The sequence below is a fragment of the Ochotona curzoniae genome, unplaced genomic scaffold (assembly GCF_017591425.1).
Source record: "Ochotona curzoniae isolate NIBS_2020 unplaced genomic scaffold, NIBS_Ocur_1.0 contig_4516, whole genome shotgun sequence".
NCBI classification, from domain to species: Eukaryota; Metazoa; Chordata; class Mammalia; order Lagomorpha; family Ochotonidae; genus Ochotona; species Ochotona curzoniae.
Window position 1 is genome coordinate 2,836,525 of NW_024466313.1, and position 65,252 is coordinate 2,901,776.

At 56.0% G+C, this 65,252-nt stretch overlaps 4 protein-coding genes across 8 annotated transcripts in view; 1 reads left to right on the top strand and 3 right to left on the bottom strand.

Annotated features, from left to right (window-relative positions):
* Nucleotides 1–11,771: 11,771 nt before the first annotated feature.
* TFF2 (trefoil factor 2) lies at nucleotides 11,772–14,156 on the bottom strand. Its single transcript, XM_040986605.1, has 4 exons — nucleotides 14,078–14,156; nucleotides 13,116–13,265; nucleotides 12,392–12,538; nucleotides 11,772–11,785 (listed from the first exon to the last, which is right to left on the bottom strand). Exons 1-4 carry the CDS (start codon nucleotides 14,154–14,156, stop codon nucleotides 11,772–11,774), a joined length of 390 nt encoding a protein of 129 aa, XP_040842539.1.
* An 8,716-nt stretch (nucleotides 14,157–22,872) lies between these two features.
* On the bottom strand, nucleotides 22,873–24,554 carry TFF1 (trefoil factor 1). Of its 3 annotated transcripts, none has more exons than XM_040986586.1 (3): nucleotides 24,418–24,554; nucleotides 23,335–23,487; nucleotides 22,873–23,084 (listed from the first exon to the last, which is right to left on the bottom strand). In XM_040986586.1, the coding sequence occupies exons 1-3, from the start codon at nucleotides 24,491–24,493 to the stop codon at nucleotides 23,068–23,070; spliced, it is 246 nt and encodes an 81-aa protein (XP_040842520.1). In that variant the 5' UTR covers nucleotides 24,494–24,554; the 3' UTR covers nucleotides 22,873–23,067. The 3 variants fall into 3 exon arrangements, with proteins under 3 accessions (XP_040842520.1, XP_040842521.1, XP_040842517.1); XM_040986587.1 differs by lacking the exon at nucleotides 24,418–24,554 and adding an exon at nucleotides 23,747–23,868; XM_040986583.1 differs by lacking the exon at nucleotides 24,418–24,554 and having other exon boundaries at nucleotides 23,335–23,868.
* A 7,649-nt stretch (nucleotides 24,555–32,203) lies between these two features.
* Nucleotides 32,204–45,833, bottom strand: TMPRSS3 (transmembrane serine protease 3). 2 transcript variants are annotated; one of them, XM_040986589.1, is made up of 12 exons: nucleotides 45,704–45,833; nucleotides 42,969–43,079; nucleotides 42,081–42,197; nucleotides 41,621–41,744; nucleotides 39,984–40,109; nucleotides 38,846–38,889; nucleotides 38,103–38,268; nucleotides 37,042–37,211; nucleotides 35,996–36,091; nucleotides 34,917–35,059; nucleotides 34,306–34,458; nucleotides 32,204–32,654 (listed from the first exon to the last, which is right to left on the bottom strand). In XM_040986589.1, exons 1-12 carry the CDS (start codon nucleotides 45,795–45,797, stop codon nucleotides 32,637–32,639), a joined length of 1,362 nt encoding a protein of 453 aa, XP_040842523.1. In that variant the 5' UTR covers nucleotides 45,798–45,833; the 3' UTR covers nucleotides 32,204–32,636. The 2 variants fall into 2 exon arrangements, with proteins under 2 accessions (XP_040842523.1, XP_040842522.1); XM_040986588.1 differs by having other exon boundaries at nucleotides 34,917–35,062.
* A 17,642-nt stretch (nucleotides 45,834–63,475) lies between these two features.
* UBASH3A (ubiquitin associated and SH3 domain containing A) overlaps nucleotides 63,476–65,252 on the top strand; it is a 24,423-nt gene continuing 22,646 nt past the window's right edge. For both annotated transcript variants that reach the window (XM_040986656.1, XM_040986657.1), the window contains exon 1: nucleotides 63,476–63,610. In XM_040986656.1, the coding sequence (XP_040842590.1) occupies nucleotides 63,495–63,610 (116 nt within the window). In that variant the 5' untranslated portion in view covers nucleotides 63,476–63,494. The remainder of the gene's footprint in view (nucleotides 63,611–65,252) is intronic.

Genomic DNA, 65,252 nt, shown 5'->3' on the forward strand with positions numbered 1-65,252 from the left:
CCCCGATCCAACCCTGGTGCCCAAGGATTTTTAAATCGTATACTAGAGGAGCCCCTTCTCTCAGGCCGCAGGTGTCCCTGCCAGCAGGACCTCTGTCCTCTGTCCTGTGTCTCGGGAGCTGTCAGCCAACAGCACGTCTGGATGAGGCAGGAACCACTGTGCCCGTTTTCTGGGAGGAGAAATTGAGGCTGGGTGCACAAGGCGGCAACAGAACCCACTTCCTCAGGACCCAAGTCATGGCTCTCCCTGTCGCTCACCAAAGTTGGGTGGCAGCTGCAGGCTGATCCGGGCCACTCTCGTGTGGTTGGGCGTGCGCTGTGTCTAGCAGGGGGTCAAGGTTCCCCGGGGAGGTAGCGATGTCACTTCAGGAATAGGCCTGGGAGCCTGGAGCTGCACTGGTTCTGGGGAGCTGTGACACCCCAGGAGAGGACCAACAGTCCCCACCCTGAGGGCAGCCCGAGGCTGGGGTGAGCACACAGGCTCCTGTCCTCACCCTCAGCAGCCGGCCTCATCCCTATAGTGACGCCGCAGCCTGCCCTGCCCAGCCCTTCTCCCTGCACTGCTGGACTGTGTATAAGCCCACCTGGGCTTGAGTGTGGCGGAGGGTGGGGCTGCCACTTTTCAGCTCCCGTTTGTGTGGCCAGGCACTTAGTAGGTGCACACGGAGGCCTCAAGACCCCAGACAAGGAGGCCTGACCTGAGCGCCCACGGCCTACTGTCACTCCTCGGTCAGCCAGCCCTGTCACGCGCTCCATGGGCAGTCCAGTGCAGGGAGGAGGTACAAAGTCCCAGCTGATGTCCCCTCGATCCCCCAGGGTCATTGTGCGTGCTACTGGCCAGCTGTCACCCGCCCTGCAGCTGGCCCAGGGGCAGCACCTGCCTTGGCCGGGAACCCCCAATATCTCCTGGAGAGAGGTGTGAGTCACCCGGGCCCGGCTCACGCAGGAGGCAGAGCTGGGGACTGACAGGTGTGGGCCTCACTTCTGAGAGAGAGGGTTAGCAGATGGGGGGTGCCCAAGAGCTTAGGGTGGAGACCTCAGTGTGACCCCAAGAGGCAAAGCCTGCAGGGGGCACCTGCCACTGCCAGGCAAGCCTCCAGGCGTGGCCGAGGAATAGAGCACAGCTGGCGGCTGGGGCTAGGGTGCTCCACCTACAGCCCTGCCCATGGGGCACAGATGGCTCACGCTCAACTCTGCCTCTCCCCATTACCAGGAGCGCCTGCCCATGGGCATAGGAAGGCTCTCTCTCTTAACTGTTTATAGACAGACAGAGAGAGAGAAATCTTCCATCCACTGACTCACTCCCCAAATATGCATAATAATAGTCATGACTGGGCCAGGACGGAGCCAGGAGTTTCTTCTGGATCTCCCATGTGGGTGCAGTGGCCCAGGGACCTGGGGCATGTCCCATCACTTTCCCAGGTGCATTAGCAGGGGGTTTGACAGGAAATGGAGTAACTGGGACTCAAACCGGTGTCTCTATGGGGTGCTAGCATCACAGGCTGCAGCTTTATGTGCTATGCCACAGCACCAGTCTCCCCTAAGGCTCTCTTGCCAGACCTGAGGTGCACACCTGCTGCTCCTGAAAGCCAGGGCTGTGGCCAGCTGAGTACTAAAGCCCTGGACAGCACAGAGGAACCCAGGGGACCAGGTCCTCCCAGTCACATTCAGCAAGTCCCTGCCACGCTTGGCCATCGCACATCTTCTCTGAGGAACCAAGCCATCACCACCCAGTGATTTCCAGTTCTTCAGAGTTCATGGCCTTCCCAGAACCCCAAGCGTGATCTTGTTTGTCTGTGGGTGCTGGGAGACATCAGTTAACCAGCACAAAGTCAGCCTGACCAGCATTCCCGAAGGAGAGACGCACGGCACTATGTGATAAAGAGGCAGGCCAGGGTGCATGGCCCTCAGCTGGGGGACCCAGATCCGCCCCCCTGGCCTGGCACCCCCTGTGTGTCCTGGCTCACCACTGTTCCCCAGCCTCCACCTGCCCCCCTTGGACCCACACAACTGTCTGTCACCACGTGTTTGCTGGATGTCCTGCATCGGGGGCTGCTAAGATGGCCCTGGCTGGCGGGAGGTGTGGGTCTGCTCCCTCCTGCTGCGGCTGCAGGGCTGGGCTCACAGTCCAGGGGACCCCAGTAGAGAGGTAGGAGGGCAGAGGGAGGGGTGCTGTCAAAATAAGACACTCTCAGACTGTCTAAAGGCCTGGGTGACAGGTGTGAACACAACTGCCTCAGACATGTGCCGGGAGGGCAGCTCACAACCCCTACCTCTTCCCAGGTTGCAGCCGTATCTGTGGGATGAGCCAGGAAGGTGGTGTGGGCTCTGGGAACAAAGCCGCCAGCGCAGGGGTCCAGGTTTGCACAGCCATCCTTTCCCCGGGACACTGGGTCAAGGCAAGCATCCTGCTTCCTCTCACCAGTCAGGGCTCCCAGCAGCCAGAAGCCGGGCCCAGCCACAGTGATTCCATTTCAGGAGGGAGGAGGAGAGGGACAGGGCGCAAGGCTCAATCGGTGGTCCTGCCTCCCTGGACTAAGACCAGTGAGCAGCAAGTGAAGCCCACCTGGGGCACAGCGATCCAGAAAGGACTTGCAGCCCCCACAGCAGCTTGCCCTGGAAACTTCCTCGCTCTGTCTGCTTCCAAACTCTCTTCCCCTGAAGCTTTTTCACACTTGCAGTGGAACTGAAGCACCTGACAGTTCCCAGGCAAGGCAGCTGCACGCTACATGGCCTGCAATCACACTGAAATGTGGCACCTGCCGTTTCTTGATGTCTCTGTCCGATTTCCCTGTGCCAGAGAAGGACGGGAGGAGCAGGTGCACTTTGAGCCACATGCCTCGCCTGAGCTCAGGTTCAGACGTCAAGGCCAGAGACTGGAGGTGTTAAAGGGCAGGTCAGGTGGCAGCCCAGGAAGAGGGAACGAGGGCAACCCCTCCAGGGACCCACGGTGGCCGTGTTGGACGAAGGTAAGTCTACTTCCACATCCCAGCAGCCTGGCAACAAACTTCCAGATGGATCCAAGGCTCAGGGTGAAAAGAGACGCTCTAAAGCACCCACAGGCAATGCAGAAAGCCAACTGGCTTCCGCCAAGCGTCCGTCTTCTTGAGAAAGCAGTGGCTGCATGACATGAGAGCTAAAACCACAGCAGCCAAGAAAACGATGCCGTGTGGTCCTGGAAGTGATGCTCAGAAGAGAGGCAAGGATGTGAATGTCTCACCTTCCCAGCTTTTGCTTGAGGATGCGTCTCACGAGGCGCTGTGGCTTAATCTCCAATTTTAAAAAAAGGGGGAGTGGTTAAAAACAGCAGTTTTAGGCTGGCATCATGGCACAGTACACTGAATCTCCACCCGCAGTGCTGGCATACCATGTGGGCACCAGTTGGAGACCCAGCTGCTGCACTTCCCTTCCAGCTGCTTGTGGCCTGGAAAAGCAGCAGAGGTCTCCAATTCTTTGGGAACCTTCACCAGTGTGGGAAACCTGGGAGAAGCTCCTGGCTGCTGGCTTCAGACCAGCCCAACTTTGATCTGCAACCATTTGGAGAGTGAACCAATGGATGGAAGATTCTTTCTTTCTCTCTTTCTTTCTCTCTCTCTCTCTCATTAACTCTGCCTTTCAAATAAAAATAAACAACCATTTTTGAAAATTCAATGTTCTTTCTTCCACAAACTCAGGAGCAATGAGATGGGGAAGGGAGGGACTACTTCCCAGCTCATTTCACGAAGCTGCAAAAACTTAACATCTTGTCAACAATTTTCACATCTTGTGAGTCACAATCCTGGATCCTATAATGCTGAGCCAATCAAACCCAGCCAACAGCAATGTTATGGGCTAAGGAGTTGATTAGCACTGGTTAAGCCGAGCGGTAATAGGAAATAGGCTTGCGGCTAAAAGCACCTGGTCTAATCAGACTCATTGGCATCCTATTATTTGGTTAAAGGGCTTGTGGGAAAGAGTGTGAAAGGAGTAATAAAGGGAGACTTCGGGGAGACTTGCACCATCACTGGTCTCCTGTCGGTGCTTCATCCCCAGGCCCTCTCCGTGTCCACGTTACTGGCTCTGCTGGCCGGAGCACAGGAAGGCAGTCCCGCGTCATAAGGGGACTTCCTCTCAGACAGGGAGGTTGGACATCAGACTTTCACGGGAACAGGAATGTAGCAGCGGCTCAGCCATGGCATTAGAGGCGGTTAACAGAATCCACACCCACGGCAGGTGATAATCCTCCGTACACTGGGAAACAAAGGGGATGTGCTCTCTAAGATTTGTTTTTGTTCATTTGTTTGAAAGGCAGAGTTACAGAAAGAGGAGAAGAGACAGAATTTTGTCCTCTGCTCTACTTCCTAAATGGCTACATCTGCCAGGGCGGGACCACGCCAGGAGCCTGGACCTTCATCAGGGTCTCCCACGTGAGTGCAGAGGCCCGGGCACCTGGCCCATCCTCCACTGCTCTCCCCAGAGCATTAGCAGGGCACAGGGTCAGAAGTGGAGCAGCCGGGGTTCTAACCAGGACCCCTATGGGATGTGAGTGTCGCGGGGGGAGGCTTTGTCAGCTCCACCACGATGCCGGCCCCTAAAGGGAATGCTTTTCAGTTAATAAAGATCTTTGGCCTACAGCGAGTCCTAATGTTATGTTGGCACCACTAAGCCTGATTCAGACCAGCAAGTCAAAGTTCGCGCTCTCCACCTCCCGCCGCCGTAACAGATGCTCCAGCGATCGCAACAAGGCAAGAGGAAGTAGGATGATCGCTACTCACTCACGACCATTTTTGTTTTGAACTGGCCGTTGCTTACATAAACACGATAGGCTTGTTTCCTGTGGCCTTGCTATTTTAAATATTTCTTGGGATTTTCTAAAATAGCACAAATCATAAAGGCTCAGTTGATAAGTCTGACTCAATTGAAATGAAAGTATCTGTACACCAAGATGTGACAGTGGGTGCCGGCACCACGCTGCACGTTAAGCCGGTGCCTGTAGTGTTGGCATCCCATATGGGTGATGGGACGCCACCTCGAGTCCCAGCTGCCCCATGTCTGATCCAGCTCTCTGCTAATGTGCCTGGGAAAGCGGCGGAGCATGGCCCAACCTCTTGAGCTCCTGCACCCAATGGGTGACTGGGCAGAAGCTCCTGGCTCTGGACCATCCCAGCTCTGGCCGCTGTGGCCACTGGGGGAGTGAACCAGCACATGGAAGAGCTCTTTGTCTTTCCCTCTTTCATCGTAACTGCTCCTTTTAAATAAATAAATCTTTTTTCTTGAAGTCATGACACTGAGTACAAACTCAAGCCTAGGATGAGAAGATGGTTCAAATCCACAAATTCAACAGAGGATGGCTGTGGGGATCCTCAGACCCTGCAAACCAACAGGATGTCCAACAAGATGGTTCACACACACGCACACACACACACACACACACACACACACACGGTAGGGCCTTCCCGGTAAGGACAAATGCAGCGTCCAACAATAACACGTCAGGAGACTCAACCTCCCTGAAAGACAAAGGGCCACCTCACCCACATCAGTTGGCACTGCTGGCACCCGTGCAGACAGTATGTGGAGAAACGGCTTCTACGCTTGGGGTCTGCACTGCAGCCATCAACAAGTGCCACACAGTTGGCTCGCTGCTTGGTTAGAAAGGCATTTTGGTTAGTCAATCACTGTTTAAAAAGCATTGATTATTGGAAAGACAAAGTTACAGAGGGGAGAGAGAGACAGATCTTCCATCTGCTGGTTCATTCCCCAAATGGCCACATCAGCCAGAGCTGAGCCAGTCCAAAGCTAGGAGCCAGAGGCTTCTTCTGGGTCTCCCACATGGATACAGGACCTATGCACTTGGGCCATCCTCTGCTGCTTTCCCAGGTCATAATCAGGGAGCTGGATGGGAAGTGGAGCCACGGGGAGGACTCTGTGGGATGCCACAGCCTCAGGCGGCAGCTTCACCTGCAGGGCCGGCCCTTAGATCAATGATTCTATAACTCTTGCTATTTGCAACTGAGCGTTTCTATAACTCTTGCTATTTGCAACTGAGCGTAAGGGATTCTTTTTCTTATCCTGCAATTTCTGCTCCCTGTCCCCATGATCTTGGTTATTTTGTTGCTTGGTCTGTCTCCGAAGTGTTTATTCAAACCCAGACTGGTGCTGATTTCCCTCAGGGTCTTCTGCAGGCAGACCCTCCAGCCGGTGCCCACGGTCCAGCTCCCGTCTGGGCTGGCAGGGCTTGGCTGCCCTCTGGAATCCCCTCCTGCCTCCGCCCAGGGCTTCCCTCTGCCTCATCCTGGGACAGAAAGTAAGAAACTTTCTTACATTCTGCAGCTTCCTCTTTTTTAAAAGGTTATCTCTCTTTTCAGTGGCGAAGATCCTGTAGTCCCCAGAGGAGAATATGCGAAGCATAAAATTGTTGGAGACCTTGTACATTTGACACTGTCTTTATTCAACCTTTCCATTCAATCACAAAACCCAAAACCATCTCAAGTCATCAAGGCTGCAGAAAGAGGTGAGCTGACCCCAGCTACCACCTGCCCTTGGCTGCCTTATACTGCATGGCTCAGCATGGCCGGAGAGGCACAGGGAGTCTGTCTGGGCTGAGGGAGACTTCCACGTGAAGGGGCAATGCCTCCCTGCTGGCCGCCCGGATGCGCTGCTGGGTGAAGCTACGGCGCCACACGACAGCTGGGTGTAAGGCAGGTGCGTGTCCCAGCTGACCCAGCTCCTGTGCGCTGTCCTTACGGCGCAGGGAGCCCCCAGCAGCATCAGCTCACTGAGACAGTGTGGGTGTTGGGGCCTCCACGTCACACTCCGAACACAGGCATCTCAAGGGGACTCTGAGTGTGTGGGTCTCCCTGCACCCTGAGCTGTGGGGAGCGGTGTGAGCTGAGACTCGTGGAAAGGAAAGGGGGTGTGACAAGAAAATGCGTCTGTGGGTTAATTGTTGAGAAAGGCTAGGAGGTGTGCCCCGGACAGCTTCCAGGCGTGGGCCCTGGTTTCTGCGGTTCTAGGTGGCGGGCAGCCAGGGGTAGCCAGCACCGGGTCTCCCCCTCCTCCGTAGGGGGGAGGGACAAGCTTCCCCATCCCTCCTATGTGCTGAAACTGGGGTCTGCAACTGACCCCAGGGAAGGGGAAGACCAATAGGAGAAAGGCAACTACACTTTCGTTATTTATTTTTAGATCTATAAACTTTATTTTATTTGACAAAGTTACACAGAGAGAGAGGTAGGGAGATCATCCATCTGCTGGTTCACTCCTCAAATGGCATCTACAACCGGGGCTGGCCAGACCAAAGCAAAAAGCCAGGAGCCAGGGGCTTCTTCTGGGTCTCCATTCCACGCAGGCACAGGGGGCCAAAGCTTTGGGCCATCTTCTGCTGCTTTCCTAGGCGCATTAACAAGGAGCTGGCTCAGAAATGGAGAAACCAGGACTCAAACTGGCATCCATATGGAATGCTGACACCCCAGCAAAGGATTAGTCAGATATGCCCGTAAGTCAGGGACCCCACTATTTTAATATTTATGTGCCTAGAGGTCGTGGCAGGCCGAAGGGATGACTCATAGCCATGGTCAGATGGGAAGCCGTTTTACAAGGCAACGCATGGTGGGGAGATAACAAGATAAAGGAACAGGATGTGGGGCACTAGCACTGGTGAATCAGAGGAGGATTAATGAGATAGAAATTATCTTATCTGGGCCATTTGTGCAGGACCTCCGGTGGCCACTGCCCATGGCGGGGGAGGAAGGAGGCTGTACCGAGTGGGCACGGAGCCCTCTCCGCCTTCGGTGCTGCTTCAGCACGTGTAACGCCAGCCAATCCTCGTGCCAAGGGGGTGCACTGGGGGGCTGGGTGGTCGACAGGGCTGCCCCCATACCCAGGTCCAGAGGCAGTGATGACAGGGCAACCTGGGGAGAGGCACACGGGAGGGGAAGCGGGGCACGGCCTTCACGCACATTCCACTGCCCTGAGTCCCACCTAGTACAGCTTCTGATCCAGGGACCTCGTGTACTCGGGGTCAGGCCCGATGCATGCTCGGCCCCACCCTGCTGCCAAGCCCCTGGGTGTGGGCGGGCACTGCCCAGGTGCCACTCAGCTCCCCAGCGCCTTATCTGCAGGCGGGTGGCAGTCTCTGCAGCAGGTGCACCCGGACGTGGGATGGATGGAGGAGGAGAGCAAAGGCCGTCGTGGGTGGGGACGTGGTGCGATGCTGCCGGAGTTGGGGTCCAGCACACTGCTCACCCAAAGGCAGCAGGCTGGCCAGCAGCTCATCAGCTCCTTTCTCTGGCCCCTGGTAGAGCCGGTGAGTGAGTCTGGCAGGAAGACAGGGCATGCACTTGGCTGTGCACTTGGCTGGATTTGCCACAGGAAGGGGGTTGTCTGAATCATGATCCAGCCAGGAAGTTCAGAGACACCAGGGGTTCATCACTGACACGGGGCTTCACGCCCAGGCTCCTGAGTGATGACGGAGTGAGCCGGGAACCCGTGTGCCCACGGCTTCTTCCACGGTGAACACCTTCCAACAGGGTAAACAGCCAACAACCCCAAACCAACTCCACATCCCTGTAAGAAGCTGTTTATTGAGAATCACGCGATATGGCCGAAGTGGCTTCCTATGCCCAGGGCACAGCCACTGCTTCACTCACAGACTCGTCATCTCTGGAACTGCTGCGTTGATTCTAACTTCTTAAAAGATTTATTTATTTTTATTGGAAAGGAAGATTTAAAGAGAGAAGGAGAGAGGGGGAGAAAAATCTTCCATCTGTTGATTCACTCTCCAAATGGTTACAACGGCCAGTGCTACATCAGTCCGAAGCCAGGAGCCAGGAGCCTCTGCTGGGTCTCCCACACAGATGCAGGGTCCCAAGGCTTTGGGCCATCCTTGACTGCCTTCCCAGGCCACAAGCAGGGAGCTGGATGGGAAGTGGAGAGCCAGGATACAAAACAGTGCCCACATGGGATTCCAGCACTAGCAGGAGGATGATTAGCCAATTGAGCCTTTGCGCTGGACCCTGATTCTAACTTTCGTTTTTGATATTTGGAGTCTTAGCTGTGCTTCCTAAGCCTTCCCAGCCAGCCCGCCCAGCAGCTGTGAGGGCTAGGAGAACCCCAGACGAATCTGCAGTGCTGTCCTTGCCAGCGCCCACGGCTTCGCCCTCGGCATTTGGCCAGCAGCTGTTCGGTCCTAACAGTTGTCCATGGGTGGCTAAAAGGCAGGCGTGGGTCGGGAGCAGCCGAGACTTAGTAACAAGCACTCAAACCGGGAGCAGGGGCAGCAATCCGCGTGTCAGACCCATGTGTAGCTGCGCGTGGAAGATTCCACCCTTCTCCACAAAGCTGGAACTGCTACGAGTATCTTTGTGCTCATCTCACAGTGAGCCGGAAAGAACGGGGAAGACAGGCGTTCGCGTAGAGAGCGAGTCAGCCCTTACAGGGATCCACCTTCTTCCGGAACTGTGTATGTGTCTGTGTATGTTAACCCTTAAATCCTGGCGTAATACAACTTCAGGGCACATGAGACAGAGAATTTAATATTGTTGTTCACAAAGAAGGAGGGCCTGGGCCCCTGCCAAGCCCGTGGCAGTTCCCGGCTCCCGGCTCTTGGCCGGCCCAGCCCCAGCGGTTGCAGCCATTTGGGGAGTGGACCAAGGGGACAGAAGCACTCTCTGTCCCTCTGTCTCTCAAACGCCATGTGCAACATGTGGGCAGACTGCTGGGCGGGGACTGTGGGAGGCAGGCCCACCAGAACACTCAGTGACACTGGTCACTGGAGAAACGCCAGTCAATGGGGATGAGATCCCACGTGACACACTACAGCAGCCAAAACGCTGCTCAGCAAAGCCGCAGGAAAAGTAAGCGTGCAAAACCATGCACCGATTCTGAAATGGCTTGCATCCGCATGAAGCTGCCCTTCACAGGTGTTTATGAGTTGCCCTAGCCCAGGGCTGGGAGGGGTGTGGGCAGCACCTGCCATTCTGGGCCATCGTTGGTAGCAAGGCAGCCTGGAAGCCTGCTTGGGAAAACAGCTCAACCCTGCCTCCACCATCCCCTGGGGAAGAGGTCTTCACCCAAAGTGTCCACTGTGCCCAACAGGTTCACTCACAGGAGCAGCCCAAGTGCCCACTGGCGGGTGAGTGGGCAAGCAAAGGATGAGTTATCCACAGCCAGGGGCAGGCCCAGCAGCAAGAGGGGCCAGCATGAGTGGGCCCCAGAGCTGCTCATAGCGTATGGGCTCAGGACGCCCCACATCGAGCAGTCAGAGTCAGTGACATCCACAAGTGGACAGGACAACAGACCCCTGGCTCCCAGACACCCTGTGGACATCCAGTGCCAACTGCGGAGGCCCAGCTGGGGCCACAGAGCAGGCACTGTGGGTGTCCCACAGCAGGCACTGTGGGTGTCACAGGGTTGCGAGTTCTCCAGGGCCTGTGGACTACAGCTGCCAAGCAAGCTGATCAGACCTGGCACCTGTCACGCAGCCAAGGTGGGCCCATGAGCACCTGACCTCGGCTTCCCCTGGGGGCCAAGCTCCGGTATTTAGGATTCCAGGACTATGAGCCGCTTTAGGGAGAGCCGCATGGACAGACAGTGTGAGGTGTGTGAGGTGGGTGGGAAATACCTAGAGAGAGAAGGGGACGGGGCAGGCTTACACCTCCAGGACCATAAAGAAGGGGATGCAGAGGCGTGTCTGAGCGACTCCACTGGCCCCTGACCTGGCAGGCTCAGGGAATCTGAGATGGATCAGAACAGCTGGGGAGCCCCCGGCCCAGGAACACCAGGCAGGGTGGGGCAGGATGGGGAGAAGGGGGGAAAGGAGAGAGGAGGGGAAAAGCAGAGGAGAAAGAGAGAGAAGTGGAAGGGAAGGGGAGGGGAGAAGGGAGCAGAAGGAGGACAGGGGAAGGGAGGGGGGAAGGGAAGGGGAGGAAGGAGAGAACAACGGGGGGAGGGGAGAGAGGAGGGAGAGGAAGCTGGGAGAGAGTGGAGGTGGAGACAGGATAAGAGAGAGAGAGATGGGAAGGAGAGGATGGGGAGAGGGAAGAGAGGGTAGAGGAGGGAGGAGGGGCGTTCTTGGGAACTGTCTCAAGGGCCCTACCCAGGCAACTCAGACAAGCCTCTCCTGCGCTACCCCATGAAGCCCCATTCCCTGCGGGACCCTGAGCCAGGGCAGGGAGGGCGTGCAGACCCCAAAGCCCTCTCTCAAGAACCTGGCAGGACCTCATCTCTCTCCAAGCTCGAGCTCCAGGCCAGAACCCCAGAGGAGACACACGTGGGCTTCCCCGTGGCACGCACCCTGGCAAGGCTGCTGCCGGCTGGGAGAGGTGCCCAGTGAGGGCCCGCATTGCCCACCGTAGCCTCTCCTTCCTGAAGCCAGGGTCAGCCCATGTGTGGTCCTGCAGGGGACCCCAGTGCTGGAACTCCTGAGGGCTGCTGGGGTCCCTCAGGCTGGGTTCCCTGTGCTGCCGACAGTGGCCCACGAGCGGCTCTCCAAGAATGTCATGGGGACGCAGGGTACACACGTGGTTACATACTATACCCACATGCACACAGACCTGCATACACACAGATGGACACGTGTGCACACACTCACACAGATGGACACCCCCTCCACTGTCACCATCTCTGTGCCAAGGAAAGCAGAGTGGAGCGTGGCAGCTTTGAAGACTTCTCTTTACTTGGTGCAATGTCAAGCAGAAGACAGACAGGAGCTCAGGAAACACGAAGCCGCTAAAGGGGCGACTCTTCTTGTGTCTCGAGGCTGTGTGAGCCAGGCGAGGTCCTTGGCGCAGGGCATCAGTAGTGGCAGTCTAAGGCAGATATGCAAGAGGGTCGGTTGGCACCCCTCACAGGGCAGGGGGCTGAGCTGGGACGAGTAGCAGGTTGGCCCTACTGGGGCTGTGAACAGGTGCAGGGACAAGCTCCCCCAGCAAGGGGGATGTTTCCTAGGTGGGTCTTTGGAGGGCCCAGGAAAAGTGTCTCAGACAATTCAGGCTGTGCCTAGTGTGCATGTGGTGGGGAGTGGGCACTTGGGCCCCTGCAGAGTGGGCGAGTCACACCCAGGATGGACACGCTTCCTGGAGGAAGTTGGTATGTTGGATCAGATATTCACGGTTATCAAGGGATGGGCAGGTGGCCAGGTGACCAGGTGTGCTGGGAGAGGGGTCAGGCCTGCTCTCCACTGGCCCCATGCTCAGAGCAGTTGGCAGTATCCAAAAAGAGGATGCCATGGCAACAAAATGGGCAATGTCCGGCGTGTGCATGTGTGCGGCGGGGCCAGGAAAGAGATGCTGTCTGCACCACATCAGATCCAAGCCGTGTGGTGGCAGGCCCCGCGGCAGCACACTCCTACATGGCCCTGAGGGGCCCTGGCTCCCTCCCCCAGGCACGTGTCCTGGAACCCACAGGGGCCTCACCTTGTACAGACTTGGGGAAGAAGCACCAGGGCACTTGTGGAATGGTGTTGGAGAAGCAGCAGCTGCGAGCAGCACACTCCTCGGAGCTGATGCCCGGGTAGCCACAGTCCTTGCGTGCCGAGACCTCCATGACGCACTGATCCGATTCTGGCCATGGGAAAGGGACAAGAAAGGGACCCCGTGGTCGCACCAGCAGGGTCTGGAATGCCTCTGCTTCCAGCCTCGCACTGGGAACATGCCGGAGTCCTAGCCTGGGGAGCTGCCCAGAGGGGTACCATGGCTTGGGATCAAGGCAGCGCAGGGCCGGCATGGGCCTGTCCCCTCAAAGGGAGCAACCAGCATGGGAGGGCGCGCTTCATCAGTGAGCTGTACCATGTGGACCCTGGGAGGATCATGCAGACGCACTGCATTCACGGGATAAGGTTCAGGAACATTCTAAGGCTGTGATGTGTTTGGCCAGGAGCTAACCCTCATGGACATTCTTGACGTCCAGGAAAAACGAGCAGCTGTGCCCCCACAACCCTCCCACGGCCACACAGTGAGAGCTAAACCTGGGCTTTCGTTTTCACAGAGGCAGATTCATGCCTTTCTGCAGAAGGGAAATGGGTGGGGGCACAGGGGCTATGTGCCCCCTCTTCTGGCTGGGCCAGGTGCACGCCAACAGCCCTGGGCCAGCTCTAGCTCAGGGGTCAGCCGCCTGCTCTTGTCCTTCCTGTCCCCATACCTTGCTTGGGGAGCGGCTCGTAACACCAGGGCACGTTCTTCACGCTGGAGTCGAAGCAGCAGCCGTTTTCGAAGCACTGGTCACTGGTGATGCCAGGGAAGCCGCAGTTCTTCCTGTTCTCGGGGTCCAGCCGGGAGCACCGGCAGGCGGCTGCAGGAGGACGGCAGTCAGCCCCACTGGGGGAGCAGGATTCCACGGATCCCCCATAGCTTGTGTTGCCACACGGGACACACCAAGGCTTATCCGGCCAGCTTCCTCTAAGGAACTGCCTGGCAGCAGGTAAAAGTATCTGACGGATGTAAAGAGGAGGGTGCTGGTGGAGGCCAGGGCAGTGGTGGGGCTGTGTGGCCTTCCCGCTCATGGCCTTGGCCCCTCTCCTCCACCTGATTCCAGCAGCTGGGAAAGGAGATGCCACAACACCCACCTGCAGCCCTAGCCTCAGGAGGCCTTTGTAGCTACCTGCCCCGCAACCACTCACCTGCGTGACAATTACCCCCCACGCACAAAGCAAGACTCACCTATGATGACATCTCCCTAAGTGTGATGCTCCATTCCCCCAGGACACCTGTGACCCCCCACTACCCTCGCAGGACACCTGTGACCTCCCCAGGACACCTGTGACCCCCCACTACCCTCGCAGGACACCTGTGACCTCCCCAGGACACCTGTGACCCCCCAGGACACCTGTGACACTCCCAGGACACCTGTGACCCCCCAGGACACCTGTGACACTCCCAGGACACCTGTGACCCCCCAGGACACCTGTGACCTCCCCAGGACACCTGTGACACTCCCAGGACACCCGTGACTCTCGCTGCCCCCAGATCCCCCTGTGACTGCCTTTTTCTTTCAGGTAAAAGAAAGCTGGCCCAGGGCTCAGGACCTCACTCCCCCATCATCCTTGGGGGGACACACAGGCTCCAGGCACCCCCACCCTTGGCCACTCATGACCAGTCACTCACAAGGTTTCTCGGTCAGTGCCAGGGCGCAGAACCCTGCCATGAGCAGCATCACAAGGAGCCAGGTGCCCCGAGTCGCCATGGCCCTGCTCAGCCGCACGGCAGACACCTGTAGAATGTGCGGCTCCCTCTGCCAGGGGAACTTTTATAAGCTCCTATGTTTACCCAGCGGGCACAGGTGCCCTCCGCCCATCCCTGCCCTCACTGCCACCCACGACGTTTTGTCAGGGGACACCGCTTGGGGGCCCCACATGGAGAAGAGGGGCCGGTGGGGCTCTCAGGCCAGGGGAGTGGGCACTGCGCAGCGTGGCTGCCACCTCCCCCAGTCGCCAGCAGGGGGCCGGGCCATGCCAGGCTGCTGACGTGGACGGCGGCTACGTGTGTGTCTGGCGCTGGGCATACACGGGTTCCCAACCAGGAAGGGATTAGCTGTGTGTTTATCCCGATGCTTTACCTGTCGGCCACAGGAATTCTGTTTCTAGATGTTAGCTCTCAGGCATTGGTGAGGGGTGGGGGACCAGGGTCAGCTGGAGAGGGGTAGGGGGCAACATAGAGAAGATGCCTGGCCAGGAGTCGCAGGTCTCATGGCTGGGCGGGAGAGCTGCTCCAGGGGCTCACGCAGCACCTCCATGCTGCAGTGCAGGTGCCCCATCCAGGCCTCCCACCACCCTGGGCTCCCCTCACCGCCCGTACAGGGACAGGCCCGGGAGCAGGCCAGGCCGACGAGGTGTGTGAGCAGCCTGGGGTGTTTGATCTTGGCGAAGGCTAGAGTTGGCTCCTTTTTTTGTTGTTGTTATTGTTGTTCCTGTCATGTGCCCAGGGTGAAGTGCCCATGGAGAAGGGACCTGGGGCCTGGGCAGGGAGGGCAGATGCCCCAGAGGAAAACAGAGAGGCTGAGGACTCGAGGGGTACCACCACAGAGGGCCTGCAGCCTCCTGGTGTCACTGAGCAGTCAAGCAGCTGGTGACCCAAAGCAGCAGGGCGCCCTCGGTGTTCTCAGCCAGCACCCCCTTGCTCTGTCCTCTAGGCTGCCTCGGCGCCTGGGACGCCTGCTCCCACCCCGGCCCCATGGCCATGCTTGGAACTGGAGCTCTGTCTCTGTCTCTCTGAGACATGGATTCCCTTTCCTCAGGGCCTGAGTGTCCGGCCACTCCCTCGGCTCCCACCTGAGGCTGGACTTCTCTGCTCCCCTGTGAGCAGGCCTGCCCCTTCTTCCTCCCTTCTTCTCCTGTCCCTTTGTCCAGCCTGATTTCACAGTGTCTGCTCCACCCACCACCCTCATGGCCACTTATTTCCGTCCATCACCTCCTTCCTCCCTGTGCCCGGCGTGGCTGATGCTGGCCACCCATTCTGCTGTAGCGAGGGCAGAGACCCACCACGCCCTCCATGAAGGTGCGACCCTCCTTCCCCATCCTTGTCTGCCTTCTTGCTGACAGCTCCCTCCGCTGGCACCTGCACACCTTCTGCCTCTGATTGTGGAGTCACTGCATTGATATGGGTTAGGTAGGTGGGAGCCATACAACCCGAGTCTGTATAATCCTATCTGCCCACCTGTCAATGCGAGGACCCTTTCCCCAGGAAGTACTGCCCCGCATCTGGGACCTGGGATGAGTAGCCCATAACCACTCCCCTTTCCAAGCTCACAAGGGCCTTGGCAGCGGGAGGGAAAAGGCTGGAAGAAGCCCAACCTAGCCCGCGAGTGTCATGAGAGATAAGCACCCCGTGGAAGGACAGCGTACAGATGTGGCATGGCTGGCAGGGTAGATGGCGGTCGCTAAGAAGGGCCCACGCCTGCCATGGTTTTCCACTTCGGGACACAGAGAGGGGGACTGGAAGCAGCCAAGCCAGGGGAGGAAAAGTGATGGGGATGGGAGTCCCTTAAGTGTTCAAACGCAAGGTTTCCCACCTTCCCCTCTCCCATTCCAGGCCAGGCCAACCAGCCCTGGGGAAGGAACAGCCGCCTGCATCAGACAGAAAACCAGGCATGGAGCCGTCTGAGCCCTGAGAATCGGAATAAGAGGGGATTTGCTGGTCACCTTGGCATGGGAGAGAGCCCTGCCAGGACCCCTGCGCCAGCACTTCCAAGCAGGTCTGCAAGGAGTCTCCAGGTGAGCCTGTGAGTGCCCTCATGGCCTCTGCGCACCTGCCAAGGGGGCCCTACACGCCGACCGAGACTTGCACAGTGGGCTGGAGTCCAAGGATGCAAGAGTCCTCCGGGGCTCCTCCTCAGCTTGTGTCCTTCCAGGATCGTCCCTATGTGTCTCTTCTTTGGAGGCCCTAGGGCAGCTTGGCTTACAGCCCACCCTCACAGACCCATTTGGAGATCCTGTCTCCTCCAGACACAGGCCCACACTGAGGGCCAGAGGTCAGGATTTCAACATAAGAATTTGGAGGGTTGGGGCTTAACCAGCAATGCCATGGACAGAACAAAGCTCAGACATTTGCTGAGGAAGACAAGGAGCACAGCACAGCATGTGTCACCCCAAGGTAAACTCACAGGCTTCCGTCGTCTAAGGCAGGCAGGCATGTCCGGGAACCCCTGGCAGCATCAGAGAAAGGAATCGGCTAGCAGAACAAAAACGTTCACAAAGGCTTAACAACAACAAAGACGTCGTAAAGGAGCTACAAGAAATCACAACAGATAAATGGGATCTGAAAGCGAATCAAGCGAAAGGCCTGGAAATGAGAGACACAGTACTGAACTAAACCAATACAATTAGGAGCCAGGTGGGGTTCTAACATTCTGGCTCCAGCCTGGCTTTAGTCTCAGCCATTGTAGCCACTTCGGGAGAGAATCAGTGGCTGAAATGTGTCTCTCTGTGTAGTTATTCTTTCTCTGTAACCCTGTCTTTTGGATAAATAAAAAGTTGAAAAAACTGAAGACAAATCAATGGGCTGGTATAGTGGATAAAGCTGCCACTTAGAGTATTGGCATTCTGTATGGGCACTGCTTCAAGTACCAGCTGCTTCATTTCCAATCTCATTTCCTGCTGCAGACATGCCTGGGAAAAGCAGCAGCAGACACCCCAAGCACTCGGGCCTGTCACCCACATGGGAGAGCTGCCAAAAGCTCCAGGCTCCTGGGGTCAGCCTGGCCCAGCCCTGGCCACTGTGGCCGTCTTGGGGGGTGAATCAGCAGGTGGAAGATCCCCTTTTTTCTCCTCTGTCAGTAACTCTGTCAAATAATTAAATAAATTTATAACAGGATTGTGAGGAGGCAGCAGCCCAGTACACACACACTCTGCATTAGTGGGAAAGGCATTTGAAGAAACACTTGGGCAACACTGGTTGAAGAAACAATTAGATTTGTGGGATGGACTTGATGAAAAATTTAAACCCACAAAGCCTGGAAGCTCCAAGAACATGAAGGAAGACGAATGCCAGGGAAAATGCACCGAGGCACAGTATGATCAGATGGTTGAAAAACAGAACTCGGGAAAACGGATCTTCAAGCAGCCAGAGAAACAGGGAGACGACGCGGGCCGGAGCGTGCAGTCAGAATCGGGCACTCAGGGAAAGCGTCCTTCGTGATCGAGCCAAAGGACTCCAGGGGGACAGAACTCAGCGAGGACGCATCCCGACAGGCTCTCCAAGCAGCTGGAAGGACTTTCTCCAGGCTTGAGTTCCAGTCTTCTGTTTTTTCTAAAGATTTATTCACTTTTAAAACAATTTATTTGTTTTTATTGGAAAGTCAGATATACACATAGGAGGAGGGACAGAGAGGAAGATCTTCTATCTGCTGGTTCACTCTGTAAGTGACCACAATAGACGGAGCCAAATCAATCCAAAGCCAGGAGCCAGGAGCTTCTTCTGGGTTTCACGTGGGTGCAGGGTCCCAAGGCTTTGGGCCATCCTCCACTGCTTTCCCAGGCCACAAGCAGGGAGCTGGATGGAAAGTGGAGCAGCCAGGACTGGAACCGGCACTCATATGGGACCCCAGAGTGTGCAAGGCAAGAATTTAGCTACTGAGCCAATGTGTTGGGCACAGACACCAACGCCCTCTTAACCCTTGGTGTGAATGCTCCAAGGCCTCCCAGCCCCCGGGTCCCTGGCTGAATTGGCTCAGCCACAGCACCTGCTTGGCCTGTGTCGACAATCACACCAATGACCCAGCAAGGTCTCCCACTTGGTTGCCACACCTGATCTCTCAAATGTGAATGGTTTTGGCTCCAGCCAGGCAAAACCCTAAGTATCTATGAAAGGAAAATCCATGCCATTCCCCAGCTCACCAGCGCTCGCAGGAGGAAGACCAAACTCGTGAGTAGACCCAGCAGGATCCGTTGGGATCTGGACTCCGTGTGCCCCCCACCTCCTGCTGTGGAATGTCAGCATCTTGCACTTTTTTCACTGTCCAGGGCCAAGCCTTTTTTGTGCACCTGCTGATGAACCCTTGCCCCACCCCCTGCCTGCAGCGTCTGACTCCGGAGTTCATCCTCCCGGGAAGGCATCCTCTGCTTCCCTCAGACTGGCATTCCCTCCCTCCCAGGCACTCATAGCCCACCTGAACTGCTACCACAGCAAAGCTATAGTGAATTGGGGGGGGGGGAGGTTCCCTTTACCAATCACATTTTAAAAAAACCAAAAACTCCAATGGGACCAAGCTCCAAACTAAAGACGTGGGAAAGTGATGGAAGTCAGCCCAGCCACTCTGCCTGCTTCTCACTCACCTTGCAGCCTCCTCCTTCTGCCTCATCACTGGCCCAGCCAGCAGGGCCTCCCAGACACACACCATGAACGTTCCAAGCCAGGAGCTGGAGCAGTGTCTCCTGTCCTGCCCCAGGCACCACCCTGAAGCCATGAGAGCCTTATGATCAACATAGGAGTGAATAAGAGAAATCTTGAAGGCTTAGGGATAAACTTACTGCATAGCAAAGAACTTGACCAGAGCTGTGGGAATTCAGGGGGATGAAGTGTGAGCTGACTTCATGGGTCATCCTTGGAGGCAGGCAGCATTTGGGTGCCCTGCCAGGAGATACATAGCACCCATCATTCTCCTCTGTGTCTCCCGGACAGACTCGGACGAGATGGAAGTTGTCTCTCGTTGTTTGCTTATCGGATGCTCTACAGAGTCCAGGCTGGGCCAGCCAACTCGCAGAGCTTAAAACAACGCGGAGGACAGCACAAGTCACAGCACAGGTGAGACAGTTGGCAAGTGCCTGCTTTGGAACGAAGCTTTATGAGATGCAGCAGCATCCGTCCACTGGCACCCTGTCTGTCACGGCAGAGCCTCCAGCCCGCAAAATCTAGAATGGGTGCTTGTCTACCCCTCCACAAAACTTGCCAAGTCTTGGAAGTTTTTGGCCTGGCTAAAAATGAACTGCTGACAAAGTAAAGCTGGAGAGGAGAATGTATGTGTCTATGGATGAATGAAATGTCATATAAAGAAGGTTTTTTTTTTTATTTTTTAGATTTTATTTTTTTACTTTTATTATTTCAAAGGCAGATTTACAGGGAAAAGAAAAGACAGATCTTCCATCCACTGGTTCACTCCCCAAATGGCCACATGGCCACAGCTGAGCCAGTCAGAAGCCAGGAGCCAGGAGCTCCTTCCAGGTCTCCCACATGGGTGCAGGGTCCCAAGGCTTTGGGCCGTCCTTGACTGCTTTCCCGGGCCACAGGCAGGGAGCTGGATGGGAAGTGGAGTACCTGGGATGTGAAACAGTGCCCATATGGGATTCCAGCACTGGCAGCTTCCCATGAATGCCCCTCCACCTGCATACCCGTGAATGAAGAAGCCCACATCAGACTTGCCCCGAGCCCAGCATGTGAAGTTAGGGTGCAACAGGGGGCACTGCCATGGTAGGTGGACAAACAGCAGGCCCAGCACGGCCTGACCACCGGCTCCCCTCACCTGCGCCCCTCCAGGGGGCCAGGTTCCCCCACCAGGCAGCAGGCAGAGTGCTTGCCTGTTCACCTGCAAGTGCTCTCTGCCAGCCCACAGCCTTGTTTACCCAGTGGGTCGCTTCCTCCTTGCAGGAACCGTGACCCCCACACCCGCCTGCTCCCCCACAGCCTTGACGTGGGTCCCCACGTCCTCCTATCCCGAGCTCAGAGTAAACACGGCTCACACACGCGGCCATTGTTCTGCTCCTCCGGCCACTGCCAGGTTGGGGGTTGGTGCGGGCGTGCTTCCTCACCCGTGGGATGTGTGGGAGGCAGCCACAACAGCCCTTTCTTCCACCCTCTTCTGGAGGATGTTTGTACAGCAGACGCCCTGGAAAACAGGCCAGGCGCTTCCCTCCGGAGCGAAGAGGATGCCTTTCCTTTGTAAGGTCAGGTGCATCTCAATAGCAGTCTCCGTGTGCACGCACACGTGTTTGGGCACCCAGCTGGACACAGCCTTGTCGCCCTGGAGGGGAGCTATGGCGCCCTGCTGTCCCAACTGCTGGCCAGACCGTAAGTAACACAGTCCTTAGCCTCTGGCCCAGGGACCCCCTCCCTTCTGACAGCTTCCATGACTCTGTGCTGGGTGGGCTTGCACGAGCGGTAAAATGTCTAGTTCTTGACCTTGATAGATTAGATCAGCTTGGCGTCCCCGCTCAGTTCCTGCTATGACATTCTCTGAACAGAACCCTGTTGTTTTGTGGAGGCGCTCGTGACCCCTCGGGCACACCCAGCTGCAGTGCAGAAGGGTCATGAGATCTCGGCCAGACGGTGCTCGGTCCACTCTGGCACACAGTGGACAGTGAGGGGCAACTGCACTGGGCAGCTCCTTGCTGGGCACAGGGACCTCACACAGAACTCTTTCCAGCTGCTGGCCCTGGTGGAGGTGTGCGCTGAGGACCCAGGGAGGCCAGACCTCAGGACTGCTTGCTCTGTTGCTCCTTCTGGGCACTGGGGAACTGGGGCTGCTGCCCCCAGGGTTGTCAGGGCTGGGGTTGAGGGCCTCCAACTCTTCACTGTGTATCCCCAGAGTTAAGTCTGTGAGACCCCAGCTGGGCCACCATCGGGCCATGTAGGGGTGAGAGAGCTGTCAGCCCACAGGTGCACGGTCCTCCACTTAGCACGTGTCTGCAGGCTGCCCACCCGCGGTGGTTCGCAGGGAGCATTCCTGCCCCTCACCAGCCCGCTGCCTGTCCCCTTCTGTACCTGACACTTGTTACTTTCAGGAGATGCACATCCAGCAAAGCAAGCTGGTCCCTGAAAACAGCCACCTTGACGGTGCAGGCTCGTGGGCTACAGGTCCTGGGCACCTGCCGTCTGCAGCTGAGCTGTGCCAGCAGCTTGGGTCGATGTCAGGGGCCCAGCACGAGCCCTCGGGATGAGCCCGTGTTAGGAGAGAGTCTCTGCTGAGATCCCTGGGCTGTGGGTCCAGTGTGGCTGGCATCCACAGAAGAGGATTACAGACGGTGCACATCTGCTGGCCGAGGGCAGGGGTACCCAGTGCCCAGCAGAGGTCTGCCCTGCCCCCTCCTTGCCCTGGGGCTCCAGCCCAGTGCCGGGAGAGAAACCTGAATGATCAGTGACCACAAAGATGGGAGGAGATGACCTCTGAACCCAGGCTGTCCTGGAACTCCACCACAGCAAGCTTTCCCAACCCCAACCTGCCCACTTCACCCCAAGTGAAACCCTCGCCTGAGAGATTGCCTGAGCTCCTGTCTGCAGAGGGCGAGCGCTGGAGGGCAGTTCAAGGACACGGAGGTTCTAGAATGCTCCTCGGGCGGTGGTTAAGGGCAGTCTGTGGCTGAGCAGCCGGGCATCTTGGTCACACTGAGAGTGTACTGGTCAGCACTCCACCAAGGTGTCCGCAAGAGGAAGGACAGATAAACAACAGAGCAAGACAACCACACAGGTGGCAGCGTGGCCCTCGCTTCCCACACAGCACCAGCAGCCAGCCGGTCCTCTGGCGTAGACCACAGCCTCCTCCCCCAAGCAGCACCAGCACCCGGATTGGATGGAGGGGTGCTGAAGGGCGCTGAGGCTCTCAGGCAAGTGTGCCAGTCGCCTCACTGGACCCCACCAACCCCAGGACACTGACCTCCCCCACTCCTAACCCAGTCACCCCTACCCTAACCCCACCTCACCCCCACCCAACACCCCATCACCACTCACACCCACTAGGCTGCAAGGTCCAGAGGTCCCTAATCCCAGATCACAGCTTCATGACCAGGCCTCCTGGAGCGGGGGGGCTCCTCCAGCAGATGCCACGAGGAGAGGGGAGTGAAGGGAAGCTCCCCCTGGGCTTTGGGGGTGGGAGTCAGCAAAGCCCTCTGCAGGGCATTTTCGCATGGCACGTGCCTGCGCCGCTTGCTGAAGACCACCTGCCTGCAGCAGGCCTGCACTGTCATAGCTGGGACCTCACAACTCCCAGCGTCTCCTTGTGTCTGGGGAGACTGTCGGCCACTCCTTATCTTGGGGCCCAAGAGTCTGGGCAACAGGCACCTGCCTTCCCCTCGGGGTCTGGCCAAGTGCCAGACGGGGCACCCTTTCCTGGTCCTCACAGGTGCACCTGAACTCCTCACGTCCAGCAGGACTGCGCATGCTGGAGGCGCCTCTGGCCCAGGACGGAGTGGGCAGCTTTGATGCGAGCCTCATCCTCCCGCCTCACCCATGGTGGTGGCAGGTGACTGCTTCCCCCAGGTGTGTGTGGGCGCACCTTGAGGTGTTGCTGTCCAGGGTCCCTGTCACCACCCAGCCGGCTCAGAACAGCAGGTCCCAAACTCCCAGACTCTCTGCCCTGCCCTTCCAGCACAGATCAGCCCGCGCCTTTCCCAGCCCCAACACAGCTCTCCTTCTGGGTTCTGAAATCAAAACCCCAACTCATCCCTGCTTTTAAAAAAAGACAAGGGCCGTGGAGCCACATTCATCTTCTTTTAATCTTCGAGACCAATGGAGGGACTAGAAGCCGGAGGGGCAGACTGTGAGGGGTCTTGGGGTCTGTCCGTGCAGGGCTCAGCACCGGTGTCAGGCAGAGGAGGACCGGCACCGTCAGTCGGTGGGGTGGGTGAGATATACAGGCAGGTCCCAGCGGGGGCGTCCGAGCAGGTGGGCCGCTAGAAGGGGCACTCCTCTGCAGTGGGAGAGGAGACCGGGGCAGTGAGAGTCCAGGTTTTCTTTCTCTTGTGAATTCTCACCCCGCTAGCCCCACCGCCCTGTGCCTTGAGCGAGCTGGGATGCACTAGCTCACAGGCAAGAGGGACCCAGGAAACAGGCCACCCAGCGCTGTCCCAGAGGTTCCCCGAAGCCAAGCTCAGCCTGGAAGCCACACAGCTGGCCCACGGGCAGCCACCCTGTCCCCACGCAGGGCCACACGTCCCTACCTTCAACGGGATTGTCGACAGCCACGGGGTAGAAGCACCAGGGGAAGCCAGTGATGTCGCTGTTAAAACAGCAGCCCTTGCTCTTGCACTCAGACTCCGTGACGCCGGGGAAGCCACAGTTGACCCGTTCCTGAGGGGTCATGGTGCACGTCTCTGCAGCCAGAAACAAAGGCCCGGGGTGCGGGGCTGACGGCCAGACGACGCCAGGGCATCCCCAGCCCCAAGGCAAGCTCGTGCACCCCAGGTCATCCATCAGGGTCTGAACTTGGGGTGTGCAGGTGGAGGAAGCAGACCCCTTGGGAATCCAGAGGCTGGCTGGCAATGCCAGGTAATAGAAGGATCTAGAACACTTTCCTTCGTGGCTCTGTGTCTCAGAAGCAGAGAGAGGGAAGAAGAAGATGACCCACTCCACCTCCACTAAGCCCATCCCCCTTGGGCCTGGGTTCCTGCTGTGGGCTCTGGGGGCTCCCACACCATCCTGGTGCCCTCCTGCCCCCTTGCTGCGCAGCTGCCCCAGCCATGACCATCCTGAGCGGTCACCGACTGGAAGCCACCGCCTCACTCTGTTCCCCCACACCTCTGCAGCAACCCTCCAAGGGGGGATGTCAACCAGGACTTCCTTCCGGCCCCCACCCCCTTGTGATCCCACCAGCAAACAGCTCAGCACGTGGCAGCCAGCTGCACTCTCTCGACACCCTGGGGAGCTGCTCCAGTCTGCAGCAGCAAGACTAGGTCAAGGTCACAGGAAAGCTGAGGCCACCCGCGACAGAGATTGGCGGACACAGGAAGCAGAGGTGGTCCTGGCTCCCACCAGTGGCACATGGAGGCTCGCTGTGTGGCTCTGGCCACCCTGGGGTGAACTTATCTTCACTTCTGAAAGAACCGTTCAAACTACGGTATGCTAAAGGTGGTGGGAAGCCAGGACCAGCCCGGGGAGCTGCTTGAGGTCTCCATGGGCCCTGCAGCTCGCTCTGCTGCAGCTGCCTGGCTCATCTCGTACAGGCCAAGGGCAGGGAAGGCGGCTGGAAGCCAAGGCCCCTGTGGCGGGCCATGGCCTGGGGGAAGCCAGAGCGGCAGCCTTACCTTGCTGCTCCTGGGCCAGGCAGCCGAGGGCCAGCATGAGGGCCACGAGCAAGACGCAGGCCGCCTTGGGGTGCATGGCGTGCTTCTGCTTGCTCTCCAGCCAGGGATGGGGGCCCGACCCAGACTTGGGTTTTATGCTTTTATGCGGCACCCACTGTTTGCTGAAGGTGTGAGATAACATTTGCCTAAGGGAGACCCAGCCCTGCCCTGATTGTGCGGGGAGGCACAGCTAGGTGACAAGTCACTGTGGCTGGGTGACAAGTCTGATAGAGAAAGTGCAGTGTAGTCATCCTGATGGAGGGAGATCACGGGGGAGCGGGGAGTCTCCTCCAAGGTGACCTTGACTCACAGCCTGCCCTTGTTGTCCAGGCCCTCCCGTGGGAGGGGACGTTACACCTGCTTCTAAGAGTGGACAACCTAGAGACAACCTGGCAAGCCACCCTGTGTTCTCGGGACAGCCCTGCCCTGGTGGTCCAAGGCAAACCCAGATGTGGGCACAGTGCCCTCAGATCCTTCCCAGATGGTGTGTAGAGCTGCTCGTGGCTGGATGGGGGTCCCGTTCAGCCTGCTGCAGACAATGCCCAGGAATTCTCTCTCACCCATGTGAATCCAACACCTGCCTTCACCATCACTTAGTCGCTCTGGGGATGCAGGCATGGATGAAGTGATGTGGAGACCTGGGGCGCCATAGCGGCTGGTCTGGACTTGTGCTGCCCCCCACTCCCGTACGGGAGGATGCCCTGGGTGCCCAGTACCTCTGCTCCAGGTCTTCCTTCTGTTCACTCCCACCTGGGCTTCCTTCCACCCAGTCCTGCCATGGGGGAGGGGGCAGGGGTCCGATACACCCTTCCACTTCCCAGCCTCTAGAGTTGCACGTTGCACAGGCATCCCAACAGAGAGAGCTGCATGGCCCACAGGACACACGTCACCTCTTCTGCCAGAGGTCAGTGATAGTCCCACCGGCCAGAAGAGACACCTGCTGCCCCCATTGACCTTGAAGTCAGTGTGGGAAGCTGCTCTGGGAGATGTGGGGCCACGGGACTGGCCTTCCTGGACTGGCCGTCCTGACCTGCCATGTGTGGGGCCCTGGGACAGCACCTGTGACCGCAGCGGTTCCATGACTCTCATGCTGCAGGTCAAACCTGGCACCCAGGGAAGCAGGTGGCAGAGAGGGGAAAGGAAGGCGAGTGGTGCTAGGCGGGGCTCGAACCCTGCAGGCTTTACAACCAGCCCTGTCCCCACTACTGGCTGCAGCAGCCAAGGGTGCTTGCCCTGAACAGGCTAAAGTGGACACGGGGAGGAGGGAGAGCAGCAGGGCGTGGTTACGAGTCCACTGGCCAGCAACGGGCTGAATCATGGCATAACAGGTTAACCCACCGCCTGTGGTGCCTGTATGCCGTTTGGGTGCAGTTTGAGCCCTGGCTCCTCCACTTCCAATCCAACTCCCTATTGATGGGCCTGAGAAAGCAGCAGAGGATGGCTAAAGTGCTTGGGACGCCACACTCACACGCAGACCCAGAAAAAGCTCCCGGCTTTAGCCTGGTCCAGTCCTAGCCGTGTGGCCATCGGGGAGTGAACCAGCAGATGGAAGATTCTCTTTCTCTCCCTCTGGCCCCCTGCCTTGCAAATAAACATATGTGTCACTTTCACACACGTGCGTCCTGTGCGGGAACGCATCAGAGAACTTCCAGAAACTGAACACAGTGAGAGATCAGCAACAAAGTGAACCCGCAGGTGACAGCACCCGAGTGTGTGGGGCAGGTGTCCCAGACGGTCAGGCAGGGCTGGGTCTGCCCACGGAGCAGTCCTGTGACCTCGCCGGCCGGAAGGAGCCGCGCACGGGGCCAGGGCATGAGGGGAGGAGGGCGGACTCCACCCTGTTGCCAGAAGAGCAGTGCTGGTCACCCAGTGTCACTGAGCTGCTCTCCAAGGGAGTTCAGAGGGGACTCCTGGCTCTGTCCCCTGGTGGGAGACTCTGGGCTCTGAGGAACATCACCTCTCTCTGTAGGGGGTATGGGGGTGGTGGGAGAGGGGGTGGCAGTGCAGTAGTGTAGTAGGTTAAGCTACTGTATCCAGTGCCACCACCCCCATCTGAGCACCAGATAGAGTCCTGGCTGCTCCACTTCCCTCCAGCTCCCTGCCTGTGGCCTGGGAAGCAGTGGAGGACGGCCCAGGGGCTTGGAACCCGGCACCTACACGGGAGGCCTGGATGGAGTTCCTAGCTTTGGCCTGACCCACACTGAGCTATTGTAAGCATTGAATAGATCTCTCTCTCTCTCTCTCTCTCTAACTCTGCTTTTCAAATAAATTAATTAATTAAAAAAAAAAAAAAGCAATGACAGTCGGCCCATTGTGATAGCCTAGCAGCTAAATCTTCATCTTACATGCACTCGGATCCCATATGGGCACTGGTTTGTATCCCAGCTGCTGCACTTCGCATCCTGCTCCCTGCCTGTGGCCTGGGAAAGCAGTCGAGCCTGGCCTAGAGCCTTGGGACCCTGCACCCGTGTGGGAGACCCGGAAGAAGTTCCTGACTCCTGTTCAGATCGGCTCAGCTCTGGCTTTTGAGGCCACTTGGGGAGTGAACCAGCAGATGGAAGACTTTCTCTCTGTATCTTTTCTGTCTGTAAACCTGCCTTTCCAATAAAAATAAATAAATAATAATTTAAAAAAAAAAACAATGAAAGCATTGGGTGGGTGTTTGGCTTAGAGCTTAAGGTTCCAGTGAGGCTCTCCATCCCGTGTCGGACACAGCCGCCACGTTGGGTTCCTGGCTCCACTCCGATTCCAGCAGCCTGTGGGTGCAGACCTGGGCCGCAGAGGCCATGCTCAGGTTCTCAGACCCCTGCCTGCCTGCTCCTGGCTCTGGGCTGCAGCTGCTGTGGGTATCTGGGCATGAATCAGTGGGTGTGATGACGCAGGCAGGCAGAGCTGAGTGCCCGTGCCCTGCGCAGCTGGGTAGTGGCATCCTGTGTTTGCCCAGTGCTGGGCTTTCGTCTCCTCACCTGAAAAGCAGGGTGACCCCGAGCCTTCTGCAAGGCCGCCATGGACACGGATGGCCCATGGGTAAGCTGCTCACACTCGCTCCCATCTCCTGCCCCAGAGGTGTCCTCCCCACTGACTGCATGCAGGGCTCAGCTGCTCTCACTCCCTCTGCCCCACCCAACTCATGCCAGGGAAGTGGGGGTAGGTGCTAGCGGTTTCTCTTCCCTCCAGGATTCCCCCAAGCAGAGGCCACAGTGAGGTTGACAGGCACCTCTTCATGGTGTCCCCCAGCCACTGCTGGTTCCTCCTTGCCCCGCAGAGTCAAGGGCCCCAGCCACAAGGAGCTCTAGTACACCCTAACCACGCTTCTGACATGGCCCTGGCTAGAGGGTCTAACCTGATTGCTGCCAGGCTGCTTGGGGGCTGCACGTCAGGCGGTGTGAGAGGGACAAGGACTCAGGGACCACGGCCACCAGATGCCGGCCCGGTGACTGGCTTCCCCACACCTTCCCTGAAGGCAAACACGAGTCCAGGGCTAGGCCATTGCCACAATCTCTTAGATTGGAGGCACCAGGTCAAGGGCAGCCACCGACCCCACCCACTGGGCCCTCTCTTCCCCCACTCCCGGCCCCCACAGCTGCTTGTCCCACCCCAGCCGCGCCCAGGAAGCTGAGGACCACACTGCCACGCCCCCTCCTCCCCACACCTGCCTCCCCAACCTGTACTGGCTCACTTCCTGTACACCTTGAATTCCGACGGACTGAGCCACGGTTCACAATCCCCACCAACGTGAGGTCCTCCTAACTGTGGCCTCCCAGGGACCTGAACTGGGGGTTACGGACACCCACATCCCCACTTCCAGGTCCCCCTGCCAGCTTCCCTGGTGTGCCAAGCTGAGGGCTGTTACGGCACCTGGACCCAGGCCAGAAGCCGGGAGCCAAGCCCTAATCCTCTGGCAGGAGAACGTGGGAGCACTTGGGCCAACCTCTGCTGCATCCCCAGGCCATCTGCAGGGAGCTGGCTCAGAAGTGGGTCCGCTGGGTCACGAACCAGCACCCACATGGGATGCCAGCACTGCAGGCAGACCCGGGACCTCCACCACTGCACAGTAGAGCATTAGCCTGTTGAGCCACCACAGACCCTGTAAGTAAATAAATCCAAAAACTATCAACTTGAAGAATACCCGAGAAATAGGCAGATGATGATGCTTATAGATTAGAATCTCAAAATCTCAAATAGCACAGGTGTCAATTTTCCCAAATCAATATTTCTATCAATATCCCAGCAAAACATTTTTTGAAATACAAAAATGCCTATTTTAAAACTTTTTAAAAAGATTACATATTTGAAAGTCGGAGTTACAGAAAGAGGGATGGAAATTGAGAGGGCAATCTTCCATCTCACTTTCCCAACGGCCGCAATAGCTGGAGCTGAGCAGGTTGAAACCAGGAGCCAGGAGCCTCATCAGGGTTGTCCACGACCCAAGCACTTGGACCATTCCCTGCTGCTTTCCCATGATCATTAGCAGGGAGCTGGGTGGGAAGTGGAGCAGTCAGGACTCAAACTAGCTTAACTCTACAGCACAACGCTGCTCTGCCTGTTCTAAAATTTATGTGAAAAACATAGGGCCCAGACTAGCTGAAACTATCTTGAAAAAGAAGAATCTGATGGAAGATGTTACTGCGAGGTCAAGTTCACCACAAGCAAGACTGTGTGGCCGTGGCAGAGGGACACACACCCGCAGAGGACCCACAAATAGGCCCTGCTGATGGGCGGGAAGGCCTGGGAGCAAACTGACAGCAGAGACACATCCCGCCCGCAGCAGGGCGGGGACTGGTGGGCATCAGCAGAGGGAAAAATGAGCCTGACCTGAACCCACACCCCGTGTCCAACCCAGAGGCATCGCACAGCAATGAGGCAGAGTTCACCAGTGTGGCCCAAGCGGAGACTGGGCAGTTGGATTCCATCAAGACGAAAACCTCAAGGCCCAGCGCTGCAGTGAGAAGGGGAAGCATCCACCTCGACACCTGCACCCTGTGGCCACCACGGTCCCTCAGGTCAGCAAAGCAGGGGCTGGGATCCAATCCCGGCACTCCGACACGATACGACACAAGTGCATCAGCTAGGTGGCTTATTATTATTTATTTATTTGGAAGTCAGAATGAGAGAGAGAATCTTCCATCCACTGGCTCACTCTCCACATGGGCACAGCAGCTGAAGCCAGGAGCTTTTTCTGGATCCCCCACGTGGGTGCAGGGTCCCAAGGCCTTGGCCCACCCTCCACTGCTTTCCTAGGCTATAAACAGGGATCTGGATCAGTACTGGTGCAGCCGGGACTCTAGCCAGTGCCCACACAGGATGGTGACACCTACACACTGCCACAGCACTGGCCCCAACTGTGACAGCTTTTCTATAAACTAAACTTCAGTGTCACTGAGGGGTGTCTGGCTTTATTTATTCATCTCTTTACTTGAATATTTACATGAGGCAGGGACAAAGAGCTCCTTATCATCTGGTTCACTTCCCAGCTGCGTGTGATGGCTGGGGCCAGGCCAGACGAAGCCAGAGCTGGGAACCGATCAGAGAAGCGAGGCCCTTGCCCTGAGCCACCACCCGGGTGTGCATCACCAAGAGACGACGCCGGCTGCAGAGGAGGAATGCTGGTGTCTTAACTGCCAGGCCCAACATAGCCCCAAGGCCCTGGTGCTTTGTCCAGGTCTGGAACCCTCTAAGGCAGAATGTATCAGAATACAGAAGACGTGTCCCCATGCTGGGCCTTGCTCTGTACCTTTAAATGGAGACTCGCAGTGGCCAGTGATAGCTGTAACCTTCGGGAATGTTCGCCTGCTTTAAGCCAAACATGTGCTGGTTTATGACACTCCAGCCTCATGCAGCTCCTGGGAGGTGACCTGTTCACTTCATGATGGCCGATCACCCAGCCCACCTGTGTCAGCAGATGTGACTGGGTCCCCAACTAGCACAGGGGACCAGGCCTGGAAGCATGATTATGGATGGACACTGGCCCTGCCACGTGAGTGTTAGTGTGTGAACCTGGACACGTGTGCACAGGTGTGTGCCATGGGAGCCCTCAAGCGGCTTCTCTCACACACCTGCAAATGGCAGAGAAGGCTCCGGCCACTGAGGCCAATGGGCTGGGAGGGAAGCAGCACCTGTCAGGAAGCCACTCTGAGCAGGTGGACAGGACAGGCCCGCTTGGCGCACACGCCCCTTTAGGTACGAAGGGCTTATGTCCCAGGCAGCCAGGACATTGGCAAGCTGGGGAGGCTCCCCTTCTCACAGCTCAGGCAAGACGTGACCCAGGAAGTAATCCCAAATGAATGAGTCTGTGGCCGGTGCTAACGTGTGAGATGGACATTTCACCCCTCCGCTCCTTACTGCATCTCCACCCACCGGCTCCGTCCCTTTGCTTCTGTGTAGCTGAAGGCAGTCAGGGAACCTGCACCTGCCGCCTGGGCGGGGCTTAGTTCTGGGGCCCACACCGTTGCTACGCAGGGACTTCTCACCTCTTTGCAGGTCAGTGTTACTGCAGGAGCCTGGACTCAGCCCCACGTGTGTGTACCTGACTGTGTCTGCTACAGACACCAGCCACTGGCGTCCCAGTATGCCCTGGGAATGTTCCCATGAGAACAGGGAAAAACGGCTGCCATTTCCACGAGCAGCATCAGCAGCTAAGCTGTCAACCAACATCCAACCCTCTTTCCCCAGACCTTGCCTTCATGTCGCTGGATCTTCAGTAAGATCCTGCTTGCCAAGTGCCTGAGCGGGGAGTTGGGTCAGGGAAATGGAGCATCCGGGACTCCCTTCACAAGCACCTGGAACCCCCCACTCTGTGAGACACTCTGCTCTCTCTTTTTAAACCCAGCAAATTGGTCCACTGCTGCCACTGACCAAGCGTCCTGCACCTGTTCTGAGGAGTGGGACCACAGCAGCCACAGGGATAACAATGATTATTGCCGAGCAACTGTCTCCCGAGAGGTATATGTCTTAGACCCCAGGAGGTGTGGCTATCAGGAGGGCTCCCGACCCCACAGCTTCCTGCGTGTGGTTCAGTGGACCCTGGTGGAGGGGTAGGCAACCGGGGTGGCCTCATGGTTGTTGCCAGCCGCCTCTGTACGTACTGGCCACATGCCGTACCCAAAATGGCGCCGGCCAGAGAAGCCACATCTTGGTGTTTGGTGGAGAGTCACGTAGCTTTCGCAGTACTGCGCAGGCGCCTAGCGCATGCGCAGTGAGCTGCGGCGCGGCAGGCACGTAAACACTGGGACTGACGAATCCAGTCGCCCAGAACCCTGCGTAATCATGACGCCGACCTATCATCGGTGGAGGCGGGGCCAGACAGCACATAAGAGTAGAAAGCCTGCCGGGGTCCGCGCCTCTTTCCTCCTCATGTTGCTGTGCACAATAAATTTTACAGCAGAAGGCTTCACTCGCGTCTGCGTCTTATTGCTGGGCAGTAAGACACGTGGGCGCGACACATGGTGACCCATGGCTCTCTGCAAACTCTGCTGGCTTTGCTGTTCCCTGGGCAGGGCTGGGTAGTCCTGTGTCGCATTTCTCTCACACTGCGCTGGAGTTGCGTGGCAGCCTGGGAAGTGATCGCTGGTCCTGCCGAGCTCTGAGCTGACAAAGGTGAATCTGCCTGGCTCCGAGGAAGGCCAGCACCCGTCGCTTCGTGCCCCTGGGCCGTGGGTGCTGCTTCATGTGACACAGCGCATGCAGGTCGGGACAAAAGACTGACAAGAGCCGAGAACAGACCAAGACCCGACGGTGCCAGCAAGCAGTGCGACTCGGCCTTCAGGAGAGGGATTCGCGTCCCCCACGGGCGCAGGGACCTGATAGGAGTCAACATTGCTGTCTGCAGGCGTGAAACTTCACAGACAGGACCTCGAGCAGCCCCAGGTGGCCTGCATGGTCAACAGTTGTGCCTGCGCTCCCAGCAGGGGTCAGTGATGGACGCATGGAAGTGGGCAGCACTCAGCAGGCAGCGCCTCTGCTTCTGCTCATGGTGAAGTTCGCAAAGGGGCGTCCGGGTTCATCTGCAGGCCAGGAGCTCATGAGCAGCCTCAGGAGCAGGGGTGTCAGGCGGCAAGGGGGTGAGCGGCCCCTCCACCAGTTCAGTCTGGCTCGACTAAGCAGGTGCAGAGGGCACGAGCTCACATCCATCATCCCACACAGACGCTCCTGGTGCTCAGGTGACCGCGGTCCCCCAATCCTCAGGTTTGCAGGTCCCTCTGCAAGCGAGAACAGGGGGGTTATCTCTTACAGCCCTACACCGGGCCCTGCATGGGGCCCCAAGCAAGGTGTCCAGCTGTCCTGGCTTAGACACAACACCTCCTGGAAGATGAGGCTCACTCCAACATCTGCTGCCCCTCCCTGGCAGGGTCCTGTTTCACGCAAGCCCTGGGTGGCAGAGATGCCATGGACTACGACACCCTGGAGGCAGCAGGGAGCCATCAGCCACCACGAGGATACTCCATGCACCATGGTTGACGCCCATGGCAGTGTCCCCCAAAACCCTTCTGGAGAGCCCTCTCACTTCAGCTGCATTTCTCAGGATGACCTGGAGGCCCCATGCATCACCACCGCCAGGGGCATCCCCTACCCCAGACCCTGGGGAGGGCTGCCAGGAAGGGGTGCTCTTAGGCACCCCTGGTGGATGAGTAGGCCAGGGGGCTCTGCCCTTCTCAGCCAGAGTGGGAGTACCACTTACAGGTACCCTCACCTGCAGTGCACATAGGATCATGAGGTCTTGGTCGTCGTGCCCTTGGTAGTCCCTACCCGCCTAGGGTCAGCTTCCCAGGGAAGCATCTGTGATGGGCAGGTGTTCATGGCGCTGGCAGCCCACTGGGAGCACCCGACTCTCCTTCCAGCCACCTGAGGCCTGGAGTCACTCTGAGGCCACTGCTCCTGCTCGCCGTGTGGGCAGCTTGGCACTGATTCTGCCCAAAGGAGACCTAGCACGCAGGGCTGGCCTCAAACAGGACCCCGCTGCAGGCACCTGCTTCTGCAGCTGGAAACTGTGGGAGCTCCCTGCCCCCCACCTCCCAGCAGCAGGGATCCCACTGACCTGTCCCAGGGCCTCGCCCATGTGCATGGGAAGCCACGGTGTGCTTTTTCGCTAAAGGCAGAGAAAGCAGGACTGCACTGAGCCCCCCCCCCTAGCCTCTGGCCTTTGACCCACAGAAAGCAAAAGCAGATGCCTGAGGCTGAGGGAGGAGAGCAGGCAAGGGAAGGAGGGGTGATGGAACGTTCTGGAACCGGATACGTGCCATGGGGGAAGCAATAAATGCCACTGAGTCATTCCCTTTAAGGTGATTAATTTTGTATGACATAAATTTCACCTCAATTAGGAAGAGGAAAAAATGTCTTTGAAAGTGGTCCAGGAAGTGATGACTGTCTGAGGTCAAGCTGGCAAATATTTGCCCTGGAGGTGGAAGGAGGCCCCCACGGTGGCCAGGCCTCCCTCCTGCCGGCCACTGCCCGCTGTCCCCAGCTGGCTCCTCCCTGCCCAGGTGCCTGACCAGCCGCCATGGGCAGGTCCCTGCAGTCACCCCACTTCACTCTCGCCTCCCTTGGACTGCTGCCCAAGACCCTCGTGCCGGGTCCTTACCACCCATCCCAACCACATCCACCTAACCCTAACCAGTGCACCTGCAGCCTTGCTCAGCCTGCCGCAGAGGCCACTCCCTGTGTGGATGGACGGGGTCTGTCCTTCCGGCTCAGCCAGTGTTCCTCCTCTGTGCGCAGGGGCCACACCCACCTGTGCCCAGATGCCTGACACACCCGGGAGCCACTAAATCAGTGCCCAGCTCTCTGTCCCCAGGACTCAGGCCGCCCTAGGGGATGCTGGAGGTTGAAGGGGTTCAGAGGAAACCCACCCACCTCCAGCTGCTCATGGATCCAGTCCAGGAAGGAGGTGACGCGAGTGTAGACCCCAGGCTTGTTCATCTCGGCACAGCCGATTCCAAAGCTTGTGGCTCCCACCAGCTTCCACAGCCTTCTCTGCTGACACACCAGGGGGCCCCCGCTGTCTCCCTGCATGGCGAGGGGGAGGCACAGGAGGCTGAGGTCCTTGGGGTCCCTCTGGAATGACCCCCAAGATGTGGAGATCCCACGAAGGTCAGTGATGTCTGGGGTGCTCAAGGATGTGCCCTGAAGTAGGTGTGCCCGTGGCCCACCAGGTGTTGGGGTCCCACCTGCCGTGACTTGGCGCCCCAGTCAAGAGTTTGCAACAACCTGCTTGCCTCCATTGTCCCCCAAACCTGAGACTTCAGCCACAGGACATCTGTGAGCCCCTCCCACCACCCAGCCCCAGGCAGAGTGGGGCTCAGGGCAAACACAGGCCCGCTGCCTATCTTCAGCAAACTCTCCCCACGCCCTGTAAATTTGCTTTTCTATCAGTCACAGGGACGCGTGGACCGTGAACTGTCCCCAGGCCTGGGTCACCACCCTGGAGCCCAGCCCACTGTCACCACCCCCGGGGGCATGGGTACCTGGCAGCTGTCCACGCCGCCCTTCAGGTAGCCTGCACATAGCATGGAGGGCGAGATGATGCCACCGTAAACTTCCCTGCGGTTACAGATCTTGTTGGAAATCAGGGGCACGGCCGCGTGGTTCAGGACAGGGGAGGCATCTCCTGCTTCAAGACAGCACCGTGAGAAAGAACCTGGCTCTGCCCACAGAAGCACGGCTCCCTGCACTCACAGAGAAGCTGGGATGAGAAGCTGCCGCTCGGGCCACCTACTACAGCAGCAAGAGACCCGGCAGCAGGCCCACTCGGAACCCCGCTTCTCACGCCCAGCAAGGGACAGACCTGCCATGTCCTCTCCCTTCTCCCGGATCTGGGGCAGTATGTGATCAATCTGCGAGGAGTGAGGGTCTCCCTACAAGTCCTTCAGGGGCTTCCAAGCCCAGGTCACCTCTCCAGCCTGCTCCAAGCCCACCAAGCCCTGCCCTCCTTCGCAGACGCCAGGAAGCAGTTTGAAGTCCCCCAGAGGGAAGATTTGCTACACAGCCTTGTGAGCCATCAGCGAGCCAGTGGTCAGCAGGAAACCAAGAGTGGCCCTGGCTGGGCCACCGGCAGGGGTGGGCAGGGCACCCCCAGCCCATCAGGGAACAAAGGAGCCCCCATAAAGTGTCTCAGGTAAGATTACTCACTGCTCCGCTGGGAATAGTGTGGGGGTGGAGGTCAGAGTCCCCCACCCTGGGCTTCCTTATCAGGGTGGGGAGGAGGCGGGGCCCCTGATGGGCACCCCTGCCAGCTGTGATCTCTGCCTCATACCATGAGATTTGCTGTCTCCCACTGCCCCAAGGAAATGGGAGCCCAGCCCAACCACATCCACCTAACCCTAACCAGTGCACCTGCAGCCTTGCTCAGCCTGCCCAGAGGCCACTCCCTGTGTGGATGGACGGGGTCTGTCCTTCCGGCTCTGGCCTGGCCAGATGTGTGTGCAGAGCAGTAGTGGACCAGTTACCCTGCATCCCAGCCAGCATTGTAAAGCCACACATTATTCTGGGACTTTGGAGGGATCCGTCCCAGCCTGCAGGCTCGAGCCCCATCTCTGACACTGACCTCCATCCTCCGTGGCCCCCCAGCCTGAGGTCCAGCACAGTTTTCCATCTGGGAAGTTCTCCTCGGAGTTGGGCAGGCACACAGGCTGGACCAGCTCTGCGGAAGGGGAGCAGTGCCTTGAGTCTGCCAAAGCCGCAGCAGAGGAAGCAATCCAGGGTTCCCCAGGGGATGACCAAGCCCTGGGAGGTGCCACTCATCTACCGGAGCTCCTGGACAAGTCCAAGGGCCCTGGCAGGGGGCAGCAGCCTGACTTCCCCACCCAGACAGGAAGCAGAGGAGGCCTCACAGGCTGCCGTACCCAGAGCCTAGATAATGGGAGATGCATGGGTCCCATGAGGTCCAATGAGGCTGTCCTCCCCTCGGTGAGCAGGGTCAGATGTGGCCCACGGCATGCTGGGTCCTGCGGGGCTATGCTAGGGGCATGTGTGCTGCCACACAGTTCTTGCCAACACACCCAGGGCAGCCAGTGTGCTGCAGGCAGAGCTGTGCCACTCACACCATCCTAAAGACACGAAGCCTTGGTGACCCCACGCTGAGACTGAGACGTGCCCAGCTGTGCATGGGTGGGGTCCTAACAGGAAGTGATGGGGCCATGGGACTTTTAACCTTTAACCAAGTCCAGGGGACGGGACTTGACTTCCTCAAGAAGCAAAGCATTTGGGAGGAGCTGGACTCAGGGCTGCTGGTCGGGAGAGAGCTTTTCTGAGGGTGGAGCCTTTGGAAAGGGGCAGGGCCTGTCCCACATGTGCCTGGAGCAGTGGGGTGGCACTGGCTGGTAGATGCATCCGGTGGGCGAGCTCACAGAAGCCCTTTCTGCCTGCAGGTGGCGCCAGTGGGAGGATAGCGCCCAGATAGACCAGCATAGGCCTATATGGCCCAGATAGGACATCTGGTACACCTGGGAGGGCTTCCGGAACTGGCAGCTCAGGAGAGGGGCCGGGACCCACAATCCAACGGCATCTACATGGGACAGTTCTCCCAGCATCCCCAGGCACAGCTGAGATGCACACACGGACTGGACTCAGGAGGCTTAGGAGCGGACGCACCGTCGAAGGCCAACGGCCCGGCCAGCTTCATCAGGGCGATGTCGTTGCCCAGCCGCTTGGGCTTGTACTTGCTGTGGTAGACGATCTTCTCCACCACATGGGACGGGGCCGGGCTGTCGAGCAGGGAGACCAGCCCCACCTGCACCACCCAGGACTTGGGAAGGTTTAAGCTGAAACGAGAAGCCAGAGGGGACGTGAAGCCAGGGAAATCCTGGGTGCAGGCAGGAGGCCCCGACTGTAGTCACCCCGAGGCCTGGCGCGGAGCTGCGATTGCCCCATGCATTTCCTAGCCGGGCCTTCCCAGAGTCTGCCCAACCTGCAGAACCATACAACCCTGGGGTCACCGCAAGGCGCCTGCAAGGCACCATCAGGCTGTGAGCCCAGCAGGAGGAGGCTGACACAGAGCCATCCTGGGTGGTCGTCTTCTCCATGACTTTTCTGTCCCCATGAGAAGCTACTTGGCGGAGACGCACGCCCCATGTGCTGCGAATTAAATCGCCCTCAGCAACACCAGCATCTCATATCAGAGTTCAGGCTCGAGTCCCAGCTGGTCCGCGTCCTGCCAGCTCCCTGCTTGTGGCCTGGGAAAGCAGAGGCTAGCCCAAAGCCTTGGGACCCTGCACCTGCACGGGAGAACCGAAAGAAGCTCCTGGCTTTAGATTAACTCAGCTCTGGCTGTTGTGGCCATTTGGGGAGTGAATTAGCAAATGGAAGATCTCTCTCTTCTGTCTCTCCTCTCCATAATCTTCCCTTTCAAATGAAAAATAAATCTAAAACTTATTTTTATAAAAAGGAAAAGGAAAGAAAGGCAATGTGCCATTTGCCCTGAGCTGCCTGTCCCACACGGCACAGCCCCCATCCCTGCCTCTTAGCAGTGTGATCCGCTGTGTTGTGAGTAAGTACAAGTTTGGGTGAGCCTCAGCAAGGCCACGGCCACCTGCTGCTTCCACTCAGCAGCTAAGTGTTCCCCCACACCGCACACCCTGCCTGCCCTCCTCCGTCTGAGCTGCGGGCCATGCATCACTCCCGGTACCCAGTGTCCCTGCCCCCCCTCGACTCACTCATAGACGCAGTGCGCAGCGGTGACGAGCCACAGGGGCGTGATGACAGAGCCCCCGCACAGGTGGTAGCCCTGGAACTGGAGGCTGACTTGCCAGGGCCACTGGGCCAGTGAGGACACGTTGCCACCTACAATGCGTGGGCTGTAGCCCGTCCTCCGGCCGCAGGCTGTGGAGCAAGGACCAGGGTGACTCTGCTGCAGGGGTTCCGGCACTAGAGGCAGGTGCAGGCCCCAGGGAGACTTGAGGACAAGCAGGGCTTGTACAGGAGGCAGTGGCAGCAAAGACTCCCATGGGTGAGCTGTGCTAGTGCTGGCAGACCCCGCCAGTGCCCAGGCCCCGAGTGATGGCAGCAGCAGGACGCCAGCAGCAGGAGCAGCCCTCCACAGGCCCCTCCTCACCCTTGCACCTGCTGGGAAGCATCTTCCCCCACCCCACTCCTCACCCTTGCACCTGCTGGGAAGCATCTCCCCCACCCCACGATGACTCCTGAGACCCAGCCCCTGCAGCAGAACCCCGCCTTCTGCCAGGAGTAAGGGGTACCTGCCCTGCGGACCCCACATAGTGACAGAGGTCATGGACCTGTCCTGTGCCTCAGCCCAACCGCCTCCCCTACATGACAGGTGAGGCAGACAGGTAAAACTGCGTCCCTGCTCTCCCGGGGGTGCACACAGGGGTCCCAGTTGGCACCTGGCAATGGGGGTCTGAGGCAGCAGTGGCTGCCTGGTGGTTCCCTGGGGTCTTACCTATGCACGTCAAGGTGACCACTCGCCCTGAGGTGCACCCTTCCCTAGAATGGAAAGAAGCAGGAATTGTGACACGTGGCCAAAGCCAGCCTAACATGCACATTTAAAAAGTTTGATCTTGGAGTTAAAAGAGAGCAAATTCTAGGCCCCTTGCCCCCAAGCGTGGGTCATGGGTTCCCAGGGTCCCGTAAAGCCTGGCTGAGTTCTGAAGGGCAAATGGAGGAGCACACACGAGCAGGTGTGACCCGTGATCCCTCAGCACTCACCGTGGCCTGCCCCCTTGGGGACACTGATGTTGGGGGCGGAGGCAGGGTGCAGGCTCACAGGACCCCCGCATGGTCCCCACACCTCACAGTGAAGCCCTCCACACAGCCCATGGGAGGGGATGTCCCTGACTGACAGCCCTGCCCCCGCCAGCAGCAGCCAGGGCTGGGTGTGACCCCAGCTTGTGGTGCAGGGGAGCCACTACCGCAAGCTGAGCCCTTGGGACTCTGGCTGCTGGGTCCTGGGCGCCGGCTGCTGCACCGTGCACGGACAGGCGGGCAAGCCTGCTGGGTCCCAAGCAGGGGACATATCTAAGGACACTCCCAGGAAGCCAGCAGGGGTCAGAACGCCTGTGCCCGACCCCCACCACCGCCTACCGGGGGCAAGCAGGTGGCTCTCCGCTCGAGGTACATGACGGTACCTTCCTACAACTGGAGAAGGGAGAAAGCAGATAGCACAAGGCCAAGAGGCGCCTTCGCTGCTTCAATGCCTGCAGTGTCCCTGCCTGCCTTTCTTCTTACCTCCTCTCCTCCCTCCATCTCTCCCTCCCTCCTCCCCTTCCTTCTCTCCCATCCTTCCTCCTCTTTCTCTCCCTCCCTTCTTTCTCTCCCTTCCTCAGTCCCTTTCTTCCTGTCCTCATCCCTGCTTGCTTGTTTCTGGTCCCCAAGCCCCCTGCCCGCCTGCCAGGTGACAGGTGCCACATCGTCTCATGCATGTCATTGTGTCTCTTCCCTCCAGCACCCAGTTTTTCAGTGGGGCCACACTTGCACAGGGTGGGGTTCGGACCGCGCTGAGCTCCCATCCTGCCATCTGCCCAGGCTGACCGGGTCCCCCAAGCCCTGCTCTGGCTCCCTCACACCTCTGGCGCTCTCACCTCAGGTACACTGCGTGCTGCAGCGCGGTCACCTTGTCATCAGGCAGAAGGTGGTTGATGGCCACGAAGGCCCCTTGGAACTGCTCCTCCAGCAGGTCCACTCGGAGGTCGTCAGAGCTCACATAGCTGAGGGGACACAGGGACGTGAGGGAAATGGCCCCTGGCTGAAGTCACCCTGCTCCTGGCACAGCCCGAGCCAGGGGGAGGTCATTTTTGTGCTCACCCCAACCCCAGATCATCAAAAGCTCCCCCTCTGCAAACAGAGTGACGGGCACATGGCTCAGCAAGGTCTGGTGTGACCCACACCCTGCCCACTCAGCCACAGCCCCCTGGAGAGGGCAGCACTTCCTGTTGATGGGGGCAGGGCCCACACCCACTTCCTGCTGATGGGAAGGGTGGTCCTACCCAGGGGACATTCACTTCATGCCCTTTGCTTGGTGAGAAGCCACCCTGGAAGGATGCAGAACCAGGGGCCTGTGTGGTCAGCCCAGCGCAGCCCCCACCCCAGCATGGTGGGCGGGGGGACGAGGCCCTTCACCAGTCCTGGCAGGACCTGCATCGCCCTGCAAGAGGCTGTGGGGAAGAAGGTGAACATCGCCCGTGTACAGAAACAGGTATGTGGGGGCTGCGGTGCAGCACAGAGGGGCTGGAAGAGTCACCTGACTCCAGGCAGAGCCCAGCGGTCAGCCGTGGGCTTGGAGACCTACGCGAGGCAGGAACCATGACCTCAGAGGACGCCGCGGGGCGGCTCAGCGTGCTGGCAGGGGTAGAACTGGTAAGGAAGAGCTGCCTGGGGCTGGGACGGCAGGTGGTCCAGGCCTCACACACATACCGCCCCATGCCTCAGAGCCCCAAGCTCTGACGGCCTGTCCCCCGGTGCCACCCCTGTCACTGAAGGGACACTGAGGCCCGGCACTGAGATTTGGCCCCAGGGTTTGCATGCTGCAGTCCACCTGCAGGTGGCAGAGAGGAGAGGGGTGAGGAGAGCCTGCGGGCCGGACAGTGCGGGCAGGGGCAGGAGGTGGAAGGTGGCCAGTGTGTGAGGGAGAGCTGGGGCCATCCCGGGGCAGCCCCCCAGGAAGCTGTGCTGCCTCATGAAACAGAGAGGCCTCGGGATTGGGGCTTGGAGAGGGAAGGGCGTGTGAAGGGGAGGAGCAACAAGGATCCCCTGGCAGCAGGTCCAAGGACGAGGTTGGAAGCTGCGAGACACCCCTTGGGAAAGCGTTCAGCGGCCAGCTGGAGTACAGGAGGGGTGGGGGTGGAAGTGCGGCGTCTGCGTGTCTGCGTGTCTGCGTGTCTGTGTGTCTGCGTCTTTCTGTGCGTCTGCACTGTATGTGTAAATGACCACCTTTCTCTCCTTGTCTCTGCTGAGTAAGTCCACCTGGGAGAAGGTGCTCACAGAGTGGCCGCTGCCGTAGCTAAACTTGAATTTGAACTGGAATGGCAGTCACTGCCACGTCCAGCCTGTGTGGTGTGAGGAGGCTTCGGGAACTGGCGACAAGGACTCACCCCCGCCTTGCCGGCCTGTCCAGGTCCCCACAGGAGGGTAGTTCCAAGAGAACAGCCCACTTGGAAAGGGGGGCATCATTGCTGCCCTTCCGGATTCACCCGTGGGCTGTGAATGCCCGCACGCTCACCTTGGGAAGCCCAGCTGGGTACAGGCGACCTCTGCGTGGTGGCCATTCCAGTCCTCGGCGCACACGGTCCTCCACGCAGCGGCCGTGAACACCTGCAGCGCTGCGTTCTGGCCACTTACCCGCACTGGCCAGTGACAGGGAGGGGCCCATGAGCGGCCGGGCCGAGGGGCCTAGTCCTTCCCCCACCACAAGGCCCTCAGCATGCCCCACTTTCTCGGCACCTCCCAAATGGATGCCCAGTCTTAGTGTTGGTGCACTCTAACCAGCTGCGGCAGAGTCCCCTAGGCCAAACCCCCAGCCTGGCTTCTCCAGGGCCAGGGCCTGCCAGACCCCAGCAGAGGATGTCGCTGACCATGGCAATGGCCGTTCCCAAGATGAGAAGGGTAAGGTTGGGTTCTGCCAACCTCCTCCCACTTCTACGGCGGCTGGCGGGGTTGGGGTAGTCCAGAGGAGACCTTACCACACCGGAACTCGTCCTCCCCGTCTCTGCAATCCGAGACCCCGTCACATCGAGCTGACAGTTCAATGCACTTGAACGAGGAACGACACCTGTACTTCCCAGAGCAGTCGAAGTGGACTGGGATGGACAGGAAGATGAGAGGACGAGGTGGGGGGATGTGAGCAGACAGCCCTGGCAGCACACAGCCCATGACCGTTGCCCATCTGCCACGTGGTACTCAGGCATGAAACCAAGGATGCACCCTAACACCTGCCAGCAGCAGCCCAGTTTCTGCTGAATTCCGGCGGCTGGGGCTGCCACACCCCACTTTGTCTGCAGGGGCCGTGACTCAAGGTGAAGTCGGACTCTGCAGGGCTCAGGGTCAAGAGTGAAACTCCAGGGTTGTGGCGGCTGGCCGACCAGCTGAGCTGGCCCAGCTGGCAGTCTGCACCCAGCTCTGCCCTGCACCCAGGAGGGGATGAATGGACTATGAAACCCACTTCCAAGGGGGTGGTGAATCACCTTCCGAGGGAGTGAGTGTTCCCTGAGAGACCCTCCCCCCAACGCCCCCACTCCCAAAAGCCACGTGTGCCTTAGGATAAAAATCGCAGCTATCCTTGGCACTGCCTGAATAAGCCTCTTTGTGGCTTGTGCCGCATGGTTCCCCTGCCCCTCCCCGACCAGGGAGATCCTATTCCGTCAGCCGCCTCTGAGCAGGTGACCTGGTGACGAAGCCCCCGACCTGGCCAACAGGCCCTGCAGGGCCCCACCCAGGCAGGCAAGTAAGACCCAGGGTGAGCAGCTGAGAGGCTTTCGGCAATTAAGGCCACACGGGGGAAGTTCTTGAAAGGTGGGGTGCGGGGGGGGGGCACCTGAGAGCCTGCTCAATAATGCATGCATGGTACTCACTGCCCAGGCCGATGGCCAGCGCCAGGATCAGCGCGATGAGCCCCACAACCAGGATCGGAAAGAACTTGAGGGGCAGCAGCGACAGGATCTGGGCGGCCACTGCGTCTGCATCTGCCAACCAGAGGGAAGCAGAGGGAAGCCGGGGGACCCCGATTGATTGACAGCCTTAACTAACAGGCAGTGCCGGCTCCTGCCTCGCCCTGTGCACAGGCAGGGCCTCCCAGAAGCCATCTGCCCCAGGAAAGGCACCATGCTGTCTCTGAGGTCAGTTCCACCCTCTCCCACTCCAAGCTGGCTCTGCCCGAGCAGCATAGGGATGGCTCTCTGAGGGGGCGCCCCCAGCATCCCCAGATTCAGTCACGTCTGGAAGCAGGTGGTGAAGAGGAGCAGGGTGTCTGGTGTCAAAGGGGACAGGTGTACATGGAGACAGACATGCACAGAGGAGCAGACGTTAAACAAAGGACAGAAGGAACGGCCAGTATGACGGCATACAGGCTAACCCTCTGCCTTACGGCATCAGCATCCCATATGGGCGCCGGTTCGTGTCCCAGCTGCTCCACTTCTGATCCAATTCTTTATTTATAGCCTGGGAAAGTAGAGGAGGATGGCCCAAAGCCTTGGGCCCCTGCACCCACATGGGAAGCTCCTGGCTCCTGGCTTTGGATCAGCTCAGCTCTGACCATTGAAACCATTTGGGGAGTGAACCAGCAGATGGAAGTTCTTTCTCCATCTCTGCAAAATCTGCCTTTCACATAAAAATAAATTAATTTTTAAAAAAGTGGGAGAGGAACACAGGGAGAGTGTAGTCCTGGGAAAGGGGAGGCAGCTGGCAGAGGGATGCCCCTATAGGCCAGCACTGTAGGCCAATACTCCAGCCCTGCTGGAGGAGCCCGGAGAGGGTGTGGCCATTGCTCAGACCATCTCACGAGGTGGCTTTCCCCAGAGCAGGGTCCCCGCAGGCTTGCTGCCTGCTAGGAAAGCCGACAGTGCCCTTAACTCAGGGTGTCTGGCTCCAGTGCAGCCCCCCACCCATGCCATCACATCTGGGCTGGTCCCTGCACTGGGATGCTCGGAGGGCAAAGCCACCAGCTCCTGTGGGATGCCTGATCCGCTTCCCTGCTCAGAGACTCGTTAGATGACACAGGCTAAGGGGTCTCAGTGGTTGGTATGCGTGGAGGGCAAAACCAGATGCCACAAGTCTGGCCCCCAACAGCGCCAGTTGGAGCTGCAATCACCGGACAGCCTCATCTGCCCCCCAGCGGTGAGGAGGTCAACTGCAAAAGGGGCGAACAGGAGGATTGCAAGCTTGAAGTAGCAAGGAAAGCAGGTGGCTGGGCAGAATGAGAGGGCAGCAGGACAAAGAGGTGGAGAGGAAGCGAGCCGCTGCCAGGGAAGGCCGGGAGTGCATGTGGATCCGTCCAGATTCCTCCCTGCAAGAACCCCGGGCGTGGCGGCACTAACAGTGTGGATGCATGGGCAACAGCCCAGGAGGCCGGAAGGCAGGAACGGGTGGGAGCATAAACGCACACGACTTACACACACTCCAACACGGAAAACTCCATGTAACACCCAGGCTATAGACCTGTTAGACTTCACGGCCTACTACTGCTCCGAACTGCTGTGGTTGCCCAAGAAAGAGAATGGAAAAGAGAATGTGTGCCAATAAAACTTCATCTGCTGTGAACAAATGCATGTGAGCATGTGTGACAATAAAACTTTATTCATAAACACAGGGTGCAGACCATGAGCTGTGGTTCACCCACACCTGAAAAATCCTGGATTAACCTAACGACAGAGAAGTTTTCAAACAGCACAAAGTACATCGCTTTCAAAGGGAAATAAATAAAGTGCCAGAAAGCCAATGAGAGCTGCTTGCAGCACCCCGGCAGCATGGCTGTCCGGCATTGGCACTCACAGGTGAGGATGCCGCAGTGGGAAGGGCTGCGTTTGGGGCAGGGACCTGGGGCGCCGTCCTTGGCTCACCTACAGGCTACTGTCTGAGCCGCATTGAAGCCACGTGCCTCACGCTTCCTTGGACGCTGTCCTCCTCCACCCCCTCTTCTCCGAATCACCTCCCCACCAGCTGCCCTGGGATTTCAAAGGGGTCACCGGGGAACCCCCACTCTGCTTTCTGGGCCACCTGGTGAGGGTGTTGCCACACTGCCCTTCATAGCCCCAAGGGGCTGCGCCCCCAGCTGCGTTTACCTAACCATCCACAGGCCCAGGTTCAGCCAGTCCACAGCTTCCTGTGGCAGGTCCTGGGGTGCACCTGCCAGAATGCCCTCAGCGCTGGGAGCCACGCTGGCTGTTGCGTGTGCATCCGCGGTCTCCGCACCCATCACCGGAAGCAGGAGGTGGTCAGTGGGGCTCAGGACTTGCCGGTAGGAACTTAGGAAGTCCTGGCCAAGGTCTGCCTCCTCAGGACTGACATGAGCCCCTCCTCCGAATCTGATAACCCCCCAACCAGAGGAGAACTGCAGGGCATATAGCCAGGGACTGTCCCCCTCAAATGCCCCTTCCCACCAGGGTTCATGCAGGCCAGGCAGGGCAGGGGTCCCAGCTGGGGGGACATCTGGGGCGATGCCTGCCTCCACCCCAACCCCGCCTTGGCCCACGACCCCCACCCGGGCCCTCATCCCTCTCCCTAGCCCCTCACCCCCACCACCCGGAACTCAGCCAGGCTGGCGCTGTGGATGCCAGGTGGGGATCTCACAGCTCCCCCCGGTCCCACCTACCTGGTACAATAGGGCTGATTTTCAAGTCATCAAGGCCAAAGAGCGACCTGAAGGAGAAGGGGGCCTCAGAGGCCGGAGGGTCGTTCTCCCCCATGGTGACTATCTCAGGCCCTCTGAGCTCCGGCTCCACCTCCACCTGCCGAGCCAAGAACAGGCAGCGTCTGTCTCCCGCCGCCTGCAGTTGGCAGCAGCTGGGCGTACCTTGCAACTTTATAAACCTTTAAAGTCCCCGCAGCAAGCTCCGCCAAACACACATTCAGCCTCCGAAGCACCGAGCGTTCACCTGGAGTTCCACCAAACCCACCGCCCACCTGCCCCTTGCCCTTGTACGAGTTTAAGGATGGGCCTCTAGTCTCTCAGAAGCAGCGGCCGGGGACTTCTAGGACGACAGTCAAGCTCTGTCCCCCAACACTGGATCCTTTGTCTGGGGGCACCCGGGCGGAGCCATGCGAGCCTCCATAGACTCAGGGGACCCCAGCTTCCCCTGTAGATGCCTCCAGGGGAGAGGCCGGGGAGTGGCTCCGTGGACACAGCCCTCGCCCTGCCCCCACGGGCCTGACCTAGTTCAGGGTGCTTGTTCCGCCGCCTTGGGCTTTCTGGCTAAACACGGTCTCTTGCTAGCACCAGGCGGTTTGACTTAGGGACTGATGGGAAGGCATGAGAGAAGCGAGGGAGAAAGCTGCCTCCTCGCCCCGGACAGGCCGCGGTCCAGCGCTGCCCCTCCCTGCGCTCACGCACTCACCGTGTCAGGAGCCTCCATCGTGGGGGGCAGTCGTGATTTCCCAGAAGGCCAGACCGGGTGGGGAATGCGTCCCCTCGGCCCTCGGCCCTGTGGTTTCGGTCATGGCAGCTGGTGGCATCAGCGCGGGTGTCTGCGTAACCCGAGCTGGACGTGGCTATCAGGTGGCCCGGGTGTGTGGTTCCGGGGCCCCAGGAGGAGGTGGACGTGGCTTCTCTTTAATTAGTCAAGAAGGTAAGCAGGCCTTGGCAGGTACTGCCCGTGAGAGAGTGCCGGGTGGTGGGCCAGGGGGTGCGGCGGCTGCCAGCTCCCAGGGGATTCTGTGCAAGGTCCCAACACTCGCTTGTGCACAGAGCCCCTTCAGGATGCTCACGCCATGGAGACAGGCCCGCCTGCAGAAGGCCTGGAGGGGGTCTGGGAAGTGGTCACTGGTGAACGGACAGATGGGAGGGTCTCGGGACTGGATGGGGGCTTCACTGGCTGCGTGCCCGGGCATACCCAGAGGCGACAGAGCAGCAGTGGGGGCCTGGGGTCACGGGGGTAAGGAGTTATTCGAACATCCCACCCTGGGCCCAGCGCCATTTCTTCTTCCTCACAGCTCACGAAATTTGCACGGGTCCAGCCATCCACCAATCAGATGTAACCCGGCATTCCTCCTGAGAATCCCACCCCCATCTCCCAGCCGCTCTCTCCTTCCCCCTTTCCTCCTTGCCTCTCCAACAGCGCTCTCTCTCTCTCTCTCTTTCTCTCTTTCTCTCTCTCTCTCTCTCTCTCTTTCTCTCTCTTTCTCTCTCTCTCTCTCTCTTTCTCTCTCTTTCTCTCTCTCTCTCTCTCTTTCTCTCTCTTTCTCTCTCTCTCTCTCTCTTTCTCTCTCTTTCTCTCTCTCTCTCTCTCTTTCTCTCTCTTTCTCTTTCTCTCTCTCTCTCTCTCTCTCTTTCTCTCTTTCTCTTTCTCTCTCTCTCTCTCTTTCTCTCTCTTTCTCTTTCTCTCTCTCTCTCTCTCTCTCTCCTTTTCTCTTCTTCTTCCGGCCTCCCTTCCCCCCTGCCCCTTCCCTTTTTCCCTTTTTCTCTGCACCACCTCCACCCCGCTCCTGCCCCACTGGAATAAACCCCCTAAGATACCTCGTTGCATCTGGTGTTTTCAGCTCACGGTAAAGAACCAGGCTGTGGAAATTAGCTGCGTGTAGTAATATCATAATATCGTAAGAACTAGAACTCTAACCTTTTAATATAACTAACAACGGGGATTCTGCGTCAGGCCTATCAGGCAGGTGCTAAGAGGGCAGCCTCTGGGGAGAAGCCACAGCTGAGACACATCCCTGGGGACCGCACCATGTGAGTGCCGGGAAGGGCCCCCAGCAGGGTGACCTCCAGAGGCCCAGGGTGAGGGAGACGAGAGAGAGGTGGGGCGGTATGGCAGCAGGCATGCAGGTCAGGCAGGGTCTGGGACTGCTCTGAGCAGGTGCAGAGTCGGGGGCCCTACACACTGGCACAGGACAAGGAGATGCTGCCGGATGCCACCCTGCTGCCACGTGGACAAGGCATGAGTGGGAGGCAGTGGGAGCCAGCATGATCAGGGTTGGCACCAAAGGTGGGGTTTGTAGCATTTGTCCTCAGCTCAAGACACACCCCGAGAGTCGTGGCACACTATGAGGGCTCGAGGAACCGGGTCCCCGACACCCACGTGGGAGGCCTGGTTGCAGTTCCTGGCTCCAGGCTTCTGCCTGACCCAGCCCCAGCTTGTTGTAGCCATTCAGGAAGTGAACCAGCAGATAGGGGATCTAGAACGATCCATCTTTTTCTCTGCATTTCAAATCAATCCTATACATCAACACTAATTAGACCAAAGCTCAGATGCGCAGGACTGAACTCAACCACAAAATCAGGATTGTATCAATATGTCCAGTGAGGGTCAAGGGCCAGGATAGTTTTCCAAAGGCTGGGACTCCCTGCCATAAAGCAGTGTCTTGGCAAGTGTTGTGGGCTAAGGAGTTGATTAGCACTAACAGGAAATGGGCTTGCGGCTAAAAGCACTTGGTCTAATCAGACTCATTGGCATCCTATTATTTGGTTAAAGGGCTTGGAAAGAGTGTGAAAGGAGTAATAAAGGGAGACTTCCGGGAGACTTGCACCATCACTGGTCTCCTGTCGGTGCTTCATCCCCAGACCCTCTCCGTGTCCACGTTACTGGCTCTGCTGGCCAGAGCAAATGGCGCCTAACGTGGGGCACAGCACGAGGGACAATCTGAGGAACCCCTGGACCTAAGAAGGTAAGTTTAGAATTTTTAAATTTTGCAGGGACATACTGATTTTATCCCCAGACCCTCTCCCTGTCCTATGGCATGAGGGACAATCTGAGGGACCCCGGAAATCTACAGGCAAGTTTAAAAATTTTGCAGGGGCATAAGTAAAATTTATCATGGGGTAAGAACTCGCAAAAGTACAGATTAAGGGAATCTGAGATCTGCTCCACTCACAAGGCACCGACACTAAGCTTAAGGCTTCGCAGAAGTTTGTTGAAACTGCGACATATTCCCATGGTTTGCCCTCCTTGGAGCCACCTTTTCCTCTGGCACTTGGTAAATATTGCTTTGTCATTCCGTCAAACGCAACCCTTCCTTCAACAATTGTCTGTAAGAAGGGGAGGGAGACACAAACCAGAGTAAGAAGACAGAAGGAACCCCAAACTGAGACCCCAAACCAGGGTAAATGAGAAGGAACCCCAGACCAGACGAAGTCTGGAGCAACTGCAAGAAGTAGATTTGGAGTCCTCTTCTGAGGAGGAGGAAGGGGAAGAGGATGGAAGTGAGTCTTCCGAGGATCCCCCACCATAGAGGATATGCCCATAGAGCATGTGCCAACAAAAATCCCTTTTGGCCAGGCACAGAGCCCTCTGCACCACCTGTGCCATCAGCACCATTAAATCTGGGTACAGGTGTGAAAGATTTACAGGAGCAACTTCAGCATCTCCCTTCAGTTGAGGCAGGAGCAGGGCGGATGCACTGCCGGGGCTCGCGGTGGACCCCTGCTTTCAACTTCCCTTTCAGCTGTGGAACGTACGGTTCAGCAAGCGCAGAAGGGAGACGCTGAGGCAGCTGCCCTGGCTAGACACTTTGCCTTCCCAGTCGTTGAGGTAGAAGAGAAGCAAAGGCACAGAATCAGCACATGGCACTATCTTTTAAGGACATAAAGAATTTGAGGGACTCTAGCCTTGTGTGGGCCATTGGCCCCCTTCACTTTTCCATGATTGAAGCCTGGGCATCTACCAATTAGACCCCACCCATTGGAAGCTGGGCTGAAAGCTTTGCTCTGATAGCAGTTCTTGGGATGCTGATTTTGTTAGTCAGGCCTTCTATTGCTGACAGCTGGCTGCTTTTTGATTCATCCACACCTCCATTACCTGATCCTAAGTTTTCTGTTGCCTGATTGTCCACCTTTTAAATATCTTTATAATATCAGGAAGAAAAGGTCAAGGAAAAAATTATTGTTTACAGAACTTGTCCTCTAGGCTTGCAAATTGTACTTTGGAAGGACTTTTGTTGTGATAAATGTTTAGCAAGCTAACTTCATCTGCATATCCATGGTAACTTTGGGGAATTTAGAATTCAAAAAAATACAAGTAATACAAGACAAATCTCTTGTAATTCTTAAGGTTTCATTTGTAATCTTTTTGATGGCTGCCCAGGGCACTGGAGAGTAGGGGCTGGTCTGCTCCACCCCAGTTCAGCCTGGAACAGGAGGAGCCACAGGAGCCAGTTACGTCACTGACCTGGCGGGATTCCAGGTGACCAATGGCACACCTGAATGGACATTCCTTGCATAGTTGGGACACAGACAGCCCTTTGCCCATCCACGTGTCTAGAGGGGTATAAAACTCCTCCACACGTATCTCAGACGCCGTTTTCGCTTCCCTCTTCCTTCCCCTCTGCGCGAAGGGGGCCCAGGAGCAGATTTTCCAATAAAATTTCCATCTCAACTCTGAACAACTTGCCAATATGATTCCACCAGTGGGCGGGCAGGCAGTGGCCATCATCTAAAACTTTTCAAAAATGTGAAATTTTATCGCAAACAATTTGTTGTAGAAAGCAAACTCTAACACACTATTAAATTGTTTCAAGGTATAAGTTAAATTAACATAGTATTCATTGTATACAAAGCATTTTTATAGTTTAAAATAATTCTTGTGTTTTTGGCTGGTTGTCAAATTTCTCATTGCTTTAAATTGTTAAAGGTTTTGTATTTGTTTTTTTTAAGATTTATTTTTATTATTTTTTTATTGGAAAGGCAGATATACAAAGAGGTGAGACAGAGAGGAAGATCTTCCATCCGATGATTCACTCCCCAAGTGAGCGCAACGGCCAATGCTATGCCGATCCGAAGCCAGGAGCCTTTTCCGGGTCTCCCACGCGGGTGCAGGTTCCCAAAGCTTTGGGCCGTCCTCGACTGCTTTCCCGGGCCACAGGCAGGGAGCTGGAAGGGAAGCGGGGCTGCCGGGATAGAACCGGCGCCCACATGGGATCCCGGGCGTGCAAGGCGAGGACCTTAACCACTGCACCACCGCGCCGGGCCCAGTTTTGTATTTGTTTTAAAGGTATGAGTGACAATTTCATGTCAATAACGGAGTCTAATCTATAATGTGTTATACTAGCAACAATAAAAACCTTCTTTCAGATATTTTTAGCCATCCTTAAAAAGGCATCCAAGAATTCAAAAGTTTCCAATTCTAGGGCTTCCCTTGATATTCTTATGAGGCCTCAGGAATGCCAATGGATTTATCTCCTGTTCTGTGGAGACAGTTAATCAGGTTGATTGGATTAAGATTATTGCTAAATGTAGTAAAATTGAATTCTGTAGTGTCAAAATGTTGTATACAAGCATGGAGTTGTGAAGGTTTAAATTTTGATTTGCAGACTTTGAATGATTTAGCTCTGCAGGTGTATCTGGTTGTTCACTATGTACTCTTAGGATAGCTATATCACTGGGAAGGCTGAAATTCGCATTCTTGCATTGATGGAGGGATTCCGTAGTGGTGACTTTTCTCTCTCAAGGTCTTGGTTCAAGACTATACTTAAATGGCTTTTCAGCTACTGGTTTCTGGTGAACACTGCTACTACTAAGTTTGATTGAGAATAATTATTTAAGTCTCCCAAAGTGTGTGTGTGTGTGTGTGTGTGCATGTGCGTGTGTGTGTGTGTGAGATAGACAGAGACAGACAGACACAGAGTGCATGCAGTGATACAGCTGTGGCCTGTGAGGGTGCTCCGTGTGTGTGTGTGAGTGTGTGCGCATGCGTGTGTGTGTGTGTGTGCCTTAACGTTTGTCTTCTCTACAAGTTGTTTAAAATTCTTATGTGGAGAATCAAGATGGCAGAATAGGGTAAGGACACATTTAAATGGATGGAGAAATATTTAATCAGGATGAAGCAGAGAGGACACATTCCAGGAAATAGGAGAGGACAGAACAACAGCAGAAGGGCACCTGGAGACTGACAGAGGAGAGCAGCAGACACAACGGTGTGGTGTTGCAGTGACTGATACTCCAGCACGGCAATCTGAACTTCACCAGCAGCTGGAGCTCCACCAGAAACAAGGTGGGAAGGGACTTGCACTGGGAGCTTGGGAGGTGAATCCAGACAAAGAACTGTCTGTCCTGCTGGTCCGTTTGATTTGACCAGGAGCAGAGACAGAGCAGCAGATCTCAGACGGGCAGTGTGAGAACAGGGTGGATTTCATAGCCCAGTCAGCCCCCTAGAGCTGAATTGGGCACCATTTTGTTTAAGGAGGCAAAGGCAAGGGAAAGGACTGAGCATATGCTGAGCTGGGAGTGAACTCATTTCTGACTCCGTGAACTGTATCAACGTGGCATTCTAGAGGTTCCACCCAAGACAGGTCAGGGTAGCCCTCAGCCCTGACGGCCAGAAGATCAAGAACTCTATTAGTGGTACATCAGGCGCCATTTTGCATGCTGTGGCAAACACTCTAGGACTGCAGGGGACAACAGTGAACTGCGCATGTGCTGAGCTCGCGAGAACTCACTGAGTTCCATGGATTGCACTGGTCTCACAGGAAGATAATGCTGACTGTGGCATCATATGGGTCAAAATAGGTCTGTGTGGCACCCAGACCTGACATTCAACAGGTTCTGGCAAGATCAGCACCACCAACAACCTAGCTATATAGGACACCTGGTGTGTCTCGAATCCTGGGACCTGCTCCAACCGGAAGTGGGAGAAAGGTTACAGAGACAAGGGGCAACCTCAGCACAGTGTCACAGGAGGTGGAGAGTGGTGAGGGAGGAGTTGGGGCTACGGAGTTCTTTGTGGAAATCTAACATAAGAACCCAGACCCGGAACACACTGGAGGGAGTGGCGCAGTTGGCTGCAAGCAAAGAGTTGTGTACCAACTGCAATAAGTAAAATCGAACTGTAGACCTGTGGTTGACAGAGCTTAGAAGCCTGCTGCTGGGGTCCGTGCAGTGGGTGTGGATGGCATGAAGGTGTGAAGAGAACAGCTTCCCTGTGTGGGAGGCCCGGGGGAGTTTCCAGCTGTGTGGCAAGGCCCAGTGGATTTCTCTCTGACCACCTTGACACAGTTTCACCACCTTTTTGCATGGAAACTCAAGCACCCCACTAAGAATTCTGCAATCTATTGAGGCATTGTTTGCCCCTGTGGGATGGCTTTTATCACCAACGTGAGCTTGAGAGTTAATGTTATTGATAATATCTTGGTGAGTGGGCCTTTAACTGTACACAGGAGTACAATTAAACCCATGCCATTTCTGGACACCTTATTGTGTACCTACCCATTGCCCTGAAATCGGGCCCAGACATATAGCACGCCTTCTGGGAAGGGGCTTGAAAATATCCTAAATATTAATGCAAGTGATGGGAGTGAGAGCTGAAACTGCTATGGCAATAAATATAGTTATTGTTATCTCAAAGGCTAGCCTGTCTTTGCAACTTTTTTGTAACATAGAAAATGTAACTGTTTTAGCTGCTTTTATAATTTTTAGCTAGAGGAATTTCGTTAATTTATTTTAATAATCTTAGTTGATTAGGGTACAAAGGGTCAAGGGCTACAGGGTGAAAGTGGGTAATATCATTGTTTCCACACTAATACAATCATTTTTCCCTGTATCTGGGGTTAGGGGAGTAACAAAGGGAAAAGCCCCACCCAACCTCCCACCCATCCCCGATCCCCAACATGAGGCGCTCTCCAAGGGTCCTGCTCAAACTGTTTTGATAGTTCATCAGCTCTAGATTGCTGCCAATCTCACCGTCCCAACCGCAATGAAACCTATTCAGAGTCCACTGGCTGACAGTCTCTTGATGGTTGGGGTTCTGAGATCAGCAGTTCAGTTGGAGGAATATCCAAAGAAACTTCATCTGAGATGATCCCAGATCTGATTCTTGCGTGAGTTTGCTAGTACAGACTCCAACACCGTTTGTCACACCAGTCAGCTTATGCACATGCTGGTGGTTGCGACTGCTGGGTCAGTTCTGTTTCCAGCCCTGTCTTCCTCGTGAACCAATGGGTGTTGTAGTCCAGCTCGATCCTACCCACTTCATACTCGGTCCTCATGCAAACCAGTTGGAGCTGCAGCCTAGTTGGGGCAAATCCCCAGAACCTCTACCAGATCTGCCCCCTACCCTGGTTCCCATGCTTGCCAGTATGTACCGCAGGCTTGTCCAGTCTGTCCCACACCCCATTTAGCTCTCGCACACGTCAATGGACATTGAAGCCTAGTTCAGCGCGACCAACCTATTATCCAGCCAATACACCTGCTGGCAGGTGCCTTTCTGTCTAGCCACCCCTGCCCCATCCTGGTTTTCGTGCTGTCCAGTGGGGGTGGTAACCCTGAGGGAGGTGCCCACTATTTCCCTACTAGGCCACACCCACTCCCAGATTATGCAGTCTCCAGGTGGTTCTGGCATTTGACTTGACAGAATTAGCTCCTAGTACCAGCCTCTGCCAGCTAACGCTGTGGCTAAGCCCAAACACCCCTCAACCCACTCTAATTTTTACTTGCACAAGTCAGAACAGTCAGCTCACCGTGAGGCCCACAGGTGCTATAGCCCTGCCTGAACTTCCCCCATCCCAATTCATGCTTTCCAATGGAAGTAGTTATCCAGCAGGGGTGCCCACGTTCCCCTGTCGGCTTTGCCTCCTCCCCAATTGTCACATGTGCTGTTTGTGTGCTGCAGCCACATCTGGTACGGCTCATCTCACCTTGGCATTACTTGTTGTGTACTGGTATGTGTTGCAACCGAACCTGGCTCAACCCGCACTCTGTTCTGGTGCTCAGATTCACCAGAAGTTAATGTGAACAGGTTCAGCCTGGTCTGCCCCAACCCATGCCATGTGTATGCCAGTGGGATAATTTCCATTGCCTGTTCTGGGTTGTTCCCTATTGTGCTTCTTGCGCTTGCCTGCAAGCAGGGGACTGTGTCCTGCCAGAGAAGTTGCCCAGGCTCCTCCACCAGAACCTCTCCCTCTGCCAGTTTTTGCGCATACCAGTGGGTCCATGAGCCAGCACTACTCAGTTCACCTCCTGTCCTACGAGGAACAGTGGCTTTTCCTGACTGGCCTTCGACCCAAGCTGGTTCTTGTTGAATATTTCAACCCAGCCACGGCTCTTCCATACCCCTACCAAGCTCACACATGGTTCCGTAAGGGCTGAGACCTAGCCTAGTCTGTCACACATCTCTCCCCGGTCCTCCAGAGCACCAGATGGTGTCGGAATCTGGCCTGGCGTGGTGCTTCCCGTCCCAGTCCACACTTGTGCCAAGTGAGATTACAATCGTATCCTGATCAGACTGCAGCCTCAGTTCCAGCCCATGCGCTCCTTGGTGGGAAATTCAACCCAGCTAGGGTGTCCCGTTATTTCCCCAACCAGGCCTCTTCCCTGCCTTAGATCAGGTGTAGGCCGGTGGTTGTTCTGTCTCCGCTTGGCAGAGCCCCTCACTTGTCCTGGCCCCTTGGATGCTGTGGCTTAGTGCCTCTGCCTCACGCAGATCAGTATATGCAAGGACCTACATGGCATGAGCTGTGCTCCAACCTGATTTCTGTTGTTTCTTGTGAGTTAAGGTTTGTTCAGCCCTGCCCATTCTGCCCCCTTCCAGTGGCAGCCCAGCCCACCCCACATCTTGTTTAAAGATGCACATTTGGGTGCTGCTGCCTTGACCTACCCTGACTGTTGTGGGTTCCTTTACCCATGAGTGATGGCAGATGGCGTGGTCACACCTAGCTTAGACCATTGCAACCCCAGCTTGCGAGCTAACCCGGGGGACTTGTATTCCAAAGGGTTGGGCCCACACAACCCCACAGAATCTACCTCCAGCCCAAGTTCTCTTGCATGCTGGATAGTGTCTTGATCCTACCAAATGTGACCACTCCACAACTCCAACACCCAGTCGGGTAATGGTACCTAACACTGCCAAAGAGGCCCCCATCCATAGCTTCGGTGTGGGCTAGTATATGGTGATCAGTGATGTTCTATACTAATATCCCATCTCTATATTCATAATTGAGCTGTTGCATCTGTCTAACTCAAATTATCTTCTGGATACTTCACTCCAACCCACCAGGTCTTGGTCCCCTCACAAGCTTAAATCCTTCATGACCCTGTCACTGAGAATACCCAAAAATTCACTTCGCACCTACACTCAAACTAGTCATAGTCATGAGTGACCACAGGCAGCAACTACATATCTTGAAAACTCCAGAGTACGCCCTGCTGGGCGGCCAGCAGGCAAAGCCCTGGGGGAGGCCAAGGACTCCTTCACTGCCTTGCGGAAGTGTCTTTGGCATGAGTCCCCAGCACTGAGTCCAACCTGGCAGTCCACAGTCGCCACACTGCAGGGAGCGTCAGAAGCCCCCAAGCCCAAGGCCCAGACTCCTCCCAAACTCACCCAGCTGCCCAAGGATGCTTTTATTAAAGAAAAATGCTTTTAATTATTGCTTTATTGTTTATGGGGTTGTAGGAATCTATAGTTGTAGGGAGATTTAACATTTGAAGTTTCTGTTTTAGATTTTAAGTTTTTTTCTTGTAACCTATTTTCCCATTAAATATTAGGTAAATTGCAAAAATAAAAATGTGGTAGGAGGGCCCGGCGCAGTGGCGCAAGTGGTTAAGGTCCTCGCCTTGCACGCCCGGGATCCCATATGGGTGCCGGTTCTATCCCGGCAGCCCCGCTTCCCTTCCAGCTCCCTGCCTGTGGCCCGGGAAAGCAGTCGAGGATGGCCCAAAGCTTTGGGACCCTGCACCCACGTGGGAGACCCGGAAGAGGCTCCTGGCTTCGGATCGGCATAGCATTGGCCGTTGCGCTCACTTGGGGAGTGAATCATCGGATGGAAGATCTTCCTCTCTGTCTCTCCTCTCTGTATATCCGCCTTTCCAATAAAAACATAATAAAAATAAATCTTAAAAAAAAATGTGGTAGGAATGTACTACTGATTAGCAGGTAATCGCATGTGCCTTGGCCTTGGAGTCCTGGCTGTTGCTCCATGACTACTGTTGAAGAATGAATAATAGCTTGCTTTGAAGAATATGAATACAGTTTTTTGCAGAATTATCTTTAGGGGCACCTGCTTAGCCTTGAAGTGCAGACGGATGACCAAATGTCTGTACATGCCCCCTTAGTCTTGAAGTAAAAATAGAATAGTTGCTTGTGCAGAAGCTTGAGAGGGGTTTTGAGTAAATAAAAAGGACAATTTTTCCTGAGCTGTTGTGAGAACGCACCAAGTGTCTGTGTCTGTGTCTTTCTTTATCGCTGACTCCATGCACACTTCCCGAGCTCTGAACTTGGCTGGAGCTGGACTCTAGCAGCCTGCCCCAAGGAGAAGACTGCTAACCAGAAATAAGATGGCCAAGAGCAAAAGAAGAGACAAAGGCACAATGAATATTACTGAAAACTCCCCTGCAACCTCAGAGTTAACTGAGGAAGACATCGAGAAAATGGGGGACACAGAATTCAGAAAACTCATTTTAAAGCTTCTGATCAACAATGAGAAGCACATACAAGAGTTCAAAGAATTTAAGGAAGCAATAAATCAAATCAAGGCTGATATATCAGAAATTAACAACACAGTAGAGCAAAAATTAAAAGTACAGTGGAGAGTCTCCAAAGTTGAATGAAGCAAGCAGAAGAAAGAATCTCAGAATTGGAAGATATTTCCTGTCATCAGGGGAAGCAAACAATAAGCTGGAAGCAGAGCTGGATCAGGCCAAAAAAAGTATTCAAGAATTGAAAGACACTATTAAGAGGTCAAATATAAGAGTAGGGGAGTCCCAGAAAATGCAGAATGAGAAACTGGTTTTACAAATATATTTAAGGAAATAATAAGGCAAAATTCCCCCAATCTAGAGAAAGAATTGGGAAACAACATCCAGGAAGAGCATAGAACTCTCAAAAGTGTTGACCGAAAGCCATCTTCACCAAGACACATGATCATCAAGCTCTCTTCAATTGAACATAAGGAAAAGATCCTTAAATGTGCATGCGAAAAAAAATCAATTGACATATAAAGGAATGCCAATTAAACTCACAGGAAATCTCACAGGAATTTGATGTTTTCAGTTAGTTTCATCTCTTCAAAACACTTTCTTCTGATTAAATAATTCAATGACTCATAGATCATAGAGTAATATCATTTTCTTCAAGAAGGTTCTTGATTTTCATTTCTTCAGCTACACGTCAGTCATTTAATAACATGTTGTTTAACTTCTTGGTGTTGTTAATTTCTTTTTTCTACCTGATGTTGATTTTGTTTTGTGGCTTTTCATTTAAGGGGATGTATAGTAGCTGTGTAATGGAGACTGTCACATCTAGTAACATGTTATTGAACTTCATGGCATTGTAAATTTCTATTTTTCTTTCTATTGTTGATTTTGTATTATAACTTTTCATTTAAGGGGATGTACAGTAGCTGTGAAATGGAGACTAATGTCCAGATGTGAGGATGCAATGCAGTATGCATCTGTACTTCCAGACAAAGATGGACTTACAATGAACTGTTTACTATATCTTGACAATAGTATTCTGGACTCTCTGCCATTGTCCATGCCCACAATGATGGACACATGACTGTGCATGAAGAACTATACCTTAGTAATGATATAGAGGAACTCGGTGTGGGGTGGGAGCAATTGGGGTTGGGATAAGGGAAATGCCAATGGAACTGTATCATAAAATGATAATAATAATAATAAAATGTAAAAAATAAAATAAAATTGTTAAAATGTGTTACTGTCTCTTTATTGGTCATAAAATGTTATAGCTTTTGTGAATTAGGTTTAAACTTCCTGTAGGAAACATTTTAAAAAGCAGGTAAATTTATGCATCTGTCTGATCAGCTATCTGGATCCACAGCTGCAAACACAGGACACATAATTTGCATATCAACAGCAAAAGTAGGTTGCCTTGAGTTCTGAATTCTGCAGACACTCCCAGAGCTTTCCATAGGATTGTAAAAGTATCTACATGATTTTAAACCTTTGCTACAAGCTCATTTACTTTGAATAAGATTCCTAGTTAACACAGATTTCTTTAATTTATGTAATTTAAATTACTAATAGATTGTTTCCAAAATATATTACATCATTGATACATTTGTATTTATTATTAACCTGTATCCAGTCTCATTTATAACAGGCAGTAGGCCTTTGGGATAAATGTTTTGTAAAGCTATTATTTCACAGTTTTCACTTTATACTGTCCCTATAAGAGTAAGCAACCTGGTAGCTCAGATCTAAGGCCCCCTGCTTAATATCCTCAAGGACAAGGTATTGTGGAACGCGCCAACCGTACTACTAAGGATTACCTGATCAAAACAAAAAAGGGGGAGTGTAGCACTCCCCAAGATCATTTGAACCTTATAAAATTTATCTTAAATTTCCTAACATTGCATGCAGATCATCATTGGAATCCTCAGAAGCAGAAGGGTTACGTGATGTGGAAGGATCCCTTGACTGGGCAGTGACAAGGCCCAGATCCCGACCTCACATGGTGATGAGGATTGGTTTGTGTTTTCCCAGGAAATGAAAATGGCCCATGGTGGATTCCTGAGAGGCTTGCCCGGCAAGCTCCTGCTGCTGAGTCTTGCGAAAGCTCGGGTACTGGCCATGGTGACGCCATTTGAGTGGAAGATCGACAGGACAAACAAATATATTGGGCCTTTGTTAAGCACCCCTCCTTTTTGTCTTCTTCCTATGAGCACTTAGGTGCCGATATTTCCTGCCAGTTTCTCCTTTAACCAGACTATCAGACTGCCTAGTGTGCAGCCCCAGCTGTTGGGGGTCTGGCCCTCCCTTTATAAATAGCTCAATTTCTGCTCATGATTTTTCTTATGATTCCCCTGTTATTACCACGGGGAAAATACCCACCATTTCTATGTGGCAGCTTTGTGGGGTGTGGACATGCACTGGCATGCGACCCGTTATTCCTTCTTTAGGAATGCAGTTATTCCTATGGAATTTATTAGTCCATCACTCCCCTGGACTTGAGGATTTGCTCACGTGGGTGAACCTCAGCTCCTTGAATTTTAAGCTTGTGTCCGCCTGTGTTATCCCCATGTTTCTCACATACTGGAAACGCCTCTGAAGTGAATGACACCAAGTTCCAGTGCACCCTGACAGCGTGCTGGAATGGAAACTGCGATACTGCTGTTGTCCTGCAGCTGCCCTGAATCCTGCCTGTGCCTGTTGGGACTGACGGAGAGGCCTCTGTTGGCCTGAAAAGCTCAAAAGAGACTTTGGCTTAACAGCGACCATCGTAGCCAGTGCATCAGCAGCCACCACCACCAGCTATCGTGGTGACAGTGATCGAGGTCGCAGATCTGACTGCCAGTGTTATGGAACAACAGGACTTTACTATGAACATGAGTGGGTGGGCATGCATATGCTGTAACTGCAGGTTGATTTGTTGGCAAAGGACAGCAGATGCTGTGAGATTTGGTCTAGGCCTCTTGTGCCCCATTGTATGCCTTTGTGTGTGTAACACCTATGCAAGTGCAAAATGTTTCCCAAGCACAGGAACTGCTGTCTGCTCATTGCTACTGAGCTAAAAACACTCCTAGCCATGGAACAGGGTTACCAGCCTCCCCAAGCATGGTTTGTGCAGCTGCAGCAGACAACATGTTGAGTGGTAGCCAGTGACGGGTAAGATGGACCAGGCACTGACCAACCTAAGACAGGGGCTCCGTCATGCTACAGAGATTCCCGGGTAAGGCTGATGACCTGAGAGTCCACAACCTAAGACAGGCGCATACAAGTCTGCTTTAAAACAAAAAAGGGGACCTGTTGTGGGCCAAGGAGTTGATGAGCACTCCTTAAGCTGAGCAGTAATAGGAAATGGGCTTGTGCCTAAATGCACCTGGTCTAATCGGACTCATTGGCATCCCATTGTTTGGTTAAAGAGCTTGGGGGAAAGAGTGTAAAAGGAGTAATAAGGGGAGACTTCGGGGAGACTTGCACCATCACTGGTCTCCTGTTGGTGCTTCATCCCCAGACCCTCCCCGTATCTGTGTTACTGGCTCTGCTGGCCGGAGCTGGCATGTTCAAAGGGAAGTCCATTCCATGCGGCTCAGAGGTAATACAGTGAGGCCCAGAGGCAACAGCCGGCTTGGGGCCACAGGGAGTGGCCTTGGCTTAGGGTACGAGTGCCACTTACCATCCCAGTGTCCTGCCCACCAGGGGAGGCCCCAGGGTCCGTCCTCAGTGGGAGGAAAGGAAAGGAACAGAAAGAAAAGAAAGAAGAAGGAAGAAAATGAAAAAGAAAGGAAAAGGAGAGTTAAGTTGCACTGGCTCCGGGCTCCGTCTCACTGCCCCACTCCGCCTCCTCACCCAGGACAAGCCTGTCTGCTTCCAGACTCAGATACGTGAAATCATCTGATTCAGAAACCATTTTCTCTTCTGAACTCCCCAGAGGAAAAGACTGTGAACTTGAAGTCAAGGGAAACCAGAGAAAGCTCTGCATGACCCCACTGGTAGGTCAGATGGAAAAGAAAATAAGAAATAAAACATAGAATCTTCACTTGGAGACATCACCACCCGAAGGGGAAAAAAAAAAAAACCAGAAAGGTTGTGGGTGAAACAGTGGTTCCAGGGGCAGCGGCAGAAGGCAAGCTGGCAGTGGGGAGCCCATGAGCCAGAGGCTGGGGGCCCTGCTGCTCTGGCACCGCCCTGAGCTGGCTGAGGGCGAGGCAAGGCTTGCCCACACCCGAGACTCGCTCACTGACAGAGGGCCGGTTCATTGCCTTTCAGAGCCATGCGGTACACCTCAGAGATGAGCAATAAGTGGAAGGGTAAGACATCCTCCCTAGAAAAGAGTTCATAAAACTGTGATCCAGCTTATGAAAGTATATTATTAAGAACGACACAATTGGGGGCCACATGTTAAACCCTTCCTCCGAGACAGGAAGGCACACGGGGACTTGCACACTCACCCACTCTACACAGTGTCAGGGGTGTAAACTAGAAAAGTCCAGAAAGGAAAGGGGGAGGAGGAGTGAGGGGAGGGGGAGGAGGGGGGAGGGGGGAAGGAGGGAAGGGAGGGAGAGGAGGGAGGTGAGGGAGGGGAAGAGGGAGGAGGGAGGGGAGGGGGAGGAAGAGGGAGAGGAGGAGGAGGGGGAGGAGAGAGGGGGGAGGAGGGGGAGGAGGAGGGAGGGGGAAGAGGGAGGAGGGAGGGGGAGGAGGAGGGAGGGGGAGGAGGAGGGAGGGGGAGGAAGGAGGGGGAAGGAGGGAATGAAGGAGGAGGGAGAGGAAGAGGAGGGGGAGTAGGGAGAGGACAGAAGGAGAGGAGGAGAGGAAGGAAGCAAAATAGAAAGGGAAAGTCAGAAGGAGCTGGTAAGAAAGAAGTCAGCACTTAAACTTTAAAAAGATTTATGTATGTATCTATGTATGTATGTATTTGAACGACAGAGCTACAGAGGGAGGAGAGCCAGAGAGAATCTTCTGTCTGCTGGTTCACTCCCCAAATGGCCAGGGTTGGGCCGGGGAAGCCCAGGTCTGCCACGTGCAGGGTCCCAGCACTTGGGCCCTCTTCTGCTGCCTTCACAGACACATCAAGGTGCCTGGTTCAGCTGGGACTTGAACTGGCGCCCATGTGGGGTGCTGGCGCTGCAGGCAGCTTAATTTGCTACACCACAATCCTGGGCCCCAAGAAGCCATCATGTTTATGGATAAAAGACAAAATCATTTTTGTGCATAGAAGAACTTAAAAATTTTGGAGTTATTAGAATTTACAGATAAAAACATTTGGATAGGAGGTCAGCATAAAGTAATATAAAAATCAGTAATATCAGCAGCAAAGAGTATGAACATGAATATTAAAATCATTGATAGTGCTACCAAAATTACCCTGCAACTAGGAATAATCTGGTAACAGTGCAGGGGGCCACAGAGAAGACTATGGAACAAAGTCAACATCTGAGAGGGCCTCCCGACACTGCCAGGCGGCCTGACAGCCTTGACCAGGTGCACCAATGGGCTCCCAGCCCAGACCAAGACATTGCAAAAAGGGGGAACGAACATCTGCTGAGGCATAATGGGATTTAACATGGGAAATCCATTCCCGGATTCAGGTGCTTATCCCAGCCCCTAGGACCCGGCATCCCCAGCATCCCACCGCACAATGCATTGCTCAGCTCTGCAGACCCTGTGGGCGGGTGCACTGTGGTCCAAGGTTCCCTTTGTAAACAAGCCAACCGGGATCCGGACAGCCCAGGGTCAACAGCAGGCCCAGGAGGGAACCCGCACCCCAGAATGCCACTTCCTTCCCCAAGTTCCCACTCCTCCCAGCTCCCAGACAGGCTTCCCAGGTCAGTGTCCAGGCTGGCCTCGCACGCAGTGGCCACGGTGGAAGCAGGGCCGGTGGGCGCTGCACCCCGCAGGCCCTGGGGCCACCCCGAGAGCCAGCACCTCCTCCTGCGAGCGGATATGGGCTTTGTCAGAGAGATCAGAGAGGCTTGAGGTTTCCCCACGGAGCCTCAGCCTCCCCTCACGCTCCCCTCTCAGCTTTATCTGCTCAGCTCAGCGTGTACGCGGGCAGGAAGCGATGGCAACAGGAGAAATGCAACTCTACGCCCAGGTCTCCGGCAAGGCCAAGGGCCGCAGCACCCCCTCCTCGCTCCTGGACCCCCTCCTGGCCATGGGCTTCCCAGTGCACACCGCGTGAGTACTGCCACCCACAGACCACCAGAATGCCCTGTGGCCCCCGCCCAGAGAGCTTGCTGGCTTGGGCCCCGACAGGAAGTCAGGGTGGCCTTGTCACAGGGTTTGCGTGTCTCCTTTCTCTCACCGAGCAGCCTGGCAGGCTTCCCAAGGGTGCTGGCAGTGCGCAGGTAGGGGCTTGCAAACTGTAGAAATTAGAAGCCGGCAGGAGCTGAGGGGCCCGGCCGTGACCTCTGTGTGCAGTCGGGGACACTGAAAGTGACATTTCCGGGTATCTGCTCTGCGGCGGGAGTCTGTAAGTCAGCGGACAGGCCCAGCAGCCCCACACAGCAGGCCAGGAGAGGTGGCCCTGAATCCCGGGATCTCAGGAAGAAGGGATGGGCTGTGTCCGCAAGCCAGCTCCCGGTGTCCGGCCCTCCTTGCAAGTTCCCATGAGAAGGGTGCGGGCGTGGAGGGAACTACAACAGAAACGCGCATTGGGAGGTTTCCAAGCGTCCCTCCTATGTGATAATAAAATCCCAGCCAAACCAAAGAAAGCTGAATCTCTTACCTCTTCATCCTTCCCCACCGCACACCTGTTACTAGGGGAGCAAGACCAGGCCAGCCGTTGGCACACGTGTGCCCAGGACTCAGTGCCGAGCAGGGCAGGGCTGTTGGCGGTGAGGGCCACCTGTGAGACGGCTCCGGGCCAGGGTCTGGCCTGCTGGTTAGGGCACCTGCTTCCCATTTAGGAGTCCATCCCGGCCCCAGCTCAAGTAGTTGGGTCCCTGCCAGTCATAGGAGAGATCTGGACAGACTTCCTGGTAGCTGATTCAGTCCCTGAGCTGTAGGCATTCCGGGAGTAAACTGGTGGATGGGCCAGCCCAAAGCCAGGAGCTTCCTCCAGGTCTCCCACGTGGGTGCAGGGGTCCAGGCACTGGGCCACCACCACTGCTTTCCCAGGTGCATCAGCAGAGAGCTGAATCAGAAGCGGAGGAGTCGGGCCCAGCACAATGGCTCAGTGGCTGAGTCATTTCCTGGAACGCACAGGGATCCTATATGGGCACTGATTCATGTCCTGGCTGCTCCATTTCCCATCCTGTTCCCTGCGTGAGGATGGCCCAAAGCCTTGGCACCCTGAACCCATGCTCCTGGCTCCTGGTTTCACATCAGTTCAGCTCTGGCCATTGTGGCCACTTGGGGAGTGAGCCAGCAGATGGAAGATATTTTTCTGTCTCTCTTTCTCTCTGTAAATCTGCCTTTCCAATTAAATTAAAATAATAAAATAAATCTTAAAACAAACAAAGCAGAGCAGCCAGGACATGCATGATGCCCAGCTGCAGGTGGTAACTCGAGTCTTTCTGCCACAAGGTCAGCCCAGTAAAGTGGTCTCTAGGTCGATTCTTACAAACACCCAACTATACTCTGGTTTCTCTTCAGGTCGTATAAATCTTTGCCTTTTACAAACACCCACACTGCTATATGGGTAGATGCAGTGTGGCCTGGGGCTCCCTCCTGCTTGCAGAAATGTATCTGACACTTTGTACGGAGAGCGTTCGGGGCAAGGCTGTAGGCCACGGCACCTGCAGGCAGCCACATCCCAAAGATGCTGCCCCAAACACCAGCCACTTCCTCCCTGAGCCCAGCAGGGCTCCCTGCTTCC

What these genes read in the sequence shown, in the direction of transcription:
- TFF2 (XM_040986605.1), bottom strand. Translation starts at nt 14,156, where the DNA reads ATGGCGACTCGGGGCACCTGGCTCCTTGTGATGCTGCTCATGGCAGGG. An exon ending in GGCACTGACCGAGAAACCTT is followed by an intron (nt 13,266 to 14,077) that starts GTGAGTGACTGG and finishes GTCCTCCTGCAG; the next exon opens with CCGCCTGCCGGTGCTCCCGG. An exon ending in CGAGCCGCTCCCCAAGCAAG is followed by an intron (nt 12,539 to 13,115) that starts GTATGGGGACAG and finishes TCCCATGGCCAG; the next exon opens with AATCGGATCAGTGCGTCATG.
- TFF1 (XM_040986583.1), bottom strand. Translation starts at nt 23,761, where the DNA reads ATGGGCTTAGTGGAGGTGGAGTGGGTCATCTTCTTCTTCCCTCTCTCT.
- TMPRSS3 (XM_040986588.1), bottom strand. Translation starts at nt 45,797, where the DNA reads ATGGGGGAGAACGACCCTCCGGCCTCTGAGGCCCCCTTCTCCTTCAGG. An exon ending in AATCAGCCCTATTGTACCAG is followed by an intron (nt 43,080 to 45,703) that starts GTAGGTGGGACC and finishes TCTGGTTGGCAG; the next exon opens with ATGCAGACGCAGTGGCCGCC. An exon ending in GCTGGCCATCGGCCTGGGCA is followed by an intron (nt 42,198 to 42,968) that starts GTGAGTACCATG and finishes TGTCCATCCCAG; the next exon opens with TCCACTTCGACTGCTCTGGG.